The 60,948-nt window shown below is 44.7% G+C and overlaps 1 protein-coding gene across 3 annotated transcripts; it reads left to right on the top strand.

Moving 5' to 3' along the window:
- The first annotated feature begins 908 nt into the window (after window positions 1-908).
- On the top strand, window positions 909-32,147 carry HUS1 (HUS1 checkpoint clamp component). Of its 3 annotated transcripts, none has more exons than XR_009520530.1 (8): window positions 909-1,108; window positions 1,724-1,851; window positions 1,952-2,128; window positions 10,643-10,750; window positions 11,994-12,068; window positions 16,283-16,382; window positions 24,518-24,661; window positions 29,028-29,147. XR_009520530.1 is itself a non-coding variant. In XM_060019758.1 (8 exons), the coding sequence occupies exons 1-8, from the start codon at window positions 1,057-1,059 to the stop codon at window positions 30,397-30,399; spliced, it is 816 nt and encodes a 271-aa protein (XP_059875741.1). In that variant the 5' UTR covers window positions 909-1,056; the 3' UTR covers window positions 30,400-32,147. The 3 variants fall into 3 exon arrangements, 2 of the variants coding, with proteins under 2 accessions (XP_059875741.1, XP_059875740.1); XM_060019758.1 differs by lacking the exon at window positions 24,518-24,661 and adding an exon at window positions 30,317-32,147 and having other exon boundaries at window positions 1,724-1,824; XM_060019757.1 differs by lacking the exon at window positions 24,518-24,661 and adding an exon at window positions 30,317-32,147.
- The last annotated feature ends 28,801 nt before the right edge of the window (window positions 32,148-60,948 follow it).

Genomic DNA, 60,948 nt, shown 5'->3' with positions numbered 1-60,948 from the left:
AGGTTGTAGGTTTCTATTTGCAAAGCACATTAAAAATAAAACATTCTTAACAGGGACAATCTTGTCTCTGAAAAACCAAGTTGGAGACAATTGTTCTATTTCTCATTTTGTTTTTCAAAATTCTACCACATTATTTATATCATTTGTGCTGTGAGATTTTTAAAAATTAATTAATTAATTTGTGGCTGTGTTGGGTCTTTCTTGCTGCATGGGGGCTTCTCACTGTGGTGGCTTCTCTTGTTGCAGAGCACCAGCTCTAGGCGTGGGGGCTTCAGTAGTTGTGGCACGCGGGCTCAGTAGTTGCAGCGCAATGGGCTCCAGGTGCGTGGGCTCAGTAGTTGTGGCTCGCAGGCTCTAGAGCGCAGGCTCAGTAGTTGTGATGCACAGGCTTAGTTGCCCTATGGCATGTGGGATCTTCCCGGACTAGGGCTCGAACCCAAGGCCCCTGCATTGGCAGGCGGATTCTTAACCACTGCGCCACCAGGAAAGCCCCTCTGCTGTGCGATTTTTTTTAACAGGCTCTAGTGAAGTTCATCTTGAGATAAGACTACAAAATTTCCACTTAACATCAGTGTTCTTTAAACATCCTGCGTTTTGCACAGTTTAAAAGTTTAAATTTGAAACAATTTCACAGCATCATCCAACGTGGTCCCGCACCGCTGGGGTACTAGTGCGAACGTCTGAGCCGAGGGAGGTTCTAAAACCCCCCTACCCCAGAGAGGTGTGTATTTAAGCGGTAACTCTACTCAATACTTTATAAACAAGGGATTGATTTTATTTCTCATGTTGTAAAAAAGAATTGGAAATAGGGATCACGGAGGTCAAACTTCAAATCGTCAGAACCACTTCCGGTCCCTGCGGGCGGAGGACGCGTCACTTCCGGCAGAGGTCGCGTCACCCAGGGGCGCGACCCGAAAGCCCTCCTCCCCTCAGCGGCTGGCGTCAGGCTGAGCCAGGCGGAACCCAGGCCAGCGGTGGCGTTTCTGGCGGGCAGCGTAAGGCTGGGGTCCCTGGAGTCGGCCGCCTACGGGCGCCCCGCACGGGCTGCGTCCCAGCATGAAGTTTCGGGCTAAGCTCGTGGATGCGGCCTGTCTGAACAACTTCACGCGTGAGTGGGGGCCGCGTCGGCCCAGGGCGGCGGGGAGGAGGGCAGAGGGGAGGGCGGGAGGCCCGGAAGGGGCAGTGCAAGCGGCCGGGGCCCCGCGAGGAGGATGGGGGCGCGCTGGGCTGGCGGGCCGCTGGAGGATGGGGCGGGCGCAGGTGCCGAGGGTTGTCCCTGCAGATTGAGTCCTATCTCGTGTCTTTTCTTAACCCGGCCGCTGGCGGCACAGACACCTTTATCTGGCGCAGACCGCCCTTCACAGCCCGGCCCCGTTGGTTCCCCCGCCCCCTGCGGCGCCTGGCCCTGCCCCGATCCCTGCAGCACCCGGCGGCCCCGAGTGGACGTGGGAGGGCTGAAGGCGGCCGGTAGGCGCCAGTTCACTTCCGAATATCGCGGTTTCCTTATTCCAGCCCTGATGGCTGGTGATGTGAACGGCGCAGGGTTGGTGGGAGGCTGGCGTGACCTCAGCGGCATTAAAGGCTTCCCGGTGGGTACCAGCGTAAACGTGATTTTCCCACCGGCAAGCTCGTCGGGCCGAACTGGGAGTTCTGCGAGCTAAGTTAGCGTCTGGGATACTTGGCGTGCTTCTTAGTAATTCCTTACTCGAATCCTTCGCTGTAGGAGTTAGTAACATGATAGCCAAGCTTGCCAAAACCTGCACTCTGCGTATCAGCCCGGATAAGTTGAATTTCATCCTCTCTGACAAGGTGGCCAATGGAGGGGTGAGCATGTGGTGTGAACTGGAGCAGGTGAGCGGAGGCTCTCTGAGGCCTGCAAACCGCCCCCACCCTCGCCCGCCACGAATGCCGCCGGAAAGAGCACAGATGTCCCCCCTTTTTCTTCCCTTAGGAGAACTTCTTCAGCGAATTTCAAATGGAAGGTGTCTCCGCAGAAAACAATGCGATTTATTTAGAGCTAACATCGGAAAATTTATCTCGAGCCTTGAAAACTGCCCAGAATGCCCGAGTCTTGAAGATCAAGCTGACTAATAAACACTTTCCCTGCCTCACAGTTTCTATAGAGCTGGTGAGTACGAAGGGAGCGTTTCTGAAACTTCCCAGAGGATTCAAAAGTAGTTATAAGCCTAGGCTTTCTAACAGTATGTGGAAAGCTAATTGGTTTTATTAAAATGAAAGATCTGCACGTCAGTATTTGTTTTCCCTTGGAGTCATGTCCTCCTCATGTTTAAATAGCATTATGATCCCATAATATTCAACGAGGATACTCCTTTTCCTATGAAATAACACTTCTGCGTCTTTCTTCTCTATCTGCGTAATCCCAGCATCTCCATTTCTTTTACTGGTTTTGTCACCTAGTCTAGAAACCATGGTTTCTCTCCATTTTCACTTTTGAAGCATTTGTGTGTCCCTCCCCTATCCCACGCCTCTGTTGCTGACACCTTTAAAATGACCTCTGGTTCTCGAGGAATACATCTTTCTTCCACGCTACTACCAGATGAATCCAACGCGCACCTCTCTTCAGGACACATGTACCCCACAGGCTGTCACTGCTCACAGAATGAAGTTCACTTTTCCAACTTACTGTCCGAAGCCCTTGACATGTGGCCCAACCCATTGTAGAGCCAAATTGCAAACACCTGCCCTCTGAGTGGTTCCCCAGGTGTGTCCCGTTCTTTCCCAACTCCCAGGCTTTGGGGATGCTGGGTCTTCTCCTTGGAGTCTCTCCTCTTACTCTTTGAAGCCTTAACTTCCTTTAGCGCCAGTGCTGCCTCCTCCCTGGCCTTCCCTCATCCTGGCACCTCTCCTCCTTGTGATTTGTGGACTTTATTTTTCGGGTGAGTGTTGTATTCAGTTTAATGCTCTTTATGGAAGAGGATTTCTCAACTTTTTTTTTTAATTGAAGTATAGTTGATTTACAATGTTGTGTTAATTTCTGCTGTACAGCAAAGTGACTCAGTTATACATATGTATGCATTCTTTTTTTTTAATATTCTTTTCCACTATGGTTTATCTCAGGGTATTGAATATGGTTCCCTGTGCTATACAGTAGGACCTTGTTGTTTATGCATTCTGTATGTAATAGTTGACATCTGCTAACCCCAAACTCCCAGTCCATCCCTACCCCACCCACTCTCCCCCTTGGCAACCACAAGCCTGTTCTCTATGTCTGTGAGTCTGTTTCTGTTTTGAAGGTAGGTTCATTTGTGTTATGTTTTAGATTCCACATATAAGTGATACCATACCATTTGTCTTCCTCTTTCTGACTTCAGTCACTTAGTATGATAATCTCTAGGTCCATCCATGCTGCTGCAATGGCATTATTTCATTCTTTTTTTATGGCCGAGTATTATAACATTGTATGTTTATATATACCACGTGTTCTTTATCCATTCATCTGTCGATGGACATTTAGGTTGTTTCCATGTCCTGGCTATTGTAAATAGTGCTGCTATGAACATATAGGTGCATGCATCTTTTTGGATTATAGTTTTGTCTGGATATATTTTCGGCAGTGGGATTGCTGGGTCATATGGTAATTCTATTTTTAGTATTGTGAGGAACCTCCATACTGTTCTCCATAGTGGCTGCACCAAAACTTACATTCCCACCAACAGTAGAGGAGGGTTCCCTTTTCTCCCTACCCTCTCCAGCATTTGTTATTTGTAGATTTTTAAATTATGGCCGTTCTGACTAGTGTGAGGTGGTAGCTCATTGTAGTATATTTTGAAAATTAATCCCTTGTCGGTCACATCATTTGCATATATTTTATCCTATTCTGTGGGTTGTCTTTTGGTTTTATTTATGGTTTCCTTTGCTGTGCAAAAGCTTGTAAGTTTGATTAGATCCCATTTGTTTGTTTTTGTTTCTATTTCTATTGCCTTGGGAGACTGACCTAAGAAAATGTTGCTATGATTTATGTCGGAGAATGTTTTGCATATGCTCTTTCCTAGGAGTTTTATGGTGTCAATGTCTTACTTCTAAGTCTTTAAGCCATTTTGAGTTTATTTTTGTGTATACTGTGAGGGTGTGTTCTAACTTCATTGATTTACATGCAGCTGTCCAAGTTTCCCAGCACCACTTGCTGAAGGAGCTGTCTTTTTCCCATGGTATATTCTTGCCTCCTTTGTTGCAAAGATTAATTGACTCTAGGTGTGTGGGTTTATTTTTGGGCTCTCTGTTCTATTCCATTGATCCATATGGCTGTTTTTTTGTGTCAGTACCATGCTGTTTTGATTACTGTAGCTTTGTAGTATTGTCTGAAGTCTGGGAGGGTTATGCCTCCTGTTTCATTCTTCTTCCTCAGGATTGCTTTGGGAATTCTGGGTCTTTTATGGTTCCATATGAATTTTAGGGTTATTTATTCTAGTTCTGTGAAAAATGTCATGGGTAATTTGATAGGGATTGCATTAAATCTGTAGATTGCTTTGCTTAGTATGGCCATTTTAACAATATTAATTCTTCCAATCCAAGAGCATGAGATATCTTTCCATTTCTTTGAATCATCTTTAATTACTTTTATTAATGTTTCATAGTTCTCAGCATGTAAGTCTTTCACCTCCTTGGTAAGGTTTATTCCTAAGTATTTTATTGTATTTTTCTTTGATGCAATTTTAAAAGTTTTTTTTTTTTTTGCTTTTTTACTTTCTCTTTCTGATATTTCATTGTTAGTGTAAAGAAATGCAACAGATTTCTGTATGTTAATCTTGTATCCTGCTACCTTGCTGAATTCATTTATCAGTTCTAGTAGTTTTTGTGTCAAGTCTTTAGGATTTTCTATGTGTAGCATCATGTCATCTACATATAATGACAGTTTTGCCTTTTCCCTTCCAATTTGGATGCCTTTTATTTCTTTTTCTTGTTTGATTGCTGTGGCTAACACTTCCAGTAATATGTTGAATAGAAGTGGTGAGAGTGGGCATCCTGTATTTATCCATATTTTAGTGGATAGGCTTTCAGCTTTTCATTGTTACTATATTGGCTATGGGTGTGTCATAAATAGCTTTTGTTATGTTGAGGTATGTTCCCTCTATACCCACTTTGGTAAGAGTTTTTATTATGAATGGATGTTGAATTTTGTCAGATGCTTTTTCTGCATCCATTGAGATGATCATGTGGTTTTTGTCTTTTCTTTTGTTCTTTTTTAAATTTTTTGAATTTTTAAATTTTTTTTATTTTTTGGCTGTGCTGTGTGGCATGCGGTACTTAGTTCCCTGACCAGGATCAAACCCATGCCCCTACAGTGGAAGCATGTAGTCTTAACCACTGGACCGCCAGGGAAGTCCCAGTCTTTTCTTTTGTTGATGTGGTGTATAACATCAGTTTGCGTATGTTGAACCATTCTTGTTAACTTGGGATGAATCCCACTCGGTCATGGTGTCTGATTTTTTTACATGTTATTGGATTCGGTTTGCTAATATTTTGTTGAGAATTTTTGCATCTGTGTTCATCAAAGATATTGGCCTGTAATTTTCATTTTTGCTGGTATCTTTGTCTGGTTTTGGTATTGGGTCAATGGTGGCTTAATATAATGTCTTTGGGAGTGTTCCCTCCTCTTCAGTCTTTTGGAAGAGTTTGAGAAGGATCTGTAAAAGTTCTTCTTCGTATGTTTTGTAGAATTTGCCTGTGAAGCCATCTGGTCCTTGACTTTTGTTTGTAGGGAATTTTTTTTTTTATTACAGATTTTATTTCACTTCTAGTGATCAGTCTGTTCAAATTATCGATTTCTTCTTGATTTGACTTTTGGTGGGCTGTATGTTTCCCGAAACTTGTCCATTTCCTCTAGGTTGTCCAATTTGTTCAAATATAATTGTTCATAGCAGTCTCTTATGTTTTTTTCTGCAGTATCAGTTGATAGTTCTCCTTTTTCATTTCTTATTTTGTTTGGTTTCTCTCTCTTTTCTTCTTGGTGATCCTGGCCAGACGTTTGTCAATTTTGTTTACCCTTTCAAAGAACCAGCTCTTGGCTTTATTGATTTTTTCTATTTTTTTTACTCTCTATTTTATTTATTTCCCCTGTGATCTTTATTATTTCCTTCCTTCTGCTGACTTTAGGTGGTGGTCTTTTTTTGATTCTTCTAGGCAGTAGGTTAGGTTGTTTATTTGAGATTTCTCTTGTTTTTTTGAGGAAGGCCTGTATTGCTATGAACTTCCAAGAACTGCTTTTGCTGCATCCTTAGATTTTGTATGGTTGCGTTTTCATTGTCATTTGTCACAAGGTACTTTTAAATTTCATTCTTGATTTCCTTCTTGACCCATTGGTCTCATAGTAGCATGTTGTTTAGTCTCCATGTAATTGTTTTTTTCTCATTTCTTTTGCTGTGGTTGATTTCTATTTTCATGCCATTGTGGTCAGAAAAGATGCTTGAAATAATGTCTGTACTCTTAAATTTGTTGAGGTTTGTTTTGTGCCCTAGTATGTTGTCAGTCCTAAAGAATGTTCCATGTGCACTTGAAAAGAATGTGTTTTCTTTTATTTTTAATGTAATGTCCCCAAAACAACAATTAAGTGTAGCTGTTCTGTTGTATCATTTAGGATCTCTGTTGCCTTATTGATTTTCTGTCTCAAAGAGCTGTCCACTGATGCAAGTCAGGTGTTAAAGTCTCCTACTATTATTGTATTCCTATCAGTTTCTTCCTTTATGTTTGTTAGTATTTGTTTTATGTATTTGGGTGCTCTGATATTAGTTGCATATATGTTGACGAGTATAAAGTCCTCCTCTTGTATTGATCCTTTTATCATTATATACTGTCCTTATTTATCCTTCTTTATGGCCTTTGTTTTAAAGTCTGTTTGGTCTGATACGAGTGGTGCAACTGCTACTTTCTTGTCAATTCCGTTTCCATGAAGTATCTTTTTCCATTCCCTCACTTTCAATCTTTGTGTTTCTTTTGCCCTGAAGTGGGTCTCTAGTGTTTTTTTTTGGCCACACCATGCCGTGCTGTGTGCAGGATTTTAGTTCCTAACCAGGGATCGAACCTGTGCCCTGTAGTGGCAGCACAGAGCCTTAACCACTGGACTGCCAGGGAAGTCCCTGAAGTGGGTCTGTTGTAGGCAACATATTGCAGGCTCTTTTTTATCCAGTCCGCCACTCTGTCTTTTGATTGGAGCATTTAGTCCATTGACATTTGAGGAAATTATTGATAAATATGTATTTACTGCCATTTTAAACCTTGTTTTCCAATTGATTTTATGTTTCTTCTTTGTTCCTTTATTTCTCTTCTTGTTTTTCTTTTTGTGGTTTGATTCCTTTTATTTTATGCTTGTGTTCTGTTCTTTTTGGTTTTTGTGACTCTATCGTATGTTGTTGGTTTGTGGTTACCCTGTTTTTCAAGTATGTTAACCCCTTTCTATATCTACTTGCTTTAGACTGGTAGTCATTGTAGGCTCAAACACATTTAAAAAAAAATCTACATTTTCTAATTCTCCTCCCCTACGTTTTATGAATTTGATGTCTTTACATCTTCATGTTTATTCTTTTAGTTTGTTGTGGTTATCATCGCTTTCACAGATAGATTTAAAAATTTTTTTTTCTTTTTAATTTGTATGTTGGCTTAAGTGATTTACTTTCCATTTGTTATTCCCTCTTTCCTATAGCTTGTTGCTTCTTTTCTATTTAGAGAAGACCTTTCAATATTTCTTTTAGGCTAGGTTTAGTATCACTGTATTCTTTTAGGTTTTGCTTGTCTGAGAAATATTTTCTCCTCCTATTCTAAATGATAATCTTGCTGGGTAGAATATTCTAGGTTGCAGATTTTTTTCCCTTTCAAGACTTTGAATATATTTTGCCACTCCCTTCTGGCCTGCAACATTTCCATAGGGAAATCAGCTGATAGCCTTACAGGGGTTCCCTTGTAATTAACTCCTTGTTTTTCTCTTTCTGTCTTTAGAATCCTCTCTTTAACTTTTGCCAGTTTTTTTTTTTTTTTTCAGTACGCGGGCCTCTCAGTTGTGGCCTCTCCCGTTGCAGAGCACAGGCTCCAGATGCGCAGGCTCAGCGGCCATGGCTCACGGGCCCAGCCGCTATGCGGCATGTGGGATCCTCCCAGACCGGGGCACGAACCCGTGTCCCTTGCATCGGCAGGTGGACTCTCAACCACTGTGCCACCAGGGAAGCCCAACTTTTGCCATTTTAATTGTGTCTTGGTGCACATATGTTTGGGTTCACCTTACTTGGGACCCTCTGTACTTCCTGTACCTGGATATATGTTTCCTTCTTTAGGTTTGGGAAGCTTTCAGCCATAATTTCTTCAAAACATTTTTGATCCACTTTTCTTTCTTCTCCTTCTGGAATCTGTATTATGCATTGATTGGCATGCTTTATATTATCCCATAGATCTCTTATCTTGCTTTCATTTTTTTTTTCTTTTGGCTTTCTGTCTGTTGTGATTGAGTGATTTCCATTATTCTGTCTTCCAGCTCACTTGTTCATTCTTCTATGTTATTCATTCTGTTATTCGTTGCCTTGAGCTCAGCTTTCATCTCGGCAAATTAATTTTGTAATTTTTCTTGGCTCCTCCTTGTTGTCTCTAGTTCTTTTTTACAGTACTCTGTCTGCACTTCTGTCAAAAGCTTTTCTTAATACCTTCACTATTATCATCACCACCTTTTTGAACTTTTTCTCTGTTAGACTGAAGAAGTCTGTTTCATTGTTTGTTCCTTTGGGGAATTCTCTGTTGGTCTTTTAACTGGGAGTGGTTCCTCAGCTTCTTCATTTTATTTGTATTTCTCTTTCTCTGAGCTTAGGAGAAACAGTTACCAACTGTGGTCTTAGAAGGCTATTTATATGCGGGAGTGTCCCTGTGTAGCTTGTGTAGGTTTAATATTTTTGGTGTGAGGGCTGCCTTTAGTATGGATGCCTTTTGCCGCTCCTCAGCACGTGTTGGCCACTACCCCCTTGATGGGGAGTGTGCAGATGCGGCGGCTTTTGCATGTTCCCGGAGCCGCAGCAGTGAGGGCAGCTGGTGCCCCCTCCTGGAGTTCTCAGCGGTGGTGGCGGCTGGCACCTGCCCACCCAGAGCCCACAACAGAAGCTCATGTGTCTTCCCAGAGCCTGCAGCGGTTTGCACGTGCTCCTGGAGCCTGCGATGGCAGTGGCAGCTGGCGCCCACTCCTGACACTCTCAGCGGCAGCGGTGGCTCACGCCCGCCCCAGGGACTCATATAGGTGGTGTTGTGTTGCCTGAAAGTGCGTGTGCACGTGGAAGGAAGCTCCTGTGGCGGCCCCGCCCCTCTCTTCACACGTCCTCCAACAGTGGCACGTTGCCTCTCTGGTGGGCCCAGGTACGCCCTTGGTCATGGCCACACCACACTCCAGCCCCTTCAGGCAGCCCACCCCAGTCCTCTCCCTGGGTCTGAGCTCCGAAGCCTGTGCTTCAGCACCCAGCCCCCACCCACCCCGGCAGACACGTGTCTCAGGCTGGGCAGTGCAGGGCGGTGGCATCTCCCGTGTGTGCAGGTCTCTCTCCATTCTGCCTTCTGTAAACTGGTTGCTGGATTCTCCTCCAAGGTTCTACAGCTCCCCCTCTGTCCAGGCTGATCTCCCTGCCTGTGAGGGGACATCCAGGGTGTGGGCACCTTTCCTCTTTCACAGCTCCCTCCCTGGGGTGCAGGCCCCATCCCAATTCCCCTCTCTGTTTTGTTCTTTTCTCTTTTGTCCTACCCAGTTGCGTGGAGGTTTTCTCGCCCTTTCTGAAGCCTGAGGTCTTCTGCCAGGTTTCAGTAGGTGTCCTGTGAGCACCGTTCTGCATGTGGATGTAGTTCTGATGCATCTGTGGGAGGTGGCGAGCCCGCATGCTGCTCCTCCACTGTCTTGATCACTCTCTTCCTCAACCTTTCTTCCTTTTTCTCAGCTCTTTGCAGTCACGCAGTTCTCAGAGCTAATCTGTATTTCACCTCACAATATAAGTGTGGTGTGGTTCTAAAGTTACTTAGGGAAAAGTAAGAGAGTAACATATCATGCTTTTCCTTCTTAAAGTGCAGAATATGTTGGGCTGTGGAGTCTCAGAGGAGCCCATGCACATAGACAGGTCGAGTTTTATCCTTCCAGCAGCACACGAGTGTCCTGTGCACACAGAACAGTCTCTTGGTCCCTTCTGCATAGCAAGTCACTTGTGCTTCACGACTTTACACTGCTCTTCTCCCTGCCTGGGAGAACACTGTCCCCCTCGTCTCTATTTTCCCATGACTGACAGGTGATCCTTGTTCTGGTCCTATCTGAAACGTCACCTCTCGGAGAAGCTTTTCCTGACTTCCCACTCTAAGACCCTCCTCACACGCTCACCTGGTTGCTGTTTTGCTTTCTTCAAATCTGTAGTGATTATATGTAGTGCACCCAGCTTGTATAGTTTGTGTTTCCTTCCTTACCCACCTGTACCTCTGGAACAGAGGGAACCTTATCTTATTCTTGTTCACCACACTTCCCAGCTCCTAACAGGACCCCAAGCTGGATACACACACCATAAATATTTGTTGAATTGAGAACATTCCACTTAGATTTGGTATCAACTTTTTTAGTCTTTCAGTTCTTTTTTTTAAGTGTTGACAGGATGATACAAATAATTTTTAATTTTTCTGTTGGCAGTTATCCGTGTCAAGCAGTAGTCGTGTTGTGACACATGACATCCCTGTAAAGGTTATTCCTCGAAAACTGTGGAAGGACTTACAAGAACCGACAGTCCCGGACGCTGACGTGAGTGATGCCTGGCGTCCTGTCACTCACCACGTATTAAATGGTGTGATTTGAATTCTCTGACTTTAGATAAAGTCTTGCCGTAGGTTTTATTTGAAAGTTGTATAGTGCCTGAAAAGAGATAGTCTTTTTTTTTTTTTTTTTTTTTTTTTTTCGGTACGCGGGCCTCTCACTGTTGCGGCCTCTCCCGTTGTGGAGCACAGGCTCCGGATGCGCAGGCTCAGCGGCCATGGCTCATGGGCCCAGCCGCTCCGCGGCATGTGGGATCTTCCCAGACCAGGGCACGAACCCGTGTCCCCTGCATCGGCAGGCGGATTCTCAACCACTGCGCCACCAGGGAAGCCCAAGAGATAGTCATTTTTAAAGGACACTCCCAGAAAAAAAAAAAAAATTGCAGTATTTGTCTTTAGTTGTTCACATAAAACATCCTAAAGTAGCGTTTTACATAATAGGAATGCCCCATTCTTTACAGTTAGGAGAGAGAAAGTCTTGCCCAATAATGCTTAAGTAAAACTAAGGTAGTATTTTGGAGGACCATCGCATTTATCGGGAGTAGCGGTCCTAGGCGCCAGCTTGGGTTTCACAGAACGCGGTTTTTTCCTTTGTCTCGTAAGGAGTGATGCCCAGGGTGTGTGGGAGAGCCTGCTTTAGTTCTCCTGACAGGAGTCCCAGAGCCACTGGAAGTAAAGATGATGCCCAAGGGTCAAACTCTTGCTCACGATGTATTGAAGAAGAGACCGTGAAAATACAGTGAATGGAATATTTACTTGGCTTTTGCTAGAAGACATCTTTGCTGGGAAAAAGCCAGCATCGTACCAAGTACTGCTGCAACCCAGTCTGGGCACTGCTGCAGAGACTGGCCCCCAGTGTTTCTGCACAGGGTAGGAGGCAGACCTTGAGCCTGGGTGTGAACCCCTGGAGGACGGCCTCCCCCGGTGCTGAGCCTTAGTCCCCTGGGGCACGTGCAGAGGGCATCTTGGCTGCAGGGCTGCAGTCTTGGAAGCAGGGAATGCCTGCAGGGACATGGTCACTGATGTCACCAGAGGCAGGCATGAGTGAGTGAAGTTGTAAACTTGTTTTTCTTTTTATATTTTAAAAAGGACCTGTATTCAGGCAATTTAAAAACAAGATTCCAGAGCTTTTAAGCGTACACACATTGTGAACAGGTAATGAGCACCTGTCAGTACTTGACTATGTTATGTCAATGTGTTAATACTCCTGATTTTTCTCATTTGCTTTATAGGTTAGTATTTATTTACCAGTCTTGAAGACTATGAAGAGCATTGTGGAGAAGATGAAAAACATCAGCAATCACCTTGTAAGTCCTAACTTCTTGGAAAAGAGCTCCCAAGTGTGTGGTTTTTGGCTGCGTGTCCTGGGAGGAGCCTCGTCTGATGGAGTCTTGGTGCCCTGCCATTCACCATGTGGTGTCCGCGTGGGGCGTCCCTCACCCCCTGGTTCTGGGGGCCTGGCTGGTTGTTGAGAGCCTGCAGTTTTACAGGTGCCTGTAGCAACCTGCTCAGGTCTTCTCAACTTTCCTCACTCGCATTTGCCCTAGTCCCTCATATCTATATTAATAGTATGTTAAGGATATATTCAACAGTTTTGGCTTTCTTTCCATATGTTCTGGACAGCATATTACATGTTTTATCTGATAATGTACATATTTTCTTATGATCACTGATGCTGGCCTCTCTACTTGCCAGATGTCTCTGTGAGCCCAGGACGGAGATCCCCCAGGACACACCCCTCTTCCTGTAGGCAGCTCTTAGGTCAGCTCGAGGGTCATGTTTACTTCCCTGTTTTCTTCTGTGAAGGTTTTCTGCCAATGTCATGAAACGCTATATGTGACAGTGACAGTGTTGGGGGATCGTGTGGGTCATTCTCCTTCCCTCCCAGGGTTCTCCTGAGTTCTGCACTCACCCCCAAAACTCATTCGATTGTGTCCCTGGATGTTTCATTATAGAAACCCCGGTCCACCTGGTGAAACCTTTGCTCTTCGGTGTCTGCAGGCCAGTTACCTGCCACATGGCTGCCCCCTCCCTGCAGAACTCCTCTAGACTCTTGTCCATCCCCACAGCACCGGTTCTTCCCAGGCCCCGTCTCTGCCGTTCACACTTGGCTGCTTCTCTCCCGTTGTCCCCTGGAAAGCACTTAGCCCTTCTCACTGCTCATCAGAATTCCCAGACCTTCTCCCACCACACTGGCTGTAAGCCCCTCCTCTGCCGAGCTGCTCTGTTCAGCACTACATAAGTTACCTGCTAGCACCTGGGAACCCCTCCTAAAGTGGCAGCTTCCTGAAAAGGGAAATTGTCTTAACCGTCTCTGCGTGACAGCCACCCACTGTGGGGTTGCCAGTCAGCACGTGGGTAATAGGTGTTTGCGCATGGACCTGGAATGAAACTTAGTTTCAAGAGATCTTTGGAATTACAAAAGTTTCCTGAAGCCTAGAAAACGTTGATGGGCTGTTTTATCACCGCAGGTGTGCTCGCTTGAGAGTAATTTTCTTCCATAACTTCATCTTTATAGATTTCACTTTAATTTAGGATGGCTTCAGATGAAGCAGTGTGTCCTGGGCAGACATGGGTGTTCTGCTCTGCCTGCCTTGATGTTGATCCAGTTGTCAGGCTGGGAGCTTCCTCTGAGGATACCCTGGGGACCTCCAGAGAGGTTCGAGAGGCCCAGGAGAGAAAAGGCAGGGCGAGTAAGTCAAGGATCCGATTGTTTGTTCTTTTGGTCCAAGGGAAATGAGTCAGCAAAGTCGCTTAGATAAAATCATCAAAGGTGTTTTTCTCTTCCCTGGAGTGTTTAAAAGCCAGAATTTTGTGGAAGTGGTTCCTGCACTGTGAAATACTAAGGGGAAAGTTATCAAGCATATGGAAAGTTGGAGTAGCCAAATGCATAACGAGATCTACTTGAGTAACCAGAATTCTGTGTCTGAAGATTACAGGCAAGAGACCTAAGGAAAATGACTAGGACTTAACACATTAAAAATACCCCTGTCCCGTCAGATGCCCCAGCGGCCCTTGATGAGATGCCATCCTTACCTTACTTCCTTTAATGAGAGACGTGGCCAGTGGGGGTGGGTTGCGTGTACGACTCAGGTAGGAACAGAAAAAAACAGGCATAGACTGACAGAAGTCTCCGCTAGGTTTTAAGGCATTGGGCTCCCCTCCAACCAAATGCCAGTTCTGGTTCAGGAGGTCTGCGGTGGGGTCAGGCTGAGTTTCTGACGGGCGCGCAGGGATGCTGTTGCTGTGGTAGACACGTGGGTCGGCGGTGCTTGGTGGTTGGAGCAGTGCTCTGTTGCTTACACCTTATACGTTGTCTCAGCCTCAGAGGAGCCGAGTCCTTGCAGCCACCCTGGGCCCCCTGCTGAGCGGTGCGCCCCGGTGCTGGGTGTTATCCAGCACGAGAATGGCAGCCTAACTGTCACAGTGGCTCTGTGACTTTTTGTGAATCGAGATCATTTATGTTAGGTTCCCAGTGCGTTTAGCCACTCTTCCGTAAATGGTGGGTAATTATCATTTGGGGAATCTCCGAAAGAGGTAAGACTTTGTCCAAGTCCCTAAGAAGCAAAGTATGTTGACGTGGCTAATACTCTGGCCATCGCTCACAAAATAAACACGGCGACCAGTGTTCAGAGTATTGCTCGTGAACTCCCTTGGCAAGTTCTGTTTGAACACTGCCCCACACCAGGCACCGGGTGTGGTCAGAGGTGTGGAGCTACTGTTTGATCACTCAGGCGGTGGGGATGTGAAGAAAGTTGCGAGGGTGTTTGAAGTCTGGAGTGAATCTAGAACCTTGCAAGCTGCCTTCTTGAATAAATCTGTATTTATATAAAACCTGTTTTTCAAAAGCGGGGAGAATTTACAGGTAGATACTGAGTGTGTGCTTACTCAAAGCAGACGGGCCTGTGTTAGCTTTAGAGTCCCGGTAAGCACAAGGATTGTTTTACATATTTCAGTCAAGTATTGTGTCCAGATAAGAGAGCGGGCTTAGAAACATCACCGTGTGTTTCTGGGTAGTGAAAGAATAATGAATTCTTCTCATTCAGAGGTACGTTTACTAGATGATGCAGCAAGGAAATGTAGAGGCTGTTTTCTGTGTAATGTCAAAGCCTTAGAAATGAGAGCTCACTCAAGTTAAAAACATTTTTTGATTTTGTTACTAGGATGGAAACTATTCAGAGTTCACTAATTTTAAGGAACAAGAATAAGGTCTGCTAGGTGACACTCCGAAGTAAATCTGTCTGAGATTTAGCTGCAGCTGAGCCCTGCGGAGCAGGCCGTGCTCCGCTCACCCATGGCCTCTGCCCCTCTTGCCGCGCCTCTGGAATGGCTCCTCGGCCAGACGACCACCATCACCTGTGGCGGCTCGGTGGCCTCTTGCATTGTTGGTTGAGCAAAATGCTGGCTTGCATGCTGCTGCACGGGCTTTCCGAAGACCTGCCAGGCTTTAGAGATGGCCAGATACCGACGGTAAAAGGCGAAGTGCAGCGTGCCCTGGGCAGATTGCCCAAATCTTGGTACCTGTATCATGTCGTGGTACCTGTATCTTTCTCTGAACTTAATTTCTAGATTCTGTCCCGTTTAGAGACCCTGTTGGTTGGTGGAGGGCAGAGCTTGAAAGGAAAGGGCCCCTCTGATCTTGGGAGAAGTTCCAGGCACTGTTGGGGCGGGGGGAGGTGTGGCCGGTAGGGGCCACGGCAATTGGTCACCAAGCCCAGCTGTCCTCTGAGTACGGAAAGCCCAGCGGCCACGGGGCCCCGCAGCTTGTTGGAGTCCTGGACACCTGACGGCATCTTCGGGCCTTTCTGAATTTGGAAATCTCACTTCCCAATGTCTGAGTTTATTTTTCAGGTAGATGGTTATGTTCTCCTGATATTCTGAAGGCTTTCTGATTATCTGGAATTGGCAGTTGTAATAGATGGTTTGGTCCATTTATAAAGATAAGGCAGGTGGGGCTTCCCTGGGGCTTCCCTGGTGGCGCAGTGATTGAGAGTCCGCCTGCCGACGCAGGGGATGCGAGTTCGTGCCCCGGTCCGGGAAGATCCCACATGCCACGGAGCGGCTGGGCCCATGAGCCATGGCTGCTGAGCCTGCGTGTCCGGAGCCTGTGCCCCGCAACGGGAGAGGCCACAACAGTGAGAGGCCCACGTACCGCAAAAAAAATAAATAAATAAGGCAGGTGGTGAGCTTCTAACTTCACGTTCTCTTCCGGTTCTCCTCCCTCTGTTTTGCAGGAGTCACACAGTGTCTGTGTTGTCAGAGCTGCTAGCAGGGACCCCCAGCCTCACCTGTTCTCAGGTTTTCCCACGGCGCTCTGCACGTGGAGGGGCTGCTCTCCGGGGATTTCTGAGTCCCTGGCTCTCAGACCTTGTCTTCTTGCTGATGCCATGTGGGGCTTGGTGCTGTCAGGAGTGCCCTGCGTCTGGGGGGGCTACCTTGTCACCTGGTTTGTTGGAAGCTGATGTTCACTTTTTTATTTCCTTTTTCCTTTTCTTAACACTGTAAAATACTCAATTTGCAGATTATTGAAGCAAACCTAAATGGAGAATTGAACTTGAAAATAGAAACTGAACTAGTATGTGTTACAACTCATTTTAAAGATCTTGGAAATCCTCCATTAGGTAAGTTTCCTGCTGGGTTATTTCCTCATCCATAAAACCTGGGCTTGGGCTCAGTCTCCAAGAGCCCTTCCAGCTCTTCACATCCTGTGCCTTCTCCCAAGGATTGTAGTTTCTCACATGGGGTGGAGTTAGACATGTAGATGACACTCATTTTCTCCTACTTGTGTGTGTATTAAAAAGTAAGAAGTTTTTCTTTCTTTCTTTCATTTTTTTTTTTACATCTTTATTGGAGTATAATTGCTTTACAATGGTGTGTTAGTTTCTGCTTTATAACAAAGTGAATCAGTTATACATATACATATGTTCCCATATCTCTTCCCTCTTCAGTCTCCCTCCCACCCATCCTCCCTATCCCACCCCTCTAGGTGGTCACAAAGCACCGAGCTGATCTCCCTGTGCTATGCGGCTGCTTCCCACTAGCTATCCATTTTACATTTGGTAGTGTATATATGTCCATGCCACTCTCTCACTTTGTCACAGCTTACCCTTCCCCCTCCCCATATCCTCAAGTCCATTCTCTAGTAGGTCTGTGTCTTTATTCCCATCTTACCCCTAGGTTCTTCATGACCTTTTTTTTTTTCTTAGATTCCATATATATGTGTTAGCATACAGTATTTCTTTTTCTCTTTCTGACTTATTACTTCAATCTGTATGACAGACTCTAGGTCCATCCACCTCACTACAAATAACTCAGTTTCATTTCTTTTTATGGCTGAGTAATATTCCATTGTGTATATGTGCCACATCTTCTTTTATTCATCCGATGATGGACACTTAGGTTGTTTCCATCTCCTGGCTATTGTAAATAGAGCTGCAATGAACATTTTGGTACATGACACTTTTTGAATTATGGTTTTCTCAGGGTATATGCCCAGTAGTGGGATTGCTGGGTCATATGATAGTTCTATTTGTAGTTTTTTAAGGAACTTCCATACTGTTCTCCATAGTGGCTGTACCAATTCACATTCCCACCAGCAGTGCAAGAGTGTTCCCTTTTCTCCACACCCTCTCCAGCATTTATTGTTTCCATATTTTTTGATGATGGCTATTCTGACCGGTGTGAGATGATATCTCATTGTAGTTTTGATTTACATTTCTCTAATGATTAATGATGTTGAGCATCCTTTCATGTGTTTGTTGGCAATCTGAATATCTTCTTTGGAGAAATGTCTATTTAGTTCTTCTGCCCATTTTTGGATTGGGTTGTTTGCTTTTTTGTTATTTAGCTGCATGAGCTGCTTGTAAATTTTGGAGATTAATCCTTTGTCCATTGCTTCATTTGCAAATATTTTCTCCCATTCTGAGGGTTGTCGTTTGGTCTTGTTTATGGTTTCCTTTGCTGTGCAAAAGCTTTTAAGTTTCATTAGGTCCCATGTTTTTATTTTTGTTTTACTTCCATTTCTCTAGGAGGTGGGTCAAAAAGGATCTTGCTGTGATTTATGTCATAGACTGTTCTGCCTATGTTTTCCTCTAAGAGTTTGATAGTTTCTGGCCTTAAATTTAGGTCTTTAATCCATTTTGAGTTTACTTTTGTGTAAGGTGTTAGGGAGTGTTCTAATCTCATACTTTTACATGTACCTGTCCAGTTTTCCCAGCACCACTTATTGAAGAGGCTGTCCTTTCTCCACTGTACATTTCGGCCTCCTTTATCAACGATAAGGTGACAATATGTGCGTGGGTTTATCTCTGGGCTTTCTATCCTGTTCCGTTGATCAATATTTCTGTTTTTGTGCCAGTACCATACTGTCTTGATTACTGTAGCTTTGTAGTATAGTCTGAAGTCAAGGACCCTGATTCCTCCAGCTCCGTTTTTCATTCTCAAGATTGCTTTGGCTATATGGGTTTTGTTGTGTTTCCATACAAATTGTGAAATTTTTTGTTCTAGTTTTGTGAAAAATGCCAGTGGTAGTTTGATAGGGATTGCATTCAATCTGTACATTGCTTTGGGTAGTAGAGTCACTTTCACAATGTTCATTCTTCTAATCCAAGAACATGGTATATCTCTCCATCTATTTGTATCATCTTGAATTTCTTTCATCAATGTCTTATAATTTTCTGCATACAGGTCTTTTGTCTCCTTAGGTCAGTTTATTCCTAGATATTTTATTGTTTTTGTTGCAGTGGTAAATGGGAGTGTTTTCTTGATTTCACGTTCAGATTTTTCATCATTAGTGTATAGGAATGCCAGAGATTTCTGTGCATTAATTTTGTATCCTGCTACTTTACCAAATTCAATGATTAGCTGTAGTAGTTTTCTGGTAGCATCTTTAGGATTCTCTGTGTATAGTATCATGTCATCTGCAAACAGTGACAGCTTTACTTCTTCTTTTCTGATTTGGATTCCTTTTAATTCCTTTTATTCTCTGATTGCTGTGGCTATAACTTCCAAAACTATGTTGAATAAGAGTGGTGAGAGTGGGCAACCTTGTCTTGTTCCTGATGTTAGTGGAAATGCTTTCAGTTTTTCACCATTGAGGACGATGTTGGCTGTGGTTTTGTCATGTATGGCCTTTATTATGTTGAGCAAAGTTCCCTTTATGCCTACTTTCTGGAGGGTTTTTATCATAAATGGGTGTTGAATTTTGTCGAAAGCTTTCTATGCATCTATTGAGATGACCATATGGTTTTTCTCCTTCAATTTGTTAATATGGTGTATAACATTGATTGATTTGCGTATATTGAAAAATCCTTGCATTCCTGGAATAAACCTCACTTGATCATGGTGTATGATCCTCTTAATGTGCTATTGGATTCTGTTTGCTAGTATTTTGTTGAGGATTTTTGCATCTATGTTCATCAGTGATATTGGCCTGTAATTTTCTTTCTTTGTGACATCCTTGTCTGGTTTTGGTATCAGGGTGATGGTGGCCTGGTAGAATGAGTTTGGGAGTGTTCCTCCCTCTGCTATATTTTGGAAGAGTTTGAGAAGGATAGGTGTTAGCTCTTCTCTAAATGTTTGATAGAATTCGCCTGTAAAGCCATGTGGTCCTGGGCTTTTGTTTGTTGGAAGATTTTTAATCATAGTTGCAATTTCAGTGCTTGTGATTGGTCTGTTCGTATTTTCTATTTCTTCCTGATTCAGTCTTGGCAGCGTTGTGCATTTCTAAGAATTTGTCCATTTCTTCCAGGTTGTCCATTTTATTGGCATAGAGTTGCTTGTAGTAATCTCTCACGATCCTTTGTATTTCTGCAGTGTCAGTTGTTACTTCTCCTTTTTCATTTCTAATTCTATTGATTTGTCTTCTCTCTTTTTTTCTTGATGAGTCTGGCTAATGTTTTATCAATTTTGTTTATCTTCTCAAGGAACCAGCTTTTAGTTTTATTGATCTTTGCTATTGTTTCCTTCATTTCTTTTTCATTTATTTCTGATCTGATCTTTATGATTTCTTTCTTTCTGCTAACTTTGGGGGATGTTTTTTGTTCTTCTTTCTCTAATTGCTTTAGTTGCAAGGTTAGGTTGTTTATTCAAGATGTTTCCTGTTTCTTAATGTAGGATTGTATTGCTATACACTTCCCTCTTAGAATTGCTTTTGCTGCATCCCATAGGTTTTGGCTCATCCTGTCTCCATTGTCATTTGTTTCTAGGTATTTTTTGATTTCTTCAGTGATCACTTCGTTATTAAGTAGTGTATTGTTTAGCCTCCGTGTGTTTGTATTTTTTACAGATCTTTTCTTGTAATTGATATCTATTCTCATAGCATTGTGGTCGGAAAAGATACTTGATACAATTTCAATTTTCTTAAATTTACAAAGGCTTGATTTGTGACCCAAGATATGATCTATCCTGGAGAATGTTCCATGAGCACTTAAGAAAAATGTGTGTTCTGTTGTTTTTGGATGGAATGTCCTATAAATATCAATTAAGTCCATCTTGTTTAATGTATCATTTAAAGCTTGTGTTTCCTTATTTATTTTCATTTTGGATGATCTGTCCATTGGTGAAAGTGGGGTGTTAAAATCCCCTACTATGATTGTGTTACTGTCGATTTCCCCTTTTTTGGCTGTTAGTATTTTTCTTATGTATTGAGGTGCTCCTATGTTGGGTGCATAAATATTTACAGTTGTTATATCTTCTTCTTGGATCGATCCCTTGATCATTATGTAGTGTCCTTCTGTGTCTCTTCTAATAGTCTTTATTTTAAAGTCTGTTTTGTCTGATATGAGAATTGCTACTCCAGCTTTGTTTTGGTTTCCATTTGCATGGAATATCTTTTTCCATCCCCTCACTTTCAGTCTGTAGGTGCCTCTAGGTCTGTCGTGTGTCTCTTGTACACAGCATATATATGGGTCTTGTTTTTGTATACATTCAGCCAGTCTGTGTCTTTTGGTGGGAGCATTTAATCCATTTACATGTAAGGTAATTATCGATATGTACGTTCCTATTCCCATTTTCTTAATTATTTTGGGTTTGTTATTGTAGGTCTTTTTCCTTCTCTTGTGTTTCTTGCCTAGAGAAGATCCTTTAGCATTTGTTGTAAATCTCGTTTGGTGGTGCTGAACTCTCAGCTTTTGCTTGTCTGTAAAGATTTTAATTTCTCCATCAAATCTGAATGAAATCCTTGCTGGGTAGAGTAATATTGGTTGTAGGTTTTTCTCCTTCATCACTTTAAATATGTCCTGCCAGTCCCTTCTGGCTTGCAGAGTTTCTGCTGAAAGATCAGCTGTTAACCTTATGGGTATTCCCTTGTGTGTTATTTGTTTTTCCCTTGCTGCTTTTAATATGTTTTCTTTGTATTTACTTTTTGACAGTTTGATTAATATGTGTCTTGGTGTGTTTCTTTTTAGATTTATCCTATATGGGACTCTCTCTGCTTCCTAGACTTGATTAACTATTTCCTTTCCCATATTAGGGAAGTTTTCAACTAAAATCTCTTCAAATATTTTCTCAGTCCCTTTCTTTTTCTCTTCTTCTTCTGGAACCCCTATAATTCAAATGTTGGTACGTTGAATGTTGTCCCAGAGGTCTCTGAGACTGTCCTCAGTTCTTTTCATTCTTTTTTCTTTATTCTGCTCTGCAGTAGTTATTTCCACTATTTTATCTTCCAGATCACTTATCTGTTCTTCTGCCTCAGTTATTCTGCTATTGATCCCTTCCAGAGTATTTTTTATTTCTTTTATTGTCTTGTTCATTGTTGCTTGTTTCATCTTTAGTTCTTATATGTCCTTGTTAAATGTTTCTTGCATTTTCTCCATTCTATTTCCAATATTTTGGATCATCTTTACTATCATTATTCTGAATTCTTTTTCAGGTAGACTGCCTATTTCCTCTTCCTTTGTTAGGTCTGGTGGGTTTTTATCTTGCTCCTCCATCTGCTATGTGTTTTTCTGTCCCTCATTTTGCTTATCTTACTGTGTTTGGGGTCTCCTTTTTGCAGGCTGCAGGTTCGTAGTTTCCGTTGTTTTTGGTGTCTGTCCCCAGTGGCTAAAGTTGGTTCAGTGGGTTGTGTAGGCTTCCTGGTGGAGGGGACTAGTACCTGTGTTCTGTTGGATGAGGCTGGATCTTGTCTTTCTGGTGGGCAGGTCCACGTCTGGTGGTGTGTTTTGGGGTGTCTGTGGACTTATTATGATTTTAGGCAGCCTCTCTGCTAATGGGTGGGGTTGTGTTCCTGTCTTGCTAGTTGTTTGGCATAGGGTGTCCAGCGCTGTAGCTTGCTGGTCGTTGAGTGAAGCTGGGTGGTGTTGTTGAGATGGAGATCTCTGGGAGATTTTTGCCATTTGATATTACGTGGAGCTGGGAGGTCTTTTGTGGACCAGTGTCCTGAAGTTGGCCCTCCCAAATCAGAGGAACAGCACTGACTCCTGGCTGCAGCACCAAGAGCCTTTCATCCACATGGCTCAGAATAAAAGGGAGAAAAAGTAGAAAGAAAGAAGGAAAGAAGGAAGGAAGGAAGGGGACAATAAAATAAAGTAGGATAAAATAAAATAAAGTTATTAAAATAAAAAATAATTATTAAGAAAAAAATTTTTTTAAAAAGTAAATAAAAACAAAGCAAAAACAACCCCGATGGATAGAACCCTAAGACAGATGGTGAAAGCAAAGGTATACAGAGAAAATCTCACACAGAAGCATACACATACACACTCACAAAAAGAGGAAAAGGGGAAATAATAATAAATCTTGCTCTCAAAGTCCACCTCCTCAATTTGGGATGGTTTGTTGTCTATTCAGGTATTCCACAGATGCAGGGTACATCAAGTTGATTGTGGAGATTTAATCAGCTGCTCCTGAGGCTGCTGGGAGAGATTTCCCTTTCTCTTCTTTGTTTGCACAGCTCCCGGGGCTCAGCTTTGTATTTGGCCCCGCCTCTGCGTGTAGGTTGCCAGAGGGCGTCTGTTCTTCGCTCAGACAGGACGGGGTTAAAGGAGCAGCTGATTCGGGGTCTGTGGCTCACTGAGGCCAGGGAATGGGAGGGACACGATGCAGGGCGAGCCTGTAGCGGCAGAGGCCGGCTTGACGTTGCACCAGCCTTAGGCGCGCCATGCATTATCCCCCGGAAGTTGTCCCTGGATCCTGGGACCCTGGCAGTGGTGGGGTGCACAGGCTACCCGGAAGGGAGGTGTGGATAGTGACCTGTGCTCGCACACAGGCTTCTTGGTGGCGGCAGCAGCAGCCTTAGTGTCTCATGCCCGTCTCGGGGGTCCGCGCTGTTAGCTGCAGTTCACTCCCCTCTCTGGAGCTCCTTTAAGCAGCGCTCTTAATCCTCTCTCCTCACACACCAGGAAACAAAGAGGGAAGCAAAAGTCTCTTGTCTCTTTGGCAGATCCAGACTTTTCCCCAGACTCCCTCCGGGCTAGCCGTGGTGCACTAACCCTGTGCAGGCTGTGTTCACGCTGCCAACCCCAGTCCTCTCCCTGTTACATTATTTATAATAGCAAATCACCTGCTAATGTTGGAGGGTCTCCTGCAGAGGCAGGGGGTGGCTGTGGCTCACCGTGGGGACAAGGACATTGAGAGGAGAAGTTCTGGGAAGTACTCCTTGGCGTGAGCCCTCTCATTTTTTTTTTTAATTGTTGGAATATAGTTGCCTTACAATGTTGTGTTAGTTTCAGGTGTATGGCAGAGTGATTCAGTTATATGTGTGTGTGTGTGTGTGTGTGTATACACACACACACACACACACACACACACACACACACACACACACACATATATATTCTTTTTCTGATTCTTTTCCCATATGGGTTATTACAGAGTACTGAGTGTAGTTTCCTTGCTATACAGTAGGTCCTTGTCATTTATTTTATATATACTGGTTTATATACATTAATCCCAAACTCCTGGTTTATCCATCCCCTTCACCTATTCACTCCTGTTTTAGGGAGTGTCCTAATTTCATTCTTTTACACGTGGTTGTCCAGTTTTCCCAGCAGCACTTATCGAAGAGACTGTCTTTTCTCCATTGTATATTTTGGGATTCTTTATAAAAGATTAATTAACCACAGGTATGTGGGTTTATTTCTGGATTTTCCATCCTCTTCCATTGATCTGTATTTCTGTTTTTGTGGCAGTACCTTACTGTTTTGATGACTGTAGCTTTGTACTATAGTCTGAAGTCAGCCTGATTCCGCCAGGTCCATTTTTCTTTCTCAAGATTGCTTTGGCTATTTGGGGTCTTATTTGTTCCCATCCAAATTTTAAAATGTTTTGTTCTAGTTCTGTGAAAAATGTCATTGGTAATTTGATGGGGATTGCATTGAGTCTGTAGATTGCCTTAGGTGGTATAGTCATTTTGATTCTTCCAGTCCAGGAGCATGGTATATTTTTCTGTTTGTGTCATCTCTGATTTCTTTCATCAACGTCTTATAGTTTTTGGAGTGCAGGTCTTTGCCTCCTTAGGTAGGTTTATTCCTAGGTATTTTATTCTTTTTGATGCAATGATAAATGGGATTGTTTCCTTAATTTTTCTTTCTGATCTTTCGTTGTTAATGTGTAGAAATGCAACAGATTTCTGTGTATTAAAAATCTTGTGTCCTGCAACTTTACTGAATTCATTGATGAGCTCTAGTAGTTTTCTGGTAGCATCTTTAGGATTTTCTATGTATAGAATCATGTCATATGCAAACAGTGGCAGTTTTACTTTTTTTCCAATTTGGATTCCTTTTATTTCTTTTTCTTCTCTGATTGTTCTGGCTAGGTCTTCCGAAAGTATGTTGAAAAAACGTGGCAGAAGTGGATATCCGTATCTTGTTCCTGATCTTAGAGGAAATGCTGTCAGCTTTTCACCGTTGACTATGATGTTAGCTGTGGGTTTGTCATATATGGCCTTTATTATGTTAAGGTAGGTTTCCTCTGTGCCCACTTTCTGGAGAGTTTTTATCATAAATGGTGTTGAATTTTGTCAAAAGCTTTTTCTGCATCTGTTGATGCATGTTGGGATGGTCATATGGTTTCTTTATTTTTTGTTAATGTGGTATATCACACTGATTGTTTTGCGGATATTGAAAATTCTTTGCATCCCTGGGATAAATCCCACTTGGTCATAGTGTATGATCCTTTTAATGTGTTTTTGGATTCTTTTTGCTAGTATTTTGCTGAGGATTTTTGTGTCTATGTTCATCAGTGATATTGGCCTGTAATTTTCTTTTTTTAGTATCTTTGGTTTTGCTATCAGGGTAATGGTGGCCTCATAGAATGAGCTTGGGAGTGTTCCTTCCTTTGCAAATTTTTGGAAGAGTTTCAGAAGAATAGGTGTTAACTCTCCTCCTCTCTGTGTTTGATAGAACACACCTGTGGTCCTGGACTTTTGTTCATTGGAAGATTTTTAGTCACAGTTTCAAATTCAGTACTCCTGATTAGTCTGTTCATATTTTCTGTTTCTTCCTGGTTCAGTCTTGGGACATGGTACCTTTCTAAGAATTTTTCCATTTCTTCTAGGTGGTCCATTTTATTGGCGTATAGTTGCTTGTAGTAGTCTCTTATGATCCTTTGTATTTCTTTGGTGTCTGTTGTAACTTCTCCTTTTCCATTTCTAATATTATTGATTTGGATCCTCTCCCTTTTTTTCTTGATGAGTTTGGCTAAAGGTTTATCACTTTTGTTTATCTTTTCAAAGAACCAGCTTTTAGTTTCATTGATCTTTTCTACTTCCTTCATCTGTAGTTCATTTATTTGTGCTGTGATCTTTATGATTTCTTTCCTTCTACTAACTTTGGATTTTGTTTGTTCTTTCTCTATTTGCTTGTTTTCATATCCATTCAGCCAGTCTAAGTCTTTTAATTGGAGCATTTAATCCATTTACATTCAAGGTAATTACTGGTATGTATGTTCCTATTGCCATTTTGTTAATTGTTTTGTGTTTGTTTTTGTAGGTTTTTTTCCTTCCCTTCCTCTTTTGTTCTTATGTGATTTGATGGCTGCCCTTAGTGTTGTGTTTGGATTCCTTTTTCTTTTTTGTGTGTATATGTATTGTAGATTTTTGGTTTGCAGTTCCCATGATGTTTTGATATGGCAGGCTACATATATACAAAACTGTACTCTTGTCTTCTCACGATTGCTGGTTTTCATGTCATATTTGTGTGTGGATGATTTCCTACTTTTACTGTATGCTTGCCTTTACCAGCGAGCTTTACCATTCCTCATTTTCTCGTTTCTAGTTGTGACCTTTTCTTTTTCGCCTAGAGAACTTCATTTGGCATTTGTTGCAAAGCTGGTTTGGTGATGCTGAATTCTTTTAGCTTTTGCTTGTCTGTAAAGCTTTTGATTTCTCCACTGAATCTGAACAAGAGCCTTGCTGGGTATTCTTGGTTATAGGTTTTCCTTTTCATCACTTGAAATATATTGTGCCACTCCCTTCTGGGCTGCAGAGTTTCTGGTGAGAAATAAACTGATAACCTTATGGGGATTCCCTTGTATGTTATTTGTTGCTTTTCCCTTATTGCTTTTAATATTTTTTTCTTTGTCTTTTATTTCTGTCAATTTGATTACAGTGTGTCTCAGCAAGTTCCTCCTTGGGTTTGTCTTGTATGAGACTCTGCACTTCCTGGACTTGGGTGACTATTTCCTTTCCCAGGTTAGGGAAGTTTTCAGCTATTATCTCTTCAAATACTTTCTCAGACCCTTTCTCTCTCTCTTCTCCTTCTGGGACACTTATAATGGGAATGTTGGTGTTTTTAACGTTGTCCCAGAGGTCTCTTAAATTGTCCTCATTTCTTTTCATTCTTTTTTCTTTATTCTCTTGTGCAGCAGTGATTTCCCACCATTCTGTCTCCCAGTTCACTTATCTGTTCTTCTGCCTCATTTATTCTGCTATTGGTTCCTTCTAGTGTATTTTTCATTTCAGTTATTGAATTGTTCTACTCTGTTGTTTATATTTTTTAGCTGTTTGTTAAACATTTCTTGTCTCTTCTCGGTGTGTGCCGCCATTCTTTTTCAGAGATCTTGAAACATCTTTACTGTCACTACTCTGATTTCTTTTTCAGGTAGATTGTCTATCTCCACTTAACGTAGTTGTTCTTCTGGGGTTTTATCTTGTTCCTTCATCTGGAACATATTCCTCTGCTTGTCCCATTTTGTCTAACTTTTTGTGTTTGCGATCCCACAGGCTGCGGATTGTAGTTCCTCTTGCTTCTGATTTCTGCCCCCTGGTGGGTGAAGCTGGTCTAGAGGCTTGTGCAGGTTTCCTGGTGGGAGGGATTGGTGCTTGCCCACTATCAGGTGGAGCTGGGTCTTGTCCATCTGGTGCGCAGGGACTTGTGGAGGGGTGTGTTTGGAGGCGGCTGTTGACTTAAGATGACTAGGCAGCCTGTCTGCTGATGGGCGGGGCCATTCCCCCATCCTGTTGCTTGTTTGTGCTGAGGTGTCCCAGCACTGGAGCCTAAGGCTGTTGGGTGGGGCCGGGTCTTGGTGTCAAGAAGGCTGCCTCCAGGAGAGCTCACGCCGATGAGTACTCAGTGTTACCTCTGCCACCAGTGTCCTTTTCTCCACAAAAGTGAGCCACAGCCACCCCCCACTTCCTCGGGAGACCCTCCAAGACCAGCGGGTAGGTCTGGCCCAGGCTGATATGAAGTCACTGCAGTTTTCCCTGGGTCCCGGTGTGCATGAGACTATGTGTGCACCCTTCAAGGATGGAGTCTCTGTTTCCCCAGTCCTGTGGAGCTCTTGCACTCAAGCCCCGCTGGCCTTCAAAGCCAGGTGCTCTGGGGGCTCCTCCTCCCGATGCTGGGCCCCCAGGCTGGGGAGCCTGATGTGGGGCTCAGAATTCTCCCTCCTCTGGGAGAACCTCTGCGATAATAGTTATTTTCCAGTTTGTGTGTCACCCACCCAGCTGGTGTAGGATTTGATTGTATTGTGAATGTGCCCCTCCTGCCATCTCCTTGCGGCTTTTTCTTTGTCCTTGGATGTAGAATATCATTTTGGTAGGTTCCATTCTTTTTCTATTGATGGTTTTTCAGCAGTTAGTTGTGATTTTGGTGTTTTCATGAGAGGAGGTAAGGAGGTGAGCTCAAGTCCTACTCCACTATCTTGTCTCCAACCCCACCCACTTTTCCTACTTTACTCTCTTTGGTACTTACAGAACTATATTAGCAAATATTAGCTTTTCGTGCGTCATCAACTTTCTTGTCCCATACAAGGTGGTAAGGGACTAGGAATCAGTTCAGCAAGCAGTGGATGAGGGGTGGTTGAGCGGATTGGCTCAGGAATCAGAGTCCTGTGCTGTGGAGCTCACGGTGGTGGGCAGGCTGTGGGAGGGAAGCTCCAGCAGGGAGCGAGGCAGAGGCCCTGGGGACGGTGCTCGCTCTGTGAAGGCCGTTTTAGTCACTCGTGTGTTCCAAAGTAGATCTAGTAAGGCTCCTGCCACTTTTAGAATTAAAATTCGTTACTACAAGTTTGCTTATTAGAGACACGTTGTAGCTTACCATTGTGAGGGAATTTTACTTCATAGTGATGGGCATGCTTCTGGAGCAAAGTGAAATCCATGTGAATAAAGCTTTGACAACAGTTGTATGAAATGACTTATTTTGGTGTTCCTCATTTTGTTTATTTTAGTAAGTAACAAAGAGGGTCTTTGATACCTTCCCAGAGATGAAAGGATGTTTTCTTCCCATTCATTCCACTTTATAATGAGAGGCCTTGCTTTAGGTGTATATGGTCTTTTTTTTGGGGGGGGGGTTTATTTGGCCATGCCATGAGGTATGCGAGATCTTAGTTCCCCGACCAGGGATTGAACATGGGCCCTCAGCAGTGAAAGTGCAGAGTCCTAACCACTGGACCACCTGGGAAGTCCTGTATATGTTTCTAAGAGAAACTGTTTTCTTTGACCTTAAGAAGGAGATTGGGTCATATTTCAGGTCCCTATAATCAAAGATTCCCTTTACATTAGCGTAGTATTTTTGTGGGGCTGTGACTCTTGTGGGATCTTAGTTCCCTGACCAGGGATTGAACCCTGGCCCTCAGCAGTGAAAGCATGGAGTCCTAACCACTGGACCGCCAGGGAATTCCTCTTCCTTAAAAGAGTCAGTACTTAATAAATGTTTGTTTAGTGAGTGATTGCATTTATATCATGCAGTATTTCTCTAGGCTGCTAAAGTGAGTGGTCATGTAAATCATTTATTTAAATGATTTATTGATAAACAGTCATCGTACGATCTCTGGGTTCCCTGTTCCACTTGAAGATAATTGTATCTTAAAATATTCTGTCATTTTAGCTTCTGAAAATGCTTCTCAAGATAGAAGCTCAGAGCAAATGGCTGAAGTGCACATAGACATTAGGAAGCTCCTACAGTTCCTTGCTGGACAACAAGTAAATCCTACAAAGGCCACATGCAGTAAGTTTGCATTTTGATTCGTTTTTCACACTTCAAGTACTTTCATCAGCTGTAGTCTTAAGCGTTGTGTGCAGTTTCGTAAATGCAGGGAACAGCTCGGTCACTGGTGGACTCCAGTTTTCTGGGGTAGTCGGGTATTTGGGTTTTCCCGGCCAATGGGTGTGGGCTGCTTTGCCTGGCATCATGTGTGAGTCTGCACCTGGAGAGAAGCTGCATGTGGGCAGGGACGTCCAGCCCAGTCTTGCTGTGTTCCTCTAACCTTACGTATGTGGAGTCTCTGATACCGCTGGGCTTGGATTTAAGTTTCCATCTCAAAGCATTTCTTTCCTTCCTGTGTCTGAGCCTGACTTGTTGCAGTAGTCCAGTGTCTTGCCATCTGTGCTTCCTCTTGACTCCTGACTTTTAACAGTGGTTGGCTCTGCTGCCCGCCTCTGGGGAGCTCTCCCCGCCGCCCTCAGTCTCCACCACCACCTCTGTGTGTGCAGCATGTCTTCTGAAGTGTCCTTCTGCTGGTCCCCTGTGTCCCTTCCCAACCTCCCATTCTCTTGGGACTGGTCTCTCAGCAGCCTGGGCATGTGCTCTTTGTTTGCCTTTCTTCTGCTGCCTGGCTCGTTCTAGCTTCAGCCAGCTTTCCTCAGGTGTGGCCTTCCCCATGGCTCCCCCTGCAGCTCCTGCCCTCGGTGGTATGGCCCTGGCAGCTGGGCTGCTTTCATGCTGCGGCCACTCCTCTTCCTCTTGTCTGGCTTCTCTTTTTGGTCTTGGGCCCCATGCCTCGGTGCTCACCTTAGGCTGCATGGTGCCTGCCCTTGCAGGCTGCCTTCTGCTCTCTAACAAGGCCCTGCATGCTTGGCTCTTCTCAGCACACTCAGGGCACCTGCTGATGGGAAGCTGCTTTTTTCCTGGAAGGATGGTGACTTGGGTACATGTGGCTTCTGGGAAGTCTGCCCTGTGGGTTTTTCCTTGGAGACCTTGGCCTGTTCCTCGGCAGCAGGTGAGCCAGCCTGGGCCAGGCCCCTGGTTTGGCATTGGCTGGGCCAGTTGAGACCAGTCACCTTGGGAGGGCCTGGGTGCTCCAGGAGAGGCTTGGGGGAGAAACTGCTACAGTGTTCAGGGTTGAAAGTGTGTGTGCGGAATGGGTCTCGATGGTAATGGATTTCCTCTCTGCCTAGATATTGTGAAGAACAAGATTGTTCATTTTGACCTGCTCCATGAAGACGTCTCCCTGCAGTATTTCATCCCAGCGTTGTCGTAACCCCACCTATGGGATCGGGGAGCTCAGGGACTTTGGTCTGGACCTGAAGAGGCCGTAGGGCGATGTGTTCTAAGTCATTTGTCTCTGTCCCAACAGCAGTGAAATCCTATGTATTTTTACTTTTTTTCCCCTTCTATAATATTTTAACTAGAAATTGAATTAATGAATTAATGAAACACAGTTGGATAAACATTTCTTCATATTATTTCTTTATTATGTCTGCTTTGTTTTGCCTTTAAGACGTTGAAAACAAAAGCTAAAATTTATTTATTCATACTTTAAACTTTCTTATTAAAGTTGTAAAAATCCTCCTGTGTTTCAAATTGGTGTAGTAATCAAAACTGGCAAAGATAATGTTTGCTGAGCCTGGCACTTTTCCCCAAGGCACTGTCTCCAGCTCAGCATGTCACTGTGGGAACAGACCTGGGGCACTTAAGTTTCCGTGTGCTTGGAGCTCAAGAAGGTGAGGACGGCCCTCCTGCCACCTCTGTCCCACAGAGCGGACCCCGCAGAGCATCTTGGGGTCGGGCTGCATTTGGTGCGGCCTTGTCATGACGCCCATGGACACTGGAGTTGGCCCCTGTGGTGCCGTGAAGTGGTCCCGCTGCCCCAGCTCCCAGTGTCTCCCTGAGGCCGGTGTGGTCTCAGTTGTCATCTCACAGTTCCTTCTTCCACAGTACATTGAGTCTGCCATTCTGGAAAGGGGAGAAGCAAACGAGACTTCGGTCAGGGTCAGTAGTCAGTGAGGACCCACATTTGTGTTTGGACGTCACAGCTGGTGCAGGTCCTGGCAGGCCTGCATTCTTCTCCTCCCAAAGGCATCCTGCATCATAATTCCTGTCATGATTGAGTTGCGCTTGTCCTGTGTGGGTGGACATCATAAACACCATCTCAGCATCACACTGCAGAACTGAGAAATGAGGCAGTTGCTTAGGATAAGAGGAAGAAATGGAACATCAGAAAAATTGAAAAATTATTTTATGTGTTTTTCCTATTGTTTGGTAAAAACCAGTGTATTTGGATGACTTCCAGTGCTCACTAATGTTAGTTCCAATGGGATGTAATATTCTGTTAAGCTAACACTTTAAAATCAGAATCAGGATATTATTTGAATTTTGAAGCCTCTCTCCTTTCTGTGGCTTATAGCAAACTAATTCCAGTTGCGGTGATAAAATTTAAAACTCATTACGTACAATGAAGCAACACTTGAAAGTAGTTTTATAAAACGTAGATTTCTGTTAAAATGTGGTAGCGACTCACCAATCTGGAAAACTCGCTATTTCTGATGGTTTAAATGATGATTTATAACGTATAATGAAGATAATCTAGGACTCTTTAGCGTAAGTTAATAATAACGGAGCACATCTCCTCATCTGCATTACACAACATGCCTTCAAGTTTTGTCTCACAAGAATTTAACATGCATCCTTTGGCCTCCCACTGTCCGGGGTCAGATATGGTGGTCCTGAGGAGGACGCGTGGGCAGGACCTGTCCCGATCAGAGCAGTATGGACCCTGAGGAGCTCGAGTGACCTGCCCTGCGCCACACCGCTGGTGGCAGGGGTGGGATTCGAACACAGGGATTCTGATTTCCCTTTCCCTCGCTTCTGCTACGTGACCAGAATAGAGAATAATACGTTTCAGAGTTAACAGTAACCAACCATTTTGGGAATCTGGAAAGAACGTCTTAGTTTTTTTTTTTTGTTTTTAACATCTTTACTGGAGTATAATGGCTTTACATTGTTGTGTTAGTTTCTGCTTTATAACAAAGTGAATCAGCTATACATATACATATATCCCTATATCCCCTCATTCTTGTGTCTCCCTCCCACCCTCCCTATCCCACCCCTCTAGGTGGTCACAAAGCACTGAGCTGATCTCCCTGTGCTATGCGGCTGCTTCCCACTAGCTATCTGTTTTACGTTTGGTAGTGTATATATGTCCATGCCACTCTCTCACTTTGTCCCAGCTTACCCTTCCCCCTCCCCGTGTCCTGAAGTCCATGCTCTAGTAGGTGTGTGTCTTTATTCCCATCTTGCCCCTAGGTTCTTCATGACCATTTTTCTTTCTTTTTTTTCTTAGATTCCACATATATGTGTTAGCATATGATATTTGTTTTTCTTTCTGACTTACTTCACTCTGTATGACAGACTCTAGGTCCATCCACCTCACTACAAATAACTCAATTTCGTTTCTTTTTATGGCTGAGTAATATTCCATTGTATATATGTGCCACATCTTCTTTATCCATTCATCTGTTGATGGACACTTAGGTAGTTTCCATGTCCTGGCCATTGTAAATAGAGCTGCAATGAACATTTTGGTACCTGACACTTTTTGAATTATAGTTTTCTCAGGGTATATGCCCAATAGTGGGATTGCTGGGTCGTATGGTAGTTCTATTTTTAGTTTTTTAAGGAACCTCCATACTGTTCTCTATAGTGGCGGCACCAATTTACATTCCCACCAACAGTGCAAGAGGGTTCCCTTTTCTCCACACCCTCTCCAGCATTTATTGTTTCTAGATTTTTTGATGATGGCCATTCTGACTGGTGTGAGGTGACACCTCATTGTAGCTTTGATTTGCATTTCTCTAATGATTAGTGATGTTGAGCATCCTTTCATGTGTTTGTTGGCAATCTGTATATCTTCTTTGGAGAAATGTCCATTTAGGTCAGCTGCCCATTTTTGGATTGGGTTGTTTGTTTTTTTGATATTGAGCTGCATGAGCCGCTTGTATATTTTGGAGATTAATCCTTTGTCCGTTGTTCATTTGCACATATTTTCTTCCATTTTGAGGGTTGTCTTTTTGTCTTGTTTATGGTTGCCTTTGCTGGGCAAAAGCTTTTAAGTTTCATTAGGTCCCATTTGTTTATTTTTGTTTTTATTTCCATTTCTCTAGGAGGTGGGTCAAAAAGGATCTTGCTGTGATTTATCTCATAGAGTGAAGAATGTCTTAGTTTTAAATCTGGTATGATAAAGTAAGTTTACATGCAATTTTTTTTTTTTTGCGGTACGTGGGCCTCTCACTGCTGTGGCCTCTCCCGTTGCGGAGCACAGGCTCCGGACGCGCAGGCTCAGCGGCCATGGCTCACGGGCCCAGCCTATCCGCGGCATGTGGGATCCTCCCAGACTGGGGCACGAACCTGTGTCCCCTGCATCGGCAAGCGGAGTCTCAACCACTGCGCCACCAGGGAAGCCCTACATGCAATTTTTAAAATGTCATAAAACCAGATATAATTTCCCTCAGCTCTGCATAGTGTTCATTTAGGGAGACCTGATTTGGACTGTTTTATGGATGGCTTAGGTTTTCTCTGCATGGACGTGGCCGAAGGGGGCCTTCCTTGGAGTGGCAAAGCCGGGTCTCCTTCTGACTGTCAGCAAGTCTGGCAGCTCAGTGTCTGCCTCAGCCGTTGCTCCCGCAGAGCTGCTCAGAGCTGCTGAGTGAGGGTGGCCCTTCCTCCCATGGGGGAGGTAGCAGACGTGGCGACCTGGGGAGACAACGGTGCTGCTGTACAGAGCAAGTATCCCAGGGCAGAATATCACTAGGTCAGGAAATAGCAGTTTAGTCCGTTTAGAAGAAAGAATATAATTTGAGAAATTAACATTTCAAGACTGACATCTCCCGATGTTGAGGTCTCTTCTTAACCTGCTCTCTGGGTTTTAGAGACATGCTTTGGCTGGCTGCGATTGTGGAAGGAGCTGCTGTGTGGAGGGCTGTCCTGGGTGGTCCTGCTCAGGCCCACGTTGCTTTGGGCACATGTCTGGGCTAAGTTTGGGGGCCATCCTGTATTGGGTCCGGGATGTCTAAGAATCCAAGCACCTCATCCACCTACATGCGAGGCCCACCTGCCCACCGTGATCCCCAGGGCCTGGTGGAGGCGGCCTGGAATGTGGCCTCAGCATCAGTCCTGCGCTGGAATTCTGGCTCTGCCCCAGGAGCGGGAGGTGTTTGATGGCTTCGTGTCCTTGGCGGATTGCTGTCCGATGAGCAAGAGCGTCGTTTTGAAGAGATGCGGTTGTGTCCCTTTATGTGGATTCTAGTGGGGGTTCGAAAGGAAGCTTGGGCGTTTCTGTGTTTTTACAGCTTCTCAGTGCAGGGGGTAAGAACCACCTGTTGTGAGGTGATCAGGGAGATACGTCGTCCCCTCAGACACTGCTATGGGAGTGTGACTTGATAGCACTTTTTTTGGAGTCCAGTTTGGCATTTACTATATATGGAAAGCCTTAAAATGGTATGTACTGTTTGATTAAATACTCATTAAATACTCCTTATAGGAATTTACATACATATTCAAAGGTGTTTTTTATACTCTTATACTGAAAAAAACATGAAATAGGTGATTGGTTAAACAGTCTCTATTTCATACTGTGAAAGTAATGTTACAGGGACTTCCCTGGTGGTCCAATGGTTAAGACTCTGCACGTCCAATGCTGGGGACATAGGCTTGATGCACGGTCGGGAACTAAGATCCCACATGCCACGCAGTGTGACCAAAAAAATAAAAGTAATGTTACAGAAAAAAATATACTGATATGGCAAAATGTTTATGACTTAAAGTTACAAAAGCAGACCAGGCATTAGTGTGTACCATCTGATCCCAGTTTGAAGAATACTAATGTACATGTGTATGTATGAGAAAAAGATTGGGGAGATAGGCACCAGTATTTAAACTTGGTTATTTCTGGATGTTTTATTTCAATTTTTGTAAATTAAGTATTTTCTAAAACCTTTATAATTTGCTTTGTTGGAACATATGTATATGTATAACTGATTCACTTTGTTATAAAGCAGAAACTAACACACCATTGTAAAGCAATTATACCCCAATAAAGATGTTAAAAAAACAACAACAACAACAAAAGGTAGCATTAGTAACAGCAGCAATAAAAGACTCAAATTTTTACTGAAAAAAAAACAATTTGCTTTGTGACAAAAACATTTTTAAGGGACTGAGTAATAATATTTATTATTTGAATGCAGTGCATAATCAACTGGCAGTTACAGTTTCCTTAATATTGGACTTTAGACTTAATTTTCGCGGCACGTCCTTATTCACAAGTAGAAAACTAAAGTTGTTTGTCATGTTGAAATTACCACGGGTTTGAAATACTGAGTCTGGATCAATATGGTAAGATCGCTTCACAGAATAATCTCTTATCGTGGGCCCATCACGCATGAGGCTGAGTCAGTGTATGTAAGAAAGTCTTTGTAAGACAGTTCAAGTTCCAGGCCAGGGGATTTGGGGAGAAGTTCCAGGCCAGGGGATTTGGGGAGACAGACTCCTGATGACATGAAAGAAGACCCCAGGGATAGCAGGGGAATAGGAGCCGCCCTGCTGAGAGCCAGGACTCTCCGTTGTCGCTGTCCCCGGAGTGAGCCGTGTTCTGACCATGCTCAGCGCAGAGGGAGCCCTGTGTCCACAGCCCGGACCTGGGGGAGACGCCGGCCCTTCCCGGCATCCGCATCCTGGGCTTACTAGAGAACAGCCTCTGGAGTAGTGACTGACGCGCTCCCCCCGGTGGCGTGTAGAGGAAGTGCAGCTCTCGGCACTTTTCTAAACTGGGAATCTGGTCAGAACACGAGAAACGGTACTGTTCCTGACAGTCTGCTGCTGCCCAGCCCTGTGTTTTAAACGGCTTCAACATTTAGGCGCTTGGAAAGCACCTAGGAGCCTTCCTTAGGGAGGGAAACCTTCCTTAGGGTGAGGAACCCCAGGTCAGGCTTTCTGGGTGGAAGAGAAGCCAAGGAGCAGACAGTGACACCCCAACTGGGCCTGGGGCTCCCTCGTGAGCTGTGCTCTCTTCTGTTCCTTCCTCCTTGCTTGAGTAAACCCGGCAGAGGGGCAGGAGGAGGCGGGGTGCAGGGCCTCACTCACCTCACCAAGGGGGCCGAGCCCCTTCTATGCAGGCTTCCGCAGCATCCCTGCCTCAGGGCTTCACCGTTTCTGCAGCAAGCGGACGTCCCAAATCAAGAACATCATGCTCAGCGTGATGTGGGGTGTTCCTAATGCCTCAGGCCGACCTCCCTTCACACCGGGCGCGTCTGAAGTGACCCGGAAACCGATGGCTCGATTTCAGCTCCGGCCACCTGCTGGGGACCGTGGCCGCATCCTGAGTCTGCACGACAAACGACAAACGCAGAGTTTGACTTGCATCACATGGTTAGATTGATTTAAATGCGAAGGTTTCTAGAGATGATTTCATTCATATTTTATGATATTAGTTACATCAAATAATGTATTTGGTGTGGCTTTAGATGTGGATTTGGTTTTTCTAATTCCTTCTCATTTTGCTTATCTTACTGTGTTTGGGGTCTCCTTTTTGCACGCTTCAGGTTCATAGTTCCCATTGTTTTTGGTGTCTGTCCCCAGTGGCTAAGGTTGGTTCAGTGGGTTGTGTAGGCTTCCTGGTGGAGGGGACTAGTGCCTGTGTTCTGGTGGATGAGGCAGGATCTTGTCTTTCTGGTGGGCAGGTCCACGTCTGGTGGTGTGTTTTGGGGTGTCTGTGGACTTAATATGATTTTAGGCAGCCTCTCTGCTAATGGGTGGGGTTGTGTTCCTGTTTTGCTAGTTGTTTGGCATAGGGTGTCCAGCGCTGTAGCTTGCTGGTTGTTGAGTGAAGCTGGGTGCTGGTGTTGAGATGGAGATCTCTGGGAGATTTTTGCCGTTTGATATTATGTGGAGCTGAGAGGTCTCTTGTGGACCAGTGTCCTGAAGTTGGCTCTCCCACCTCAGAGGCACAGCACTGACTCCTGGCTGCAGCACCAAGAGCCTTTCATCCACATGGCTCAGAATAAAAGGGAGAAAAAGTAGAAAGAAAGAATTAGTAGAAGTAGAAAGAAAGAAAGAAAGAAAGGAGGGAGGGAGGGAGGAAGGAAGGAAGGAGGGAAGGAAGGAAAAAAAGAAAGAAAGAAGATAAAGTAAAATAAAGTAAGATAAAATATAATAGAGTTATTAAAATAAAATAATTATTAAGAAAAAAAGCGGAGGGGTAGAACACTAGGACAAATGGTGGAAGCAAAGCTATACAGACATAATCTCACACTGAAGCATGAACATACACACTCACAAAAAGGAAAAGGGGAAAAAATCATAAATCTTGCTCTCAAAGTCCACCTCCTCAATTTGTGATGATTTGTTGTCTAAAGGAGGGAAGCAAGGAAAGAAAGAAAGAAAGAAAATAAAGTAAAATAAAATAAAGTTATTAAAATAAAAAATAATTATTAAGAAAAATTTAAAAAAACATGATTAGTGAGTTTAATCCATTTAAATTTAAACTAATGATTGATTGTAGTTATAGTTATTAATACTTTTGTCTTTTAAATATTTAACTAGGGTTAAAAGTGATTTGTGCACTACCATTACAGTATTGCATTGTTTTTTATTTGTCTATATATTTACCAGTAAAATTTATACTTTCTTATGCTTTTGTGTGGTTGTTTAGTGTCCTTTTGCTTCAAGGACACTTTGTTGCAGTAGCTTATTAAAAGAAAAAGCCAAAAATGAAAGAGTTAATCCTTTAATCGCCTACTGTGATGTGTACTGTTGATGTGTAATCAATAGTACAGAAATGCAGAAAATGCCAACTGCTTCTATTTAGTTTGGCCCCCTAGAACAGCACACTAGTTGAGGGTCATATGGATCAGCACAGACATGAGGGCCATCTCATTGTGGAGGGGGGCCCCAAAAATATGGCCCAGCAGCTTTATAGACACTAGGGTAATGGAGAGGCTGAGGTTCAAGGACTAGGAGTGGAAAAGTACTCAGAGTCAATAAAAAATGGCTTCAAGCTTTCCCCTATCTCCTTCCCCCATATGGAAGCCTCAGGAGAAATGCCTGAGGAAGACATATGTGCAAAGCCTCAGAGGAAGCAACCTGGGAATGGAGGTATCAGGGCTGGAAATGAAAATATGGAAAGAGGGACTTCCCTGGTGGTGCAGTGGTTGAGAATCCGCCTGCCAAAGCAGGGGACATGAGTTCGATCCCTGGTCCGGGAAGATCCCACATGCCTCAGAACAACTAAACCCATGCGCCACAACTACTGAGCCTGTGCTCTAGAGCCTGCGAGCCACAACTACTGAAACCCGTGTGCTTAGACTCCATGCTCCACAATAACAGAAGCCCTCGCTTGCCACAAATAGCGAAAGCCTGTGTGCAGCAACGAAGACCCAGTGCAGCCAAAAATACATACATGCATACATACATACATAAAAACATACATAAATAAATAAATTTAGAAAATATGGGAAGAGCACGCCTGGCCAGAGGGGCCTGAGGGCAGCTTCCACCATGAGGCCAGTTAGATAAAAGCCTTTGTAATTACCTGTGGTGAAGCCTAAAACATCACACACAGTGCATTCATCCATCCTGGCTGCTATAACAGAATATCTTAGACTGGTTGTTTTACACAGCAAACATTTATTTTTCACAGCTCTGGAGGCTAGAAGTTCAAGATCAAGGTGCTACAGAGTCAATTCCTAGTAAGAGCTGCTTCCTGGTTCATTGACGGTCATCTTCTCATTCTGTCCTCACATGGTAGAGAGGGGCTATGAGCTCTTCCTCTTCTCACAAGGTCTCTTCTTCCTCGTCCTCATCACTAATTTGCACGTGGGGGCTCCACCCTCATGACCTCATCTAAAACTAATTTTTTGGGGCCTCCCTGGTGGCGCAGTGGTTGAGAATCTGCCTGCTAATGCAGGGGACACGGGTTCGAGCCCTGGTCTGGGAAGATCCCACATGCCGCGGAGTAACTAGGCCCTTGAGCCACAACTACTGTGCCTGCGCGTCTGGAGCCTATGCTCCGCAATAAGAGAGGTCGCGATAGTGAGAGGCCCGCGCACTGCGATGAAGAGTGGCCCCCACTTGCCACAACACAGACCCAACACAGGAAAAATAAATAAATTAATTAATAAACTCCTACCCCCAACATCTTCAAAAAAAAAAGAATAAAACTAATTTTTTATTTTTTGTAAATTTGTAGAGGTAAGTTGAGGCCTAAAACATCTTCTTTAGGTCTTTGGCAGGGGGCACCATCAATCTGGAATCTTCTTAATCCAACTTTGGAAACTGAGATTATTGTGGGAAACAAGAAAGGTCAAGTTGAGTTGCAGTCTTCACAAGAGCGTAATTATTTCTGGTTCACCTTTATTTTGATAATGTGGTTTGTTCAGCATCCCACTCCAAATTGCTGGAAAGGGGATTACAAACATTCCAGCCTTATTGGGTCTGGATTCAAACATTTGTCCCCCTCGCTCTATGCATCTGTCAAAATTGAAGGTCAGTCTCTCATTAGCCTCTCCTATATTTACAAAGGCAGTTTCGAAATGTCAGATTCAACTCTCTGGATTTCTAGTCTACCTGAGATCTTGGCCTAGTAATTCTTCATTACAGTGTTAATTCTAAAACACATTCCTGCAGATGTTTTAATATAAATACAGATGGAGAAAATGAGAGAGAAAGAGGTGTCTCACTTTGCATGGTTCCAGTGTGCAAAATGTTCAATAACTGTAGCTTAGTTAAATGACACCAATACCCTAACAATGTGGTTCATATTTCAGTTTCCACAAATTATCATCTGTAATTGCATGAAGTACAAAGCTTGCTGCTGCCTGTTCAGTCTGCAGCCTCTACATAACTAACAAATGGTAACATGATCAGTGAGCAGTCCTCTTTCAGAGCCTTTTGTTGATTGCTAGGTGTGTATCTGTTTTCCAGGTGGAATTGTGTTGCCACCTTGTCTCCACCATAAAATGAAGCTGAAAAGAGTTGCCCAAGAAAAAGGGAAGGGAAGCAAAGAAACAAAAAACAATGACACTAGATGTGGTTAGGAGACAGCTAAGCATGCGTATGACAATGCTGCCACCATGCGTGAGGCTATAGGTGTGCCATCAGAAGTACTGACGGCACGAGAGCTCAACAACATGAAAAAGGACAGGCTGAAGACATCTCAGGGAGGTGACGTTGCTGAAAGCTTTCCCATTCAAGGAACACTGACAGATATTTCAGGACATGGAAAGCCCAAAGGGTAAAATGTTGATCTTAACTTAGGAATGTGTGTTCATCAAGCCATAGAAAAAGGTATTGCATAAATAAGGCAAGCACTGTACAAACTACTGTTAATATACTTTTTATAAATTAATAAGATGATTTCATTGAAATGTTTTCAATTATACTATAATAAGTAAACACTATTTTTGGTATTTTTATATTCTATACATTTTTAATTGCAAGTAAGAGGGTTTTTAATGTTTTGACAAAAGTTTTGAATATCATTGAACAATTGTATTTTTCCCATTGATTAACACGATTGCTTTTTTGAGCTTTAGCTTTCATGGTCATTTTATGGTCCTGAACTACCCTGCAAAGTGAGGACTGTGTGTAATTGTGTCAATTGTGTAATTGTGTCAGTTTAGAAAGTTGATGCTTGATTACATCATAATATACAATTCTTCATTGTTTACGTACAAAACTGTTGAGAGTTGGGAAGATTACTAGAATCTAGATAACCGTGTCAAATACACTTTGAAAACAGTTTTCACATTTTTTTTCTTTTAATCTGATTATTTTCTAAGAAGGACAGAAAGTAGAGACTGACAGATACTTGGATTCACGTAATTTTTTCCTTAGTAAGAACTACAGGGAATAAAACTAATCTCTCTTCTCTGAGGGAGATCCATAGGCAAAGCTCTATAAACATTAACTTCTTTTTACTCTTCTTCCAGTGATCTATTCATGGGTCCTTAGATGGTTTCTATATCTTGGCTATTGTCAATAAGGATGCCATGAATATAGGGGTGCATGTATTTTTTCGTGTTTTTGTTTTCTTTGGAAAAGTATCCAGATATCTACCTGGATCATAAGGTAGATTTAAATTTTTTTTTATTTTTTAGTGTTTTGAAGGACCAGTATACTGTTTTCCATAGTGGCTGTAACAATGGACATTCCCAGAAACAGTGCACAAGTGTTCCTTTTCTCCACATCCTCACCTGCCAACCCATCTTATTTGTTGTCTTTTGTAGGATAGCCATTCTGTCACGTGTGAGGTGATATCTCACCGTGGATTTGATGTGCATCTCTCCAATGATGAGTGATACTGAACATCTTTCCATGTGCTTGTTGGCCTTCTGTATGCGGTTTTTGGGAAACAAACACACAAACAAAAAAACAAAAACAAAATCAAAAAAACTGTCTGTCTGGGTCTTCTGCCATTTTTTTTCCATTGGATTTTTTGGGTTTTGGAGGTTGGGTTGTGTGTTCTTGGTCTGTTTTGGATAAGAACCCCTTATTGGATATATATTTTGCAAATCTTCTCTCCCATTCAGCATGCTGCCTTTTCATTTTGTTTATGTTTTTTTTTCTCTGTGCCATAGCTTGTCAGTTGGATGGAGTTCCATGGGTGGGTTTATTTGGGGTTTTGTTTCCCTTGCCTTAAGGATACAGATCCAAAGAAAATCTCGCTCAGATTGATGTCAGAAAGTGCGCATACTAATCCCTTGTTGGACACATCATTTGCAAACAGCTCGTGAGGCTTAATATCATCAAAACAAACAACCCAATCAAAAAATGGGCAGAAGAACTAAATAGACATTTCTCCAAGGAAGACATACAGAAGACCAAAAGACACATGAAAAGATGTTCAACATCACTGATGATTAGAGAATGCAAATCGAAACTACAATGAGATACTACCTCACACCAGTCAAAATGGCTAACATCAAGAAATCCACAAACAATAAATGCTAGAGAGGATGTGGGGAGAAGGGAACCCTCCTTCACTGTTGGTGGGAATGTAAATTGGAATAGCAACTGTGGAGAACAGTTTGGACGTTCTTTAAAAAACTAAAAATAGAGCTACCATATGATCCTGCAATCCCATGCCTGGGCATATATCCAGAGAAAAACATGGTCCAAAAGGATACATGCACCCCAATATTCATTGCAGCACTGTTTACAGTAGCCAAGACATAGAAGCAACCTAAACATCCATCGACAGAGGAATGGATAAAGAAGTTGTGATACATATATACAATGGAATGCTACTCAGCCATTAAAAAGAATGAAATAATGCCATTTGCAGCAACATGGATGGACCTAGAGATTCTCATACTAAGTGAAGTAAGTCAAAGAGAAATATCGTATGATATCAATTATATGCGGAACCAAAAAAAATGATACAAATGAACTTATTTACAAAACAGAAACAAACTTACAGACTCAGAGAACGAATTTACCGTTACTAGGGGGGAAGGATGGGGGGAGGGATAGTTAGGGATATTAGGATTGACAAAAGTTGTATATCACTGTATTGTACACCTGTAACTTATATAATATTGTACATCAACTATACATCAATAAAAAAGAAGAGAAAAATAGTGCACGTACTGCTTGTGTTTTCTTCTGAGACTTATGGTTTCAGGTCTCAGGTCAAATTCTTTGATCCCTGTTGAGTTTATTTTTAACATCTTTATTGGAGTATAATTGCTTTACAATGGTGTGTTAGTTTCTGCTGTATAACAAAGTGAATCAGCTATACATATTATCTCTATATCTCCTCCCTCTTGCGTCTCCCTTCCATCCCTGTTGAGTTTATTTTTGTAGATGGCGTGACGAATGAGAATGTGGAGTGCATGATCCATTTGGGGTCCCTGTTTGTCAGAGGTGTGAGATATAGGTCTGTTCAGATCTCCTGCTCATTTTTTTTTTCCCCAATCAGTTTGTTTGGTTTTTGGAGATTGAGTTGTGTAAGTTCTTGGTTTGTTTTAGATAGGAACCCCTTATCAGACACATATTTTTTCCATTTTTATTTATTTATTTTTAAAAATACATTTATTTATTTGTTTATATTTTTGGCTGTGTTGGGTCTTCATCGCTGTGCGTGGTCTTTCTCTATTTGTGGCGAGCGGGGGCTACTCTTCATTGCGGTGCACGGGCTTCTCACTGAGGTGGCTTCTCTTGTTGCAGAGCATGGGCTCTAGGTGCACGGGCTTCAGTAGTTGTGGCTCATGGGCTCTAGAGCACAGGCTCAGTAGTTGTGGCGCATGGGCTTAGTTGCTCCGTGGCATGTGGGATCTTCCCAGGCCATCGAACCCGTGCCCCCTGCATTGGCAGGCGGACTCTTAACCACTGTGCCACCAGGGAGGCCCTATTTATTTTTTAATGGCAGTCATTGGAAGTTTAGATAGGAACCTCTTATCAGATATATATTTTTTTCCATTTTTATTTTTTTATTTTTTAATGGCAGACATTGGAAGTTCTACAACTTGAGTTTGGCTGGTTGTTTTGTTTTGTTTTTTATTGGACTACAGTTTATCATCATCATTTAACATATTTCAAGCGCATACAACACACAGTGTTGTATTATATAGATGTACTGGAACTCGGTTTATAGTGGATAGCTATTGACACACACACACAGTTTCCCCCCTGTTATTGTGGTAACTCATGTTGAAATCCATGTTCTCATGACCACAGGTGTATTTTCCCCAGTGTCCCCCACACACCCACTTGCTGTCTTTGGACTTTGTCACGGTCTATGCAGAGAGAGATTTTATTTCCACTTGTATGGGTTTAGCGTATCTTTTCGTTTCTAGCTTCTGGGCTTTCCGTCTGCCTTCGAAAGACCTTCTCCGTTGGAAAGTATGGAATCAAAACCGACTCATGCATTGTTGTTCTTTGAGCACTTGTTTGGTTTCTGTTTCACATTCCCCATCTTCCCTCCCTCTCCGGAGCCAGGGAATCGCGTGGGGAGTGTGTCTCCACGGCGGCAGACGCCAGCCAATATCTTCCCAGCCTCCTCCCCCTGCCCCCTCTCCCCCTGTCTGCTGCCTGGGTCGGATCATGCAGTGATGTGCCATGCCAAACCTAGAGCTAACTCCCACGACGATGCCTCAGGGCCGGGGCGGACGCCCTCCACCCGCCCCGGGACAAGCTCTGGCTTTGGGGCGGCCAGCGCTGCGTCCTCGACCCCCGGGCGTTCAGGATCTGTCCCGTTTACGTTTGCGCCGGTTGTCTGGCGCCATCTAGCGGTCTCTTTTATATCGTCTCTTCCCTCTGGAGCTCTGGCGACCTTTGCGATGGATGGGACTCGGCCTCCGAGACCACCGAAGAAGAGTTCCCGGAGGCCAGCGGCGCTGGCAGCAACTGTCCTGGTCGCACAGGGATGTGGGCGTGTCATGCTCTCGCCGGAGACTGGGAGTGCAGGCTTATGGGGGAGTGATGGGCGCCGCGCTCCCGCCTGGTTGTGGGGCCACCTGGCCGGGTCTACCAGTATCCACCATCGACCCACAGGCTGCATGGACCCACCCTACGATAGCCAGGCCACTGAGGGGGGAAGGGAGAGTGTCCTGCCCTCAGATGCCTGAGGCCCGGGTGTTCTGTGTCAACCTTATTAATTTCCCCACTCCCTCTACACTTCCTGCTCCTGAGGCAAAAACCTTTGTGTGGCCCATGGAGTGTGCAATGGGCTCAGCGGTGGGCACATTTGAGTCCTGGTGGTTGGATTCTTTATGATGGGTTTGTCAGAGCCGCCCTCAGTAGGTGGGGATGGCCCCGGGCCATGAGAGAACCTGGATAGGGTAGCAAGGGCCTGGGCACAGTCCCACTTGGGGCCCAGTCGTCAGAGGCGTCTTTGCAGAATTTTCCCCAAGCGCCTATCTAGAGACTTGGATGGACCGGTACCTGCCCACTTGGGCAAACTGGAGAGGGCATACCTGGCCCACTTTGTTTCCCTTATGTCCTCCTTCCCCCACCCCTACCCCCTTTGTCACCACAGTACTCTGAGATGGCCCTGAGAGCTCTGGAGCTGGCAGTGACGGGGTCGTGCTAGGGACCAGTAGCTGGACTGCGGTTCCGGAGGCCCCCCTGCAGTTTGTGAGTAGGCCTCATTGCTGGGCGTGGTCATTTTTTCGCCTAATGTGGACATTGTTTGCCACCAGATAAGCGCAGTCTTCTTCAGTACCTGTTGCCAGGGACATTGGGCTTCTGGACGTACATGGGGCTCTGGGTTTGACCACAACTTTACACCTGGCTCTGCCCTTGTTTCTTGAGCTGTCTGCCTGGGCTTGTGCATTGGCTCTCTTAGGTGCTTTTCCAGCTGACCCAACCCTGCATCATACTCAGTCTCTGGTATCTGGCAACCCAAGGGCAGTGAGGCCAGGCAGTGTGGGTCCTCTACCCTGTTGTGACTGTGAGAACTCCATCTCATAGGTGTCAGGCCATGTATCAGATGTAAATTTTCAGGACTGTTGGGTACTGTCACCTGAGAAAATGTGGCTGGTGAGGCTGAAGCAGGCTCTGCTGGTGACGGTCTCGCTGGGTCTCCCCGTTGGGGATTCCGTGCACCTGGATTGGTGGTGGGGTCACACTCTCCAGGGCTGGGCCTAAGTTGAACAAGATGAGTACTGGAATTCCGAAGCAAAGGAGGCCACTCTTTCTGTCCTGCCCTTGGGCCCCTGGCCTCTCCCCACTGCCTGTTGGTGGTGTGTGGAAGGCAGGAGTGCAGAATCTAGCCTGACCTCAGTCTCTTGTCCTCTGCTTCAGGTCATCAGTGGAGCTGGGGAACCTTTGACACAACAGATGATTTTTTGCACCTTCCTGGTGTGTGTCTTGCAAGTGGCCTTCCCTGTCCTGGGGAGAGCCCTCCCACTGCTCTGCAGCATGCCCCCCTTGGTGTGTGAACCTGTGTCACCTGTTCTCTGTGGTGATCCTGGAGTTGTCCAGGTTGTACCTCAGGTGCTAAAAGCCAAGCAGTGCTGTTTCCCATTTGTGTCACAACTGTGATGGTGTGTCCTGTGAGTAGCGTTCTTGGGGGCCTAGGTAAAGGGGGCACAAAAGTGGGACAGGTACCTCATCGTGGTCATCCCCACTGTGCTGGGGGGACTGACTTGGCAAGGTGAATGCCATGAGTACCTTCTTTGCCAGGATACGTGACCAATAGTGGCAGGCTGGGCAATGCAGAGGGGGTTCAGTCAGACTTCAGAAAAGCCCTCTTATGTGACAAACAGGTGAGCCTGAGGCAGCACAGAGTCCTCACCATAAATACTCAGGTTGACCCTTTGCTTACTCATACCACAAACACCCCAGGTGCAGCCCAGTCCTGCCATCTCTTGAAGTGCTTCTGCTGGCCTGACTGTGAGATGAGAATGAGTGTAGGAGAAAATGTGCCCTTGCTGAGAAGGTCTCTAGTGATCAGAGAGGCAGCCTTGGAGTGCTAGACAACCCCCCCGCCAGCTTCTGCCCTTCCAAAGTATACAGTAGCCACTGCTGCAACTGGCACAACATGTGGGCAGAGCCCCTCACCTTCCTGTGAAGTGTATGCTGGCCCTGTGGTGGGGCTGAGCATGGCGCTTTGTCTAAACTAAACTGTGCCTCCCCACTCTGAGTCAGGGCAGGGTTCTGAGAGGTTGGCATCCAGTGTAGGGCTGTGTGTCTGTATGTATGTGTGCTTCCCCCATGCTGTGCTGGGGTTGGGGGGGGGGGTGGAATGCTGCATCCTGACTCCCCTGTCCCACTGCTGTGAGCAGCTGTCCTGCCTGTTCCTGTCCAGAGTCACAGCCTGTGGTTGTGCATGGATTGGGCTGTGCCTTGCTGGAGGCCTGTGACAGTGAGACCTGGTGGTGTGCCCTGGTAGCTGACTTGTGTCCAGGTTGTTTAGACGGCCCCAGACTCCTTGCAGCAGCACTCAGCCTACCTACTCCACTGCTTTCCCAGTGCCTATCCTCAATGCCAGCCTTCTCTCCATCTGTCCACTCTGCCAGCCTCAGTTCTGTGGCCTGGTGCATTTTGCTTCCTGGACCCACCATGGCCCCTCTCCATGTCCATTGCTGCCCTGGACAGCTGGCAGCATTATGGGTGAAGGACTGCTGTCCCTGACTTGCCTGGCTCTTGTGGGCTCTCCTGAATGTGAGTGCAAGCTGGGTTCCAGCTAGTTTTTGTGATTGGCCACTATAGCCGCACTGCCCCCTGTCCACACAAGAGCAAGGATGTGCTGGCTAGACTTGAGGAGACTGCCTGGTGCCCCAGACCCACTCCATGCCACAATGGGGGACTGTGCCTGGGGATGCCACCAAGGCCTTTTTGTTTGCTTGTGGGTGGTTAGCCATCCTTGTCCTGGGCAGGGTAGGCGGTCAGACCCTGGGCAGGGTGTTGGCCTCCCTCACCTTGAGGAGAGTGCTGCCACCCACTGCTGGATTCCCAGTGCCCTGTGTTCCACATGCTTTAGAGCTGGCTATCTCCCTCTGGTTCTTTGCAGTGTGCCCATCTACCTGGTTGTTTCTGCCAGTAGCATACGCTGCTCTCAAAGATTAAGGCATGAATGCTGAGGTATGCGTGGGTGTGAAACTGAATGGCTCATTAAATCAGGTATGGTTCCTTTGGTCACTCGCTCCTCTCCTACCTGGATAACTGAGGCAATTTCAGAGCTAATACATGCCAGTGGATGCTGATCACCTTCATGGGGGAATGCATGCATTTATCAGACCAAACCACCACACTCAGCCTCCCCGTGACCCTCCCTGGGGGGCAGGCGCCATTGGCTTTGGTGACACTAGGTAACTCGTGCCAATCACACACCCTCCACCATGCTGGTGACTCATTCAAGCACCTGCCTGATCAGCATTTGATGGTAGTTGTCATACCTACCATGGCTGCAATGGGTGATGGGGAATCAGGGTTTGAGTCTGGAGCGGGAGCCTGATAGATGGCCACCACATCCAAGAAAGGTAGCAGGCGTGCAGCTGACACACCCCTGGCCCAGGAAAGTAGAAATACAACAGGACCCTTTCAAGGCCTATAAATGGAACGGGCCCAGTTTAAATCCTTCCACAAGGATCCCTTGGAGGGCAAGCAGTAATTCCAGCTCTAATGCTGCAGTTGAAAAGCTTGTAGCTGGATCTTGGGAACGGGCAGTGGTGCACCACACAGTGAGTCATTGCCCACCCCTGCCCCTTGCCTCTCGCTGCTCCCTCAATGTTCCTAGCTGAGTGTCTGTGGGACCAGAAGCATTTACTTTGAAAAAAACTTGAGTGTTCAAAGCAGGTCTGATTCCCTGGAATGCTAGAGCTAGGAACAGTGGACTGGGACTGTGGTCTTATTTTGTTGGTTTTCAAAACAGGCCATGATTAAGAGACACGTGGGATGGTCACATTGTGCCACTATAGGTGAAATTCGTGGACTGGTGCAAGATGTACCAGAGTGAAAGCATTTGCCAAGTGTTTTCATTAATCATGAATGAAAGTCGGAGGTTCAAAGAGGACCAGATAGTCATAGTTCTGACCATAAGTGATGCTGAGTGGTGATGTGGTGGCATTATTCCCATGACGTGCCAGGCAGCTTCTGGAAAACAAAAGTTTCTGGGTTCTGGGGGGAGTATGGTTGCAAAGCTGAAACTTAAAATGATGAAAGAGTACCACGAGGAGTGGAGCCTGTGTCTTAATTTGACTCAACACGGGGAGAGACGGGGTGGTGTGAAGGGACTGGGGAGAAGGCTTCTTGCCTTTCCCTGCCGGTCTCCCCCTGTTCCTCCTGGACCCCCTGTCCATGAGGCATGTCTGGCATGTCTCTCCTGGGAGGTGGGTGGAGGTTTTGGGGGCTGTGCCCCCTGTACTTTTGTCTCTAGCCTGGTCACCCCTGTGAGTTGTGACCAACCACATGGTGACTTCAGTACTTCTTGCGTTGTGTGGTGCAGTGGTGGAGGTCTCGCAGGGCCTTGACTGCCATGGGGCTGCCACTGCCTGCTGCTGCCCACACTGGGCTGGTTCCCTGGTCATCAGCTCTGATCCTGCCCCCCGTTTCTCCTTGCCCTCTGAACCTTGGGCCTGCGCCTGTCTGTCTGTATTCCCCTCATGCCCTGCTCACTTGTGTGCCACTTCCTGTTTTATAGCTCCCACTCTGTTGTAAGACCTGGGGGTGGGTGCAGGGAGGCCTGGGAGTTGAGGGGAAAGGAGCGTATGGGCATTAGTGTGTTGGGGTGGCATTGGAGAGCAGCAGGACTTGGGAAGGGGTTGGATAGTGCCTGGTGGGTCCCTGTCACAGGCCTGCAGTGCTGAGGTCTGCTTCCCTTGGGTGGCCACAGGAGTGTGGCTGTCAGTGGTGAGACAGAGGCGGTGGGGTGCCCCCAACCCTGCCTTGCCTGTCTTCCTCTTTCTAGGGACCTTGCATTACCCAGGTGTGGAGGGAGGTTTAAAAGCCCTTGAGGGTCACCCTCCTGCCTTGGTGTCAGGAAAGTCTGGCCCAAGGGTGTTGGGAAGCCTGTCCCCTTTCCCACAGACCATGCCTCCACACTGGGTGCCACACTGTGACCGCTGGGAGAGATCTACACTGCATCTTTGGGCCACACTGTGTGCACACATGCTCTCTGTCTGGGGACGCTGGTGGGGACCCCAGGGTGCTGGTGGGGCATCAGAGTCTACCCCAGGGGTTGGGCTGGGTTCCCTGTCCTGAAACCTCTGCCCTCTGCTCTGACTTTTGTCAGGTGTGGCTGGCAGGGGCACCCCTCCAGGGGATATGCCATTCTTGGGTAGGCTTCCCCTCTGGGGGGACCCTGCCAAAATAAAAAGGGCTTGTAAAATCAGCAGTGGATCACTTGGCTCCTGTGTTCATTAGAATGTGGCAGCTTTGAGAATTAATGTGCATTGCAGGATAAAATCAATGGTCATTGACACTTCAGACACACTGGTGGCCTGGGTTCTTTACCTGCCTGAGCATCCCGTGATCAGTTACCCTCTCATGCTGTGTGCCTTTGTGGGGTTGTGGGGGTGGTGGTGACTGGAGGGTTTCTGTGCCCTCAGTCCCCATGAGTACAGCCATAGTGCCCCCAACCCATGCCCAGTTTCCCTTTGGCGTGACACTGCTGCCTGCTTGGTATTGTGCCATGTGGGAGGTAAGGGTGATAAAGCCCTGGGGTGCCTGCAAAGAGAAGAGAGCTCATATGGCCCTGTCTGCCATGCATCCAGTCAGCCCTGACCAGGTCTTCTGTGATACGGAGTCCCTACGTTCCCCCACTCTTTGGTGAGCCCTGTTTGGGTGGGTGGCTCATGTTGATGTTGTGCATGGCTCTGCCCCAGGGCTGTGTGGCTGGCAGTGATGTGTGGGACGCCTCTCTGTTCATCACCACATGCTGTTCCCTCAGTTGTGGCCATACCACACTTCATGCTTGCCAGCCCAGGGCTGGGGGTGTCTGGTGTTCATTGCTCATTGGGGTGTCTTACAGCTGCAAGGGGGACATGTAGGAGGGTTGGGTGGTGTGGGAAGAGGGTCTGGCAGTTGGGGTCTACCACTGGGTTTCCCTCCCTGCTGCAATGTCTCAGGCCATGGGCAGCATCGTGTGACACACCCCCCCCACCGACCTGTGTTTGAGTGAAGGCCAAGGTGTTTGATTGTGGCTTGGCCTGGTATGCCACCAGATATGGAGGTCCTCCTCTGAAGCCTGCACCAGCCTCTCTGTCCCTCTTGTGGGCTCTCTTAGGCATGCATGGATTAGTGACTGGGAGCCCCTTCTGTCCATGTGTGCACCAGGTGTGTGTGTACCCACCTTCCATTCCTCTCTGCCCTCTGAGATGTGACCTCAGGTCAGATGTAGAGACTTGCTGAATTTAGTGACATTGGCCAGGGGAGGAAAGGAACGTAACCAGATTTCCCTCAGTAATGGCAAGTGGGACCCCGAAATGTGGTGGGCAGAAGGTCCACAGTCTAGTGTTGCCCATGGGGGCCTCAAGGGCTTCTGATTGTTGCCCGGCCTCTGGATTGGGTAAGGGTGGAAGTGGCCACTAGTGTCCCAGGCCTGTGTCTCCCTGGAATCAGGTTGCCTTGGGCGTGCAGCCCAGAGTGGGAGTTAAGTTCCTTCTAAGGCTCAATGCTGGCAGGATACCAATAGTCAAGTACTGTAAGAAAAAGATGAGAACTTTATAGAGGGGTCAAGAAAGCAGCAAAGCCATTATGATGTAAACAGGTGGAGTCTGCACAGGTGATTCAACCCAGTGGTATCTCTGGCTGTGTCGGTGGCCCAGCAGATCTTTCCTGGTCCCTGTTCCCAATGATCCCTCCACCTGTCCTCCCTCCTCCTACTTCCTCCCCGAGAGTTTGGGATTTGTGGCAGTAGGTGGTTGGGGCCAAGGGTGGGGTCAGTGGGGCCACCCCCTGAGGGTGACTGGCCACATTCAGGTGCATTTCTGCTGCGGAAGTGCAACACATTTGGCTCTGGGACAGCTTGGAAGGCCACTGGGAAAGTTGTTTGGGGTGAATCTTTTCCTCTTTCTCAAGAGGAGCGAGGGTGGCAGGGCCATTCCCTGAGTATTACAGGCCCGCTGGCAGTGGCTGGGGAGCTAATCTTATCCCTGCCTAGTGACTGTGCCTGCTGGTTTCACAAAGGGAGCTGGGCCACCTCTCACGAGAATGACTGTTCTTATATATATGTCTTCCTATATATGCCTTCCTAGAAACTGAGCAGTCACAGTGAAGGGCACACACGGGGTCAGCCGCAGTATTGGAAAACCTGCCTGACCTATCTTGAGAAACAAACCACAGAGTGTGCAACACATGTATGAGTAAGGGTGTAGGTGAAAGCCGAGAAGGCACAATGAAGGGAAAGGCTGCTCGGTGGTTGAGGTGGGATCCTGAATGAGCAGCAGAGGTCCAGGTCAAAACACCAAGCTGGGGAGGTGAAGCATGAGCGCACATGTAAAGATAACTAAAGATGATGAACGATACCTTGGCAGGGTGAAGCGAGAGGAAAGCCTGGTGGAGGACCATAGCACTCCTGACATACCAATTGGTCCTCCAACCTCAGTAAAGGGGAGAAAGGCAAATTGAACCACCTAATAGCTGGTCCTCAACAAAGTTTCCATCAGGAAAGCTGGTGCTCTCACTAAGGCCCATGGAAGCTTTACTGTAAATAAGAAACAGGATTTTCAATCTACTCTCAAACTTCAATGGTGAAGAAAGCTGGCTCACTGGAATGCCAGTAAAAGTCAAGGCCTTGTAAGGTCCCAGGTGCTGTGCTCCAATGCTAACCATCTTCCTCTTGTGACTGACCTCCAACCTGACCAAAGAGGGAAGTCTTGGATACAGGAGAAATTCCGTGGCACCACTGGCATCTCAAGCTTCTTGTTCCCTGACCCTTTCCCTGGCAACTCATTCAAATGGACCTCTCACCACAGAGCACATTCTGACAACGTTTACACAAGGGATGCACTGTCTTAACAAGATTTGAGTCCATGATGTCTCAAGCACCCAGAAGGGAAGCATCAAGAGAAAGAGCTTCCCATTGCTTAAGCCAGATTGCATCTGGATGTGGCCCCTAAGAGGAAATTAATCAAGACCCTCAAATGCAACTGAATCCATCCTACTTTCTGGAATGCCCGGTTCTCAGGCCAGTCATTCTCCGGCCGTTATCCTAGGGTAGGGGTTTTGTTGCAAGAGTGCTTGTAGAGTGTTCCTCAGACTCAGCTTCAGAACAAGCTTCCTTCTCTTGTGATCCTCTTGAGAGGATGCAAGGGAAAACTATGGTGGGGGGGGTGATTCCATAGAGATGTGAAACTATGGTGCCCTCTCAGCTGTGGTCATTGTGACCTGTGGAAGACCTCTGGGTCCAGAGCTGACTCTGCATATGGAACAAAGTTGGGTACAGTGAAAGCCATGCTGAATGGGACCCTGGTGGTTGAAGCTATGCTTACTATTAGACAAGATGATCATTGAGGTTATGGGTCAGGTTATCCCTACCACTCACTGATAATCCATAGAAATCCGTGCCAAAACAGAAACAACAACAAAAAAGGAAAGCCCTAGAGAAACAGGGCAACAAGGTAGAAGGAGGTCTCCATCTTATGGATGCCTGGGAAACACCCTTGATGGCTTCTACAAGACTTACTTTGATCTCTATGCTAATGAGAGAAGCCTGTCTTATGGCATATCATAGGTACAGGGCACATCTGCTTTCACGATTTGAAAGGAAAGGAGACAAAATAAAACCAAAAACAGAACAAAATACGGAACGTGTTATTCAGTTATTTTGAAGATCCATGTTCAAGGTAAGGACCAATGTGGTACCCTTTCTGATGGCACCCCCTGCTCTACTCCTCGGAATCGGACTTTCACTTTGTAGGCGTCAAGGTCATGCTGACTTGCTGTGGGTACATGCTGTTCCTTCTCCTTGAAAGCCCTGAAGTCCTGGACCCTTTCCCAGTTGATGTTTGGTCTTTGTGGTGATAAGGAATAGCAGTGTGTTGGTTTCAGGTGGTCCGAAGGGAGCCGGGCGGGATGACCAAGGTGGGTGTTGTTTCAGGCATGTCCCTGAACCCCTGAGACCTTTAATTTCCTGAACTCTCTCCAACTCTGGGACCAACACCACCCTTATCCCAAGGAATACCTGTTAGCAGCTGCCAGCCCGTGGTCTCAAGGTCTTCCCTGGAAGGGGCCAGGCAAGGGTTTCAGGCCCCAACCAAGACTTCCTTAACAGGGGCCCTTGCTTCTCTTGCCAGCTCCAATGATAATTCTTGGAAATAACTCACGGAGCCACGGAGTGAAGTATCTTATTGCAGACATTGCTTTTCTAAGTCTCCCTCACCTGCCCACATTGTACTCCAGGGGAAGACAGTTCACGTGCTTCTGGAATTTGTGTCTCTTGGGCTCTAGTTTTCAGTTTCACTCAAGGAACACTCTCTTCCCATCTTCATACGAATTGGATGTTGTGCATTTCCAGTGATACAATAGAAATTAGCCAGTTCAAATGGAAAACAAACCAAAAGAAAACAAATCAATAGAGGAGCTATTGAGGGGCAGCAGGGTTACCAACTTAGATAAAGTGCTGAAGCCACTGTCCACCATGTTGCCGGGCTGATTCCTGAAACACGGCCCTGGTGAGATCTGACCCTGCAGCCTCAGTGCTCATTTATGTCTTGATGATCAACCCTTGGGAGGGCATCAAGGCATTTGGATGACCCCAACCACAGAGCCCAGAGGCCGAAATCAACATACAGCTTGATGAGCTGGGTGAATCCACGATTCACACAGATGGCACAAAAACTGCTGGCCGACTGTTCAGGGGCCAGGTGCACAGGACTTATAAAGGACACAAGGGTACCCTGCTCCTATTTATGTAAATAGCTGCCCTTCCTTCAAAATTGAGGACCTGGAAGGAGTCCTGTGAAGCAAGGGGGCAGTGGGATGAAAGGCAAATTCAGAGGTTCACAGGAATTTTTGGATCTGCTGCTATTGTCAATCATTGTCCCCGGTGATTGGGTTCCGTCTTCACACATTTTCACATTCCAAAATTCGCTTGCCAGAAAATAATGGAAATTCTTTTTATTTATGGGTAATTCTGAAACAGCTTGATAAGGTATGTTGTTCTCCATGCTCTTTATTTCATGAAGACGTCCATGCAATGACAAGAAAATCAACATCGTGATTCAGTAGTGGCACTGAAAGTGTCATGATGCCATCCTGCAGCGATTCTTTAAAGGCCAAATAGTTTTTGGTTCATTCTTACCTAAAACCTCCACTTTTGATAGTATGATAAAGGAAATGTAATCACACACAGAGGTGAAAAATAAAAGAGTTCAAACACCCAGCTACAAAGCGACTAGCCTGTAGGAGGAGGAGACAAGTTTTCCTATGTAAACCAGTAAATGACACTAGACTCCCCTGGGTGTGACCTTGATGGGAAAGCCTGTTTTTCAAGAAGTGAGCATATACAGTCGTTGATGTTCAGATGCCTGTACCAGATTATTAAATGAAGGCATCCCGTGATTGTACAATTGCCGTTTTGGGGAATAAAAATTCTATAACTCTTTGCTGTCTGTGGAGATTGTAGTGTGGTCCTGAGAGTTTACGACCTCGGTGATGTGGCTGGTTGCAGGAATATACGAAGCTAAGGGAGGCCCTGGGAAATACACTCCAAGTGATGTTTAAATAGTCCATATTGTATATTTTACCATGAAAACCGTCGTGGAATTCAGAAAAAAAAAATAGACCTACTTTAAAAAAATATATAGTTCTTTCCGAAAATACATATATGGCTAAAAATAGACCCAGATGTCCGGACAAGCCGACCATGAAACTGCACTCGCATCCTTTGATGTAAGGTGTGAAAACGAGGTGAGAGAGAAGGTCCCTTGGTGCGAAAGACTCACAGAGATCACATGATCTTAAAGCCCTCTATAGGTCTGCAGTCAGGAAGGTTCCCCACTGAAACTGTCCCTGCCACCCTGGAAGCTGCACCTCCTTCAGGGGAGTTTTCCAGCACCCACCTTGCTCAGGACCTCATAACGGGTAGGAGAATCAGGGCTGAATTTCAGGTTGGTTTCTTATAAATTTGCTCTTCAGCTTATGCATCTGAGTAATAGAAAAGTACTCCAATTAGTTCGTGACCTGTGTATGGGAAATGGACTATGGGTGTTGCTTTGTTTTTTTTTTTTAAATATATTTACCTGTTTTTGAAGTCTTACGTAGGCCTTATTGTTATAATGGAAGAATGGTTTTATATACACAATGCTTATCTGAATGTCTCTCTTCCATACACACGCTCCACCCATCATTCATACTTTCGATCTGACAGCATGCTCCTCAAGACATTTACTCGTTGTGTCCACCCCCACAGACACTTCCATGAAGTTATGCCCAATTCTGTCCTGTGTATCTTTAGCTTGTTTTTGGAAGCTTGTTTTCTTTATTGAATTTAAATTCATGGTTTCTTTTCTTGGCGTTTCTCCTAACCAGTGAAGGTGCATGTATGTGTCTTCGTCCATTCAAGGTTCCTCGTTTTTCTGAAATCAGGCTAGATTCCATCCTGCTTATGGTTCAGTATAATGAACATGGCTACTTTATTACTAGTTCTTCATTTATGCATTTATCCATGGATGGGCAGCCATACGAAGGACTGTATCACCTAATTTTTCTTCTAGATATGGTACTGATTCTGGTCCTGTTTTGCAGCCTTAAGTTTCTTTCATGTGTGTTTCGGGTAGTTGCAAGAGTGTAACCCAAATTCTTCCTATTTACAGGTAATTGGGAAATCATTCTCCATGGCATTGCCTTCATGAATGATGGCCTTGAAATGACGTTGAAATCAGCAACTACAATTCATAACTGGCACTGGAAGAGCCATGATGCAATGCTGGAGAAAATATTTTCTATAAACTTTCAAAAGCCAAAAACACAGTTTATTCATTCCTACCTCTTCATTCCTACCTCTTCATTCGACCGTACAACAAAGGAAATGAACTTGCAAAGAAAGGTAAAAGATCAATTTAAAGAGTTCAAGTACATGGCTGTGAAGCTCTACTAGTCTATAGTGGAGGAGAAAAGCTTTCCTTAAGCACGCCTGTAAATGACAGTAGACTACTCTGATGTCATATGGGAAGACTTATTTTTCAAGAAGGAAGCATACTCTCTTTGATTTCCAAAAGCCCTTGCCAGAACATTAAATGAAGCCATCCCATGTTTTTATGATTCCCGTTTTTGTGAATAAAAATGCTATTCGATTAGATGGTGGTGTGTTCGTTACAGTGTAGGAACTCAGTGATGTTGCTGGTTGCAGGAGTATATGAAGATAACGGAAGCCATGTGAAACACACTTCAAGTGACATAAGTAGTAAATATCGTATTATGTATATTTTTACCATGATAAACGTTGTGGAATTCAGAAAAAAAAAAAGGCATATGTAAAAAGTAATTAGTTGCGCTTTCCGGAAATAAATGTACTGGGGAAATGAGACACAGTTGTCTGGCTAAGCCTAAAGGTCATGAAAACACTGCAACACAAATTGCAGTCCCATCCTTTGATGTAAGGTGTGAAGAAAGGTGAGAGATGAGGTTCCTTGGGTGAGAAATTCTCAAGGAGATCACGTGACCTTAAAGCCCTATAAAAATCAGCTAGGCAAGGTGTTTCCTCGTTAATCCTGCTTGAGTCCTTTGGTTGCTACACCATTTCCAGTGGAGGTGGTAGAGCACCCACTTCTCTGAGAACCTATTGACACATAGGAGAAGCCGAGGTGCATTTAAGGTTGGTTTCTTCTAAATAAGGTGGTTCCCCTTATTCCTCAGAGAGGTAGAACAATACTCAAAATAAGTAGTGAGGTGTCTTGAGGCAATGGAGTAACGCCTTTTGATATTATGTTTTTACCTAGGAATCACTGGAACAGTAGTCTAGAGGTTTCATTTTTACAACACTGTATTTGAAATTCTTTTTTTCATATACATGCTCACCAAAAACCAAACAAGCAAACAAAAGCACTTTGTTTCTTTCTGATATCATACTGTTATTCTCCAATTTCTCATAGGGCACTTCCTTTGAAAATCTTCCCAGTAGAAATGCAGAGTTCAGCCCTGTGAATCTTTAAACTTGTGTTTTTGTAGTTTGATTTTTTTCATGACTACTTTTTTCTTTTTTCTTTCTTTCTTTCTTTCTTTCTTTTCTTTCTTTCTTTCCTTCTTTCTTTCTTTCGTTCTTTCGTTCTTTCTTTCTTTGTGGTCCCCATACCATTTAAATAATAGATAATTTGTCTTCTGCTTCTGACTTATTTTGGGACCATACTACATTCTAAGTCCGTCATTTTTTGGTATCCAGAGAGACTTCATCTTTGTTCTTTTTCCTTTGAAGATGTATTTGTTAATTTTTTTTTTAAATCCATTTATCCTCAGATGGACATTTTTGTCAAGGACCATAGGAACTGGCTTTTATTTTAGGAATGTTACAGATTCAGGTCCTTGATTCGGGTTTTCATTGGTATGGAGTTGAGTTTTGTGTGTGGTGCAAGTTAAAGAACAACATTCTTTCCTTTTAAAGGGATTCTCAAACAGATAACTGATAAAATACAAAGTACACCCTGTCTTACAGCTGCAAGGTGGACATGTGGGAGGGTTGGGTGGTGGGTATAAAGGGTCTGGCAATTGGGGTCTACCACTGGGTTTTCCTCCCTGCTGCAAAGATTCAGGCCAAGTGCAGCATCATGTGACCCCCTTACCCCTCAGCTGCCCGTGCCACCAGAATTGAGAGAAAGCCTAGAGCCTAGATTTCCTTGTGTATGTTTCCCACATCTCTCATCATCTCCTGGTCCTCACTGCATCCCATCCCTAAAGCATTTCCTTTCCTGGGCTTTGAGTTCCTGATAATTCATATACTAAGTTTGACTGCTGAGACAGGGTCTGCTTGTTAGTCCTCAACAATTTGGGGCTTTTTCAAGTGTGATCTGAAGCCTGCCCCCTTGCTCGTGTACCATGGAGAAACTCGAGAAGGGGTAGACCACACAATATTGGTAGGAGGTAGGTGTCACAAGCCAAGGAACTTATTTCCAATGTTTGTCCTGGGTGGCCGCAAGATGAGTAGGTCTTGCCCCACCAGTCCATCATCATCTTAAAGAAAGTTTCTATAGAGACCTGAAGAGGGTCCAGTCACCTATACGGCACAAAGGTGTGCACCTGTCCTGTCCACCTCATTGTCTCAGAGCTGTATTGTTAAGCCTGTCTGTCCTGGGGAAGCAATTCCAAAAGCTCTGGAGGGGGTTGAGGTGCCTTCAGGGGCCTGGGTCCATCTCTTGGTTCTACCAAGGTCAGGGTCTCTCAAGGAATTGAAAAGACACATGGCCGGTGGCTGAGGGGACCCCATCCTCAGCCAATACAATGTATTCAAAAGCAACGTTCCCTGACAAAACCTTTCAAAGAGGAGGAAGACCTAATCCTTTCATATTTGGCTGGCAGGGAACCAGACTACCTGTAGGTGCTTACTCCTTCTCTGGACTGCTCTAGTTGGAGAAAGACCCCAAAACAGATGAGTGCAATGAAGAAGGGTCATGGCACAACCACCTGGGAGAAGGGAAAGATGACTCTAGTGAGAGGAGAAGTACAGTGATAACCATCCAAGATAGACTGAGTGTTCTATGAAATGAAAACAGAAAGAAGACCTGAAGTGCCAATTTACATGAGAAGGTAGTGTGGTTTCAAAAAGAAAAAAAGGAACAGAAACAATAAGCAAGAGCAGCAGCAGCATAAAGCAACTTAGATGATGGATGATGACACAGCTGGGTTTGAAAGGAATGCTGTGTATTCAGAATACAACCAGCCCTAAATTTTCATTATGTTTAGGCTCTGGAAAATTGAAAAAGATTAAGGGAAGAACACACACAGACACATAACCATCTTTCATGAGCATTCTTTCATGTGTTTGTTGGCAGTCTGTATCTCTTCTTTGGAGAAATGTCTATTTAAGTCTTCTGCCCATTTTTGGATTGGGTTGTTTGTTTTTTTGTTATTGAGCTGCATGAGCTGCTTGTAAATTTTGGAAATTAATCCTTTGTCAGTTGCTTCATTTGCAAATATTTTCTCCCATTCTGAGGGTTGTCTTTTGTTCTTGTTTATGGTTTCCTTTGCTGCACAAAAGTTTTTAAGTTTCATTAGGTCCCATTTGTTTATTTTTGTTTTTATTTCCATTTCTCTAGGAGGTGGGTCAAAAAGGCTCTTGCTGTGATTTATGTCATAGAGTGTTCTGCCTATGTTTTCCTCTAAGAGTTTGATAGTTTTTGGCCTTAAATTTAGGTCTTTAATCCATTTTGAGCTTATTTTTGTGTATGGTGTTAGGGAGTGATCTAATCTCATACTTTCACATGTACCTGTCCAGTTTTCCCAGCACCACTTATTGAAGAGGCTGTCCTTTCTCCACTGTACATTCCTGCCTCCTTTATCAAAGATAAGGCGACCATATGTGCATGGGTTTATCTCTGGGCTTTCTATCCTGTTCCATTGATCTATATTTCTGTTTTTGTGTCTTGATTACTGTAGCTTTGTAGTATAGTCTGAAGTCAGGGAGCCTGATTCCTCCAGCTCTGTTTTTCTTTCTCAACATTACTTTGGCTATCCAGGGTTTTTGTGTTTCCATATAAATTGTAAAATTTTTGTTTCTACTTCTGTAAAAAATGCCATTGGTAGTTTCATAGGGATTGCATTGAATCTGTAGATTATTTTGAGTAGTATAGTCATTTTCACAATGTTGCTTCTTCCAATCCAAGAACACGGTATATCTCTCCATGTGTTTGTATCATCTTTAATTTCTTTCATTACTGTCTTACAGTTTTCTGCAAACAGGTCTTTTGTCTCCTTAGGTAGGCTTATTCCTAGGTATTTTATTCTTTTTGTTGCAATGGCAAATGGGAGTGTTTCCTTAATTTCTCTTTCAGATTTTTCATCATTAGTGTATAGGAATGCAAGAGATTTCTTTGCATTAATTTTGTATCCGCTACTTTACCAAATTCATTGATTAGCTCTAGTAGTTTTCTGGTGGCATCTTTAGGATTCTCTATGTATAGTATCATGTCATCTGCAAACAGTGACAGCTTTACTTCTTCTATTCCAATTTGGATTCCTTTTATTTTTTTTTCTTTTCTGATGGCTGTAGCTAAAACTTCCAAAACTATGTTGAATAACAGTGTTGAAAGTGGGCAACCTTGTCTTCTTCCTGATCTTAGAGGAAATAGTTTCAGTTTTTCACCATTGAGGATGATGTTGGCTGTGGGTTTGTCATATACGGTCTTTATTATGTTGAGGTAGGTTGCCTCTATGGCCACTC

This window comes from Delphinus delphis, chromosome 9, assembly GCF_949987515.2.
Source record: "Delphinus delphis chromosome 9, mDelDel1.2, whole genome shotgun sequence".
Classification (NCBI taxonomy): domain Eukaryota; kingdom Metazoa; phylum Chordata; class Mammalia; order Artiodactyla; family Delphinidae; genus Delphinus; species Delphinus delphis.
Note: the sequence above shows the minus strand (reverse complement) of the source record. Positions and strands in the feature narration are given on the sequence as shown.

Coding starts and splice junctions, on each gene's coding strand:
- HUS1 (XM_060019757.1), top strand. CDS start 1,057: ATGAAGTTTCGGGCTAAGCTCGTGGATGCGGCCTGTCTGAACAACTTC. Junction 1,852..1,951: donor TGTGGTGTGAACTGGAGCAG/GTGAGCGGAGGC, acceptor TTCTTCCCTTAG/GAGAACTTCTTCAGCGAATT. Junction 12,069..16,282: donor AAAACATCAGCAATCACCTT/GTAAGTCCTAAC, acceptor CTCAATTTGCAG/ATTATTGAAGCAAACCTAAA.